This window comes from Gossypium arboreum, chromosome 6 (genome assembly GCF_025698485.1).
Source record: "Gossypium arboreum isolate Shixiya-1 chromosome 6, ASM2569848v2, whole genome shotgun sequence".
Lineage (NCBI taxonomy): Eukaryota > Viridiplantae > Streptophyta > Magnoliopsida > Malvales > Malvaceae > Gossypium > Gossypium arboreum.
In genome coordinates, this window is record NC_069075.1 from 23,288,671 (window position 1) to 23,360,759 (window position 72,089).

The 72,089-nt window shown below is 34.2% G+C and overlaps 1 long non-coding RNA gene and 2 pseudogenes across 1 annotated transcript; all 3 read left to right on the forward strand.

Annotated features, from left to right (window-relative positions):
- The first annotated feature begins 18,787 nt into the window (after positions 1-18,787).
- On the forward strand, positions 18,788-54,782 carry LOC108485356 (putative pentatricopeptide repeat-containing protein At3g15200; annotated as a pseudogene).
- On the forward strand, positions 20,923-21,280 carry LOC128294219 (uncharacterized). Its single transcript, XR_008284532.1, has 2 exons — positions 20,923-20,964; positions 21,065-21,280. It is a non-coding gene; the product is annotated as an uncharacterized LOC128294219 (long non-coding RNA).
- LOC108484747 (solanesyl diphosphate synthase 2, chloroplastic-like) lies at positions 21,951-23,430 on the forward strand (annotated as a pseudogene).
- Positions 54,783-72,089: the final 17,307 nt, after the last annotated feature.

Consider the following 72,089-nt stretch of genomic DNA (forward strand, 5'->3'; position numbering starts at 1 on the left):
TAATCGACCCCTCCCTCAAGGCCATCCTTATAAACCCCTTAAGGCCCTTACTACAAATTAGAAACAATAAGGGACTAAGAGGGTCCCCTTGTCTAATTCCTCTCGTCGGTTTAAATGCCCAACCACTTCTCCCATTAATAATTACTAAATATGAGACTGAAGTGACGCACTTCAAAATATTTTCCACCCACAAAGTATGAAATCACATCCTTAACATCAGAGCTTTTAAAAAATACCACTCCACCCTATCATACGCTTTGCTCATGTCTAACTTAAGTGCCATAAAACCTTTCTTCCCAAATTTTTTTTGTCTAAAGGTATGAAAAATCTCATAAGCAAGGAACATGTTATCCAAAATTAATCTATCAGGCCCAAAGGCACTTTGGGCACCATCACTGCAACTGCTTATAATGCTTTTGAATCGATTCACGATCATTTTGGCTACTATTTTACAAAGGACATTGCATAAACTAATAAGTCTGAAATTTCCTAAATTCATTGGATTAGAAAATTTAGGAATAAACACAATATTAGTAAAATTACAGCGGTCCACAAACATACCTCTATTTAAAATCCCCAAGTAATAATCCGTAACCTCAACGCCCACAATATGCCAAAATTGTTGAAAGAATATAGCCAGAAAACTGTTCTCCCCTGACGCCTTCGTAGGACCCATCTCCTTAAGAGCTGCCACAACCCCCTCATTAGTAAAATTCTTTATCAACTTCAAATTTTCTTTATCAGAAATACACATTTCAATCCCAATAAGGATTTGCTCAATGTCGCCACAACGATTAGATGAGAAAAGTTGTTGAAAATAATGAATGCCTTGCAATTTTCTCCAACTCCCCTTCATCACAAGTTTCTCTTCCGTTATCGTATCTTAAACTGCGAATGGTATTTTGTCTCCTTCTTTGTGAGGCATAATTATGAAAGAAAGTCATATTTTTGTCCCTAATTTCAACTAGTTTACTCGAGCCCTTTGTTCCTAATACATATCATCTTTATCTATCTCCAGATTAAGATGTACTCTAGTATCAATCAATTCAGCAATATTCTCATCAGTTCCATCTTGATCTAAGAGAAACTCTATTTTTTTTTTATTAATTCCTTCTTATGCCCTTCCCTCTTCTGTCTAACCCCAACTGCACATCTCATAAGCCTACTTTGTAGAACTTTCAAATTTTCTAAGATATCGCCTCTACCTACTTGCCATAATCGTCTGACATCATCCACATAGGTTTTCTCCTTCACCCACCGCGCCTCAAATTGAAATACCCTTTTAAACATGAGCTTCGATCCTATGTTTGTATCAAGCAGAATGGGACAATGGTCAGAAAAAGAATGCGACAAATGATGAATTATTGCTGATGGAAACATATTCCTCCATTCGATATTTGCTACACCCCTATGATGCCTTTCACAAATATTAGTCTTCAGTAATTCTCTCTTTCCCAAGTAAACTAAGTACCTAAGAAACCAACATCCGTCAGTTGACACTCCTCCAAAACATCCCTAAACTCTGTCATATTTCTTTCTTCCCTTGGCACGCCATCCACCTTCTCAAAAGAATAAAAAATCTCGTTAAAATCTCCACAAACCAACCAACATAAACCTTGGAGTCGATTCAGGTTTCTCAACGTTCCCCAAGTAGTCCCTCTATTTTGCACTTAAGGGAAGCCATAAAACCCCATAAACCTCTATTCCTTTCCATCATCATTTTCCCTCAATGCGACATCAATGTGATAGGCCGAATAGCTTTTTAAACAAATATTTATATTATCCTTCCATGCCAAACATAAACCTTCTTTTGAACCATCTGCTGCAATATCAATCCCATTTAGAAAACCACACTTCCTTCTAACATTTTCCATTCGTATCTTGCTTAGTTTAGTCTCCATAATGAAGACCACCTAGGGATTGTATAGTTTTAGCACATACCGAATTCCAAGAAACGTAAATAAAATTTAATATACCAAATGTTACTTTCCAATTAATTAAATTCTCAAAAAAGTGATGCTTTCCATTATACCAAATGCTACCTTATTGTATTTTTCAGAAAATAAAAAAAATCAAATAATATATTCTATTCTTTTACAACTTTAAAAATTGCAAAAGATGCTTAAAACATTCACAAATTTCTTAATCAAATCATATATTGCACACATACACACATTCTATAACAAGGTTTTACTAATATTGTTGGCATGGATGACTCGGACTCAATAGTTAACCCTTTTTTTAAACTCAATTAATTAGAACAATCTATGATATATTGATGGTCATCGAATCCACCAAAAACAATTCCTACAAAATAGCTCTAATTAGTAGAAGAGTGGTAGTAGGGTCGGGTCCACAGGGATTGGTACTCTAATCAACTTTCGAGTTTGGCTTATGAACAGAATGTCGTGTCAAGGGTCGTGGCTAGAGTCGTGCCTACGACTCAAAATGTACCAGCTGAAAATAAGCAAATAAATAAGTAAAGTAGGGGATTTTAAAATTGAGTAGAAACTAAATAATTAAAACTGCTAAGATAAATAATTAAATAAATCAGAAATTAAATTGGGATTTGCAATCAAATGTAATAAGCCTTAACCTTAGACTCGGTAAATTCCGTGTTGAGAATCGATCCTCGAAAATTGATATTCTCCTTCAAATGATAAGCTGATTATAGTGATTAAGAACGTCCTAACTACCAGTTCTTCCTCTCGTAGCTGGTCCCGGTACGTCCTGCAAACCAATCCTTATCAATAGTCCAACTGAGATACACATGTTCTCGATTCAAGATTCAGTAGCCTTGCGTTCTGAAGAACCCAACTCAAATTAACGGCCTCAACCGCATGGGTCATTTAAACCCGATCACCTCTTCCTCGATTTGTTCTCGGAGATCCAAATACAGCACGGCCGATTCATTTCTCCAACTGTCAGAAAACATGACTCCAACCCAACGAGCTCTTTTTGACTTAGAATCGAATTATCCTTAAGGGATGTGTAACGCCCCGTACCCGAGACTGTCGCCGGAGTCGAACACGAGGTGTTAACAGACTTAATTCATTACTTAAACAGCTCAAACAATTTATTTTTAAAATTTTGAGTCAAACTAATAATCTGCGTCATAGTCTCTTAAAAATTCATATCTCCAGTTACGAAACTCCAAATCCAATTCCGTAAATTTTACATGAAACTACACTCATATATCTGTTTACTAATTTTTTTATAGAATTTTTGGTCGAGCCAATTAGTACAGTTTATTAGTTAAAGTCTCCCCTGTTTCAGGGTTTGACTACTCTGACCTCTGTGTATTACGAATCAGATATCTCCCTGTAAAGAGTTTCAATGACTATGCTGTTTGTTTCTAATAAAACTAGACTCAATAAGAAATCTGTACATATAAATTATGACTTCTAATTATCTTTGAAAAATTTATGGTGAATTTCCAAAGTCATAACAGGGGATCCAGAAATTGCTCTGGCCCTATTTCACAAAAATTTAAACATCTCATAAAATATAACTCATATACCTGTTTTGTTCCATCCATATGAAAATAGACTCATAATTATTCAATTCCATATTTTATTCACCATCTAATTGTATCTATACTATTTTTAATGATTTTTCAAACTCACGTCACTGCTGCTGTCTGAATCTATTTTATGGTAAATTTTACCTATTTCATGTTTTCCATGGATTAGCTAGTAATTTAGCATACATAACACCAAATATGATCATGATTAGCCATTCCAATGGCTAATCATTACCAAGCATTTTCATACCACTCAATAACAATATCATAAGACCATATATACAAAATGATTATAATGCTATACATGCCATACTCAAAATATACAAGCCATTATGCCAAGATGGTATACGGATAGTGTGAGCGTGCCTCCGACCGTTTCTGATTTCCGAGATGGCTTGTCAACACTACAAGGAATGAAAGGAGGGAGTAAGCATAAATGCTTAATAAGTTCACATGCAAATAGCAAGTAACATAACCATATAAGCAAACATAAAACATCATTTGCATAATCATCACCAAGACATTCATATCACATTTTCATTTATCATCTTACCATATTGTTGTTATATCGATTTTTCAACCAGAGGGTTAAGTACACACCTGTTCAAAGTACCCATTTCACAACACTTACCAATACGTCCCTTTCATCTTGAGTATTCCTCCATTTCAGTAGAAATTTACCCGTTGAACACATCGGAATATAATTTGGATACATGGAAAGTTTGCACATAAGTGCCACATATGTAGCCAAGCTACCATGTAACCAGCCCATAAGCGAACTCGGACTCAACTCAACGAGCTCGGGCGTTCGCATCCATAAGTGAACTCGGACTCAATTCAACGAGCTCGGATGCCTAGTTACATCTCTCGAACTCGGACTCAACTCAACGAGTTCGGACATTCGCATCCATAAGTGAACTCGGACTCAACTCAACGAGTTCGGATGCCCAAATATCCTAGTGACATGTCACTTGTATCCTAATCCATTCCTAAGGTTCAACGGGACCTTTTTCTCAATCATGTGTCTCAACCATCTTCTACGGAATGCCGAAATCGATACTCGGTAGTATTTCACATTTTCCAAGTATATCACATAATTTGACATATTATCAAACAATTATCACAAGTATAATATTTCATAATAATTATCATATCATTTAAAAACATTAAAACATTTAAATTAATAACTATGTTACCAACATTTACATATGAACTTACCTCGTATGCGAAAATGGCTACTTTTACCATTTCGTCCACAACTTGGTATTTTCCTATTTTAGCCGAATTTTAGTTTTCCTTGCTCTATCATTTAAAATATAGTCTAATTAGGACTCACATTATTCAAATTGACCCAAAATCATATTTTGGCAAAATTACGATTTGCCCCTAAACTTTTGCATATTTACACTTTTGCCCCAAAGCTCGTAAATTAAACTTTAGCCTATTTTATTATGTTTTATGACATGCTGATCATTTTTCCCTTCTATGGCAACATCAAATTCTCACTCTAACATGTACTTATGACTATTAGGTATTTTTACCGATTAAGCCCTTTTGCTCGTTTTCACTTAAAACCGAGTAGCACAAGTTGTCTAACATAATTTAAAACCTCATATTCTATCATAAAACACCAAAATACACAAATTTCACCTATGGGTATTTTTCCAAATATAAACCCTAGGTTGAATTATTGCTAGAATAAGCTTAATCGAGCTACCGGGACTCCAAAAACATAAAAATCATTAAAAACGAGGCTAGAACGGACTTACAATCGAGCTTGGAAGCTTGAAAAACCCTAGCCATGGTTTCTCCTTGCTATAATCGGCCATGGGGTTGAAGATGAGCAAAATTGGCTTTTAATTTTGTATTTTAATTCATTTTACCCCTAAATGACCAAAATGCCCTTACTACTAAACTTTCCAAAAATTCCATCCATGTCCAATTTTTGTCCATAGACTTAGAAATTGGTAAAATTTCTATTTAAGACCTCCTAATTAATATTTCAAAACAATTTCATACTAGAAACTTCTAGAATGCAAGTTTTGCAAATTATTCGATTTAGTCTCTAATTTCAATTTAAGCACTTTATGCATAAATTTTCTTCACGAAATTTTCACACAATCATGCAATCATATCATAGACCTTAAAATAATCATAAAATAATTATTTCTATCTCGGATTTTGTGGTCACGAAACCACTATTCCGACTAGGCCCAAAATTAGGATATTACAGGATGAGTTGTCAATCCTAATACTTAGGAAAAAGGTGAATACCGATTGGAAGGATTTTAAGCGCGAGTACGAATCACACGATTCTTGACCGAAAAGAACACCGGCCTAAAGTTAAGATAGAGTTTTGTTAAGCATGAAATTGTTCATGCTTTGTGAGCTTGGAAAAAAGATTGATGATTATGGTGATGGAAATTGGAAAGGAAAAACACTTGAAAGGCAATTAGCCCAATTTTAGAAAAGAAACAAAACCAAATGAAAAATGGAAGAATGCTTAACGCCAATTTGAAAAGGAAAATAATAGTATTTCTATTCCAAATAGAAGTAGGAATACAAAATGAATGATGATTTCCTAAGAACTAAAAGTCCCATTTATATAATAGGGTTTACTAAAAATAGCCTAACCTAAATTAATAAAATAAAATAAATAATAAATAATAAATAATAAATAATAAAATAAAAACAAAACAAAATAAAATCTTTCTATTTTTAGCTTTTTACAAAGTCAAAATATATAATAAATCCTTGGCTTTCTCCATCCTTTTGATTTGGCCCCGATTCAATGATTTGTCTTTCAATTTGACCCCTTTTTGCTAGTTTTTGACCAATTGCATCCCTGACAAGATTAAATCATAAAAACACCAATTAAGCAGGGATTAATTCAGAAATAAACCAAATTAAACACAAGAATCATGTAAATTAATATGTTTATCATATATATTGTGTGCCATAATACATAAAAGTAAATAATTTTAATATAAAGTGATTTAATATATTTTTATCAATAAATATCATTAATTTGTGCATCTCAAAATGATAAAAACTAATTAATAACTATATATATATATTTATAAATAAAACAAAGGATTGCATAGAAATATTCATAGATGAGTTATTAGGAGTGCTCTCTTCTTTCAAGATCCCTTTAATCTCCAGCAGGAGTTCCTTAAACATATACAAAGCTTCATAACTTGATAGAGCCAATTTTGCTAAAGCGTCTCCTATCCAATTAGTCTCTCTAGGGACATATCTCAAAGACCACTTTCCTTCAAAGGCAAGAATTTGTTGAATCCTCCTTATTAGAGAGATTTTGGACCTTCAATCTTCCTATCACTAATAGATATAACATTCTCGAGGTTATCCGACTGAATGATGACCTCATCATAACCTTGTTTCTAAAGAAGAAGTAAGCCATCCAAGATGCCTCAAAGCTTAGCAACCGCGACTAAACATTTTCCCAGGAAATGATTATAGCCTAAAATCCAGGTCCCCTTCCCATCACAAATTCCTCTACATGCAGTAGAAAAACCAAAATCAGAGTGAACAACACCATCAGTATTAAGATAAACACACATGCCTGACTTCGGAATATTGGATCTTTATTGCGTACTAACTTCCAAAGCTTTATTGTGGGTAGAAATAAAATGTTTCGCCCAACAATACAAAACTCTGATGACTTCCTCTGGATTCATAGCTTTTCCTTGGAAGAACAAGTTACGATTTTTTTAAATGAGCCACAGGGTTATCTCGAAGAAATAGGTCCAAGCTGATTCGCTCAAGTAATTGGTCGTATGGACTTGCAAATTCAAGAATAACCACTCCGAATTATTACCAACAAAAAAAAAATCCAATATGATTGGGGGGAATGATTTGATGCCAAATTTCCTTTGCATAGGAACAATCCCTAAGGACATGTAAAACATCTTCAATAATATGACCACAAAGATGGCACGACTCATCCTGCGCAATACCCCTCTAAACCCTTCCAGAATTTGTTAAGAGCCTTTGTTTAAGGATTACCTAGATAAACTGTCGAATACATTGAAGGGTAGGTATTTTCCAAACTGTACTCCAATTACTATCCTTCGGATTCCAAGATTCCTCCTTAAGCATCCAATAAGTGTTTTTAAATGAGAAAACACCATTCGTAGTCCTAGACCAAGAAAGAGAGTTCAGGCCTACTAATTTAAAGGGAGGTGGGACGCTAATGATACGTTGGATGACCTCTTCTGGCAACTAAATTCGGAATAAATCAAGATTCCATGTGTCATTCCCCAAAACCATATCATGAAGTTTACACTCAGTAGATATATTTGCATAACCCGAAATATACTTAATAAGTGGTCCCACATTGGGAACCCAGTTATCTTTCCAACATCGAACGGACTGTCCATCTCTAATAGACCAGGTCATATTATTACACAATAAAGGCCAAACCATCGCAACATCTTTCCACATAAATGAACGTCTACTCCTTAGAATGTAATCCGACATACTCACCTGAATACCGTACTTAGCTCTAAGAACCTTAACCCATAAGGCTTTAGTCTTAGTGACTAGGCTATAATCAATTTTCATCATGAAGCCTTTATTTTGACCTCTCGATCTCCTAATCCCGAGGCCTCCATTTGATCTTAGTCAACAAATATTATCCCACCCAACTAAGGACATTTTTCTCTTTCCATCAGAAGCACCTTAGATGAACTGTCTTGCCATCTCTTTAATTGAGTCACAAATACCTTTATGAACCAAAGTCAATTACATAAGGTAGCTCAGAATAGTCAACAGAATAGTCTGTGCTAAAGTAACCCTCCATGCAAAAGAGAGTTTTTTAGCCTCCCAACTAGAAAGATGATTACGTACTCTCTCCATCATAAAATATAATGTGTTATTAGTAAATCTCTTATGAAAAAGTGGAACTCCCAGATAATGTCCCAAGTCATTAACTTCTTGAAAGCCTATCAAATTATTGATATCCTTCATTAAATTATCCTTAACACCAGTAGAAAAGCACACGTTGGATTTCCTAGCATTAACCTTATGTCTGAAGAGCTCACAAAAAAATCCCTAGAAACTCTTTGAGAAGACCATTATGCTTTAAATTAGCTTTGCCGAAAATAACCAGATTATTTGTAAAAAAACAAATGTGAGAGATTTGGTCATGTGCGCAATAACCGAATAGGACACCACTCTCTTGATGAGATAGCTGCATGGAAGCAATGCCTCAACCATTCCATGCAAAGGACGAAAAGATATGGAGAAAGCGGGCAACCTTGATGAATGCCCCTTACTGGCTTGAATTTTGAAGTTGGAACTCCATTCCACAAAACTTTCACAGTAAATGTGAAAATAGCATCATAATAACCTATATTAAGTAAGAAGGAATACCTGCAAATTTGAGAGAAGCGTCTACAAAATCCCATTCACTCTGTCATAAGCTTTCAACAAGTCAATCTTGATTGCCATCCATTAGAGGTTCTTCTTAGTTCCCATCGAGTGTAAGACTTCCTGTGCAATGATAACATTATCAATGATGCTTCTCCCTACTATGAATCCAACTTGTTCTTGGCCTATGATTTTTGGAAAAATGCTCTTAAACCTGTTCACAATGACCTTCATCACCAGCTTATACAACATAGAACAAAGGCTAATGGGTCTAAACTGATAGAAGTTTTTAGGATTCAAAATTTTAAGGATTAAGACAATGAGAGCGTTATTAAACTCTGAATCTATATTCCCTCCATCGAAAACCTTTCTGACCCATTCATAGATGGCTTCTCTTAAATTATTCCATTGATTCTAAAAGAACGCCACTTAGAAACCATCACTACCTAGATCTTTCAAAGATGCCATGTCGAAAAAAGTATAATCTTAATTTCCTCATTTGAAATAGTTTTCTTAAGAAAATTAATGTCTTCTAAAACGAGACTTGAAAAGGTGCTCAGGGGTAAGTTCCCCAAAAGACTTAGAGTCCCCCCCTAAAGATTTTGAAAGAAATTGACCATTTCAGCTTTAAGGGCTTTAGGTTTAAATATCCACTCCCCATTGGAATTACATAAAGCAATAATTTTATTAAAGTTCATTCTTTGGATTGTAAGTCTGTGAAAATATTTTGTGTTACGATCTCCCAACTTTAACCACTCGCACATCGATTTTTGTGTCCAAAGCATCTCCTCATGATGAAGAATTTTCTCAAGCTCCTCTCGAACCTCCAATTCGCGTTAAAGAAGTTAATTAGATCTAGATAAGTCCATAACTCATTGTAAGTTAGAGAGCTTGTGCAGCAACTGTCTCTTCTGGTGATTTATGTTGCAGGTAAATACATTTGTTCCAATTTTTGAGCTTACCAATAAACCCAGCAATCACACTATTCATGTCACCATCAAAACTCCAATTATCCTTCAAAAAATCAGAAAAACTCGCATGTTCCATCTAGCCAGCTAAAAATCAAAAAGGACTCTCATTCAAGGAATTGGGAACATAATAAAAATTCAGAAGCAACAGCTTATGGTTAGGTTTAATTCTTGAAAGGTGAGTCACCAAACAGTTCAAAAAATTCTCCATCCAAGCTACATTCCCTACAGCCCTATAAGTTTCTCAAAAAGATTACCTCGATGCCACATAAATGGAGGACCTTGGAAACCCAGATTATGAAGTTGAGCTTTATCTATGAAATCACCAAAGAACTGACACATATGCCCTTTAACATGACCACCTTTTTTGTCTTCCAAAGAGAGAATGTTATTAAAATCACCAATGGCCATCCAATGGTAGAGCCCAATCAGGATATAGAGGCTTAAATCTCTCCACAATACTTTCCTTTTTTGTTAGTCTGGGCTTCCATACACAAAAGAAATAAAGACAAAATAATGATGAAGATTGGAATGAATACGAACCAAAATAAATTAGGGATGATTACTAACCACCTCCATATCAATCAAATTATTTCAGCCTAGCCAGATACCACCAGAAAAACCAATTGCTTCCACTCGATGGGATTTTTCCCAACCCAATTTAGCCATAACTGCATCTGCTTTAGCCTCCATTGACTCTTGATTCAACAAGATTGATTATATTCGGTTATAATGCTTATGGTATTCACGAAAAACTCACAAAAATTTATTACTCGCACACCCTTGCATATTCCATGATAAAACAAACAAATTTATGATAAAAAATAAAAGAGTAAAGAGAAAGAATGCTTATCTTATTGATGACCGGTAGAAGAATTCTCCAATCGCTCACCCTCTTCCATCGACAAATCCTTTGCATAATTACCATCTAGTTCTGACATGATTAGTTTTACTGCTCACTTTATGGACTCAACGAAGGGAACTCGAGAATTTTAGGAAGTCTTGAAACAATTTCCTGGGCCCTTGAAAGTTTTGTTTAATTTCTACCCTCCTTTTGAACCTGATGCTTTTGCTCCAAAACCTTTGTTAACCTATTTGAAACATTGATTTCCAGTCAAAACTACACTACCCCAACCTCCTCACCAATAAGTTGAGATTAGGTGCTCTTTTTGAACACTACCGCAGGGTAATTTTTGGTATCCAATAGACCGTCTTTCACCCCCACATCAACCACTAAATTTTCCTCAAAACTAGGATTAAAGTACACCACGTGTTCTACATGATTTTCATTAGAATTAGAAGAGCCTAGTTTCACCTTACTTGCATTAGAAGCACTCAGTATATTTGAAACAAAACCAAAAAAGGGGACGGTGTTACCTGATTGTGCAAACTGTTGGGTCTCTCCAGCATTGGGATATGGCCTATAATGGTCACTTGAGAGCCTTGAAGAATCTACTCCATAAACAGCTAGCTGCTGGACTATTGGAAAAATGGGGTTGGAAAAGACAATAGAAAATAAATTTAGAGAAAAACCAGAGTTTTAAAATTTTTTCCAAACAAGATCTTGGTTGTGATGCCTAAAGTAATAAACACTGAATCAAAATTGTACCTTTTCAATTCATCTAGAATGAGTGCTTCGACCAAGTAGTCTTCTCCGCTATCCTTAAGCTCATGCCTGCTGAGTGTAGGTGTGATATCCCGAATTAGGGCCTAAACTGAATAGTGGTTTCGAAACCATAATTTTGAAGTAGAAAAATTTATTCTGATTAATTTTTATAATTTATTGAGTGATTAGATGCATGTGTTAGAATATCAATAGAAAATTTCATGAATTACATGTCTAATTTGCCTATTAGGACTTAATTGTAAAAGTTGATAAATATGAGTTTTAGATGTTAAAGGATTTAATTGAAGAGCATAATTGAAGTAGAGGTTCTTAAATGAAAATTATAACATTAGGTTTTCATGGACAAAAATGGACATACATAGGTAGAAATAACCAAAGTTTTTAATGAAGGGTATTTTAGTCATTTGGTAATTAAATGATTAAAAAAAGGAAAAAGATGGCAAAATATGTCCATCTTATTCATTAGGACGAAATTTCAAGGGTTCTCCATAGCTAGGGTTTGTTTCAAGCTTCCAAGCTCCATAGTAAGTGATTCCAAGACCCTTTTTAATGTTCTTTACGTTTTTGGAGTCTTGATAACTTGATTTAGCTCATTCTAGCAATAATTTAACCTAGGGTTTATATTTGGAAAAATACCCATAGGTGAAATGTGTTTAATTTGATGTTTTATGATAGAATATAAAGCTTGAAATTGTGTTAAACAACTTTTTCTAAACGATTTTACGTGAAAACGAGTAAAATGACATAATCGGTAAAAATAGCTAATGTTTATAACTACATGTTAGAGTGAGAATTTGATGTTTCCATAGAAGGGAAAAATGATCAGCATGTCATAAAACATAAGAATTTTCGAAAAAAAATTAATTTTCGAGCTTTGGGGCAAAAGTGTAAATATGCAAAAGTTTAGGGGTAAAATTGTAATTTTTCCAAAGTTAGGGTTAAGGACTATTTTGATAAATTTGAGTATTAAATCAGCTAAATGTGTTATTTTAGACCAAGAAATACGTGGAATCGACCTTGACGGTGGAAAGGAAAAGATTGTGGACTAAATTGCAAAATTTCTTTGTTTTGTACCGATGTAAGTTCAAGTGTAAATGTAGTAACATAATTGTCATTTTAAGTAATTTAATGTTATTTATATGATATGATGATTATTATCATGAAATATTATGCTTTGCGGTTATTATTGAGTAATATGCAAATTATGTGTGCTACTTGTTAAATATGAATTGCTACCAAGTATCAGTTTCGATATTTCGTGGAAGACGACAAAGATGTGTGATCGGGGAAAGAGCCCGTTTGAACCTTGGAAATAGATTAGAATACAAGTGTAACACCCCGTACCCGAGACCGTCGCCGGAGTTGAACACGAGGTGTTAACAAACTTAATTCAGTACTTAAACAGCTCAAACAATTTATTTTTAAAATTTCCAATTAAACTAGCAATCTGCGTCACAGTGGCTTAAAAATTCATATCTTGAGTTACGAAACTCGAAATACAATTCCATCAATTTTTCCTGAAAATAGACTCATTTATATATTTAATAATTTTTTTATAGAATTTTTGGTTGAGCCAATTAGTACAGTTTATTAGTTAAAGTCTCCCCTGTTTCAGGGTTTGACTGCTCTGACCTCTGTGTATTACCAATCAGATATCTCTCTGTAAAGAATTTAAATGACTATGAAGTTTGTTTCTATTAAAACTAGACTCAATAAGGAATCTGTACATATAAATAATGACTTCTAATTATATTTTAAAAATTTATGATAAATTTTTAAAGTCAGAACAGGGGATCCAGAAATCACTCTGGCCCTGTTTCACAAAAATTCAAATATATCATAAAATATAATTCATATACCTATTTTGTTCAATCCATATGAAAATAGACTCATTAAGCTTCAATTTCATAACATACTCATCATTTAATTCCATTTCTAATATTTTAGTGATTTTTCAAATTTACATCACTGTTCTTTGTTAGAATCTATTTTATGGTAAATTTTACCTATTTCATGGTTTCCATGGATTAGCTAGCAATTTGACATACATAACACCAAATATGATCATGATTAGCCATTCCAATGGCTAATCATTACCAAGCATTTCCATAACGCTCAATAACCATATCATAAGACCATATATACAAAATGGTTATAATGCTATATATGCCATACTCAAAATATACAAGCCATTATGCCAAGATGGTATACAGATAGTGTGAGCGAACCTCCGACCATTCCCGATTTCCGAGCTGGCTTGTCAAAACTACAAGGAATGAAAAGGATGGAGTAAGCATAAATGCTTAGTAAGTTCACATGCAAATAGCAAGTAACATAACCATATAAGCAAACATAAAACATCATTTGCATAATCATCACCAAGACATTCATATCATATTTTCATTTATCATCTTACCATATTATTGTTATATCGATTTTTCAAACCGAGGGTTAAGTACATACATGTTCAAAGTATCCATTTCACAACACTCACCAATACGTCCCTTTCATCTCTAGTATTCCTCCATTTGAGTAGAACTTTACCCGTTGAACACATCGGAATATAATTCGGATACATGGAAAGTTTGCACATAAGTGCCACATATGTAGCCAAGCTACCATGTAACCCGCCCATAAGTGAACTCAGACTCAACTCAACGAGCTCGGGCGTTCGCATCCACAAGTGAACTCGGACTCAACTCAACGAGCTCGAATGCCTAGTTACATCTCTCGAACTCGGACTCAACTCAACGAGTTCGGACATTCGCATCCATAAGTGAACTCGGACTCAACTCAACGAGTTCGGATGCCCAAATATCCTAGTGACATGTCACTTGTATCCTAATCCATTCCTAAGGTTCAACAGGACCTTTTTCCCAATCACGTGTCTCAACCATCTTCTACGGAATGCCGATACCGATACTCGGTAGTATTTCACATTTTCCAAGTATATCACACAATTTGACATATTATCAAACAATTATCACGAGTATAATATTTCATAATAATTATCATATCATTTAAATAACATAAAAACATTTAAAATAATAACTATGTTACCAACATTTACATATGAACTTACCTCGTATCTGAAAATGACTACTTTTACCATTTCGTCCACAACTTGGTATTTTTCCATTTTAGCCCAATTTCAGTTTTCCTTGCTCTATCATTTAAAATATAGTCTAATTAGGACTCACATTATTCAAATTGACCCAAAATCATATTTTGAAAAATTACAGTTTGCCCTAAACTTTTTCATATTTACACTTTTGCCCCAAAGCTCGTAAATTAAACTTCAGCCTATTTTCTTATGTTTTATGACATGCTGATCATTTTTCCCTTCTATGGAAACATCAAATTCTCACTCTAACATGTACTTATGACTATTAGGTATTTTTACCGATTAAGCCATTTTGCTCGTTTTCACTTAAAATCGAGTAGCACAAGTTGTCTAACATAATTTAAAACCTCATATTCTATCATAAAACACCAAAATACACAAATTTCACTTATGGGTATTTTTCCAAATATAAAACCTAGGTTAAATTATTGCTAGAATAAGCTAAATCAAGTTACCGGGACTCCAAAAATGTAAAAATCATTAAAAACGAGGCTAGAACGGACTTACAGTCGAGCTTGGAAGCTTGAAAAACCCTAGCCATGGTTACTCCTTGCTATATTCGGCCATGGGGTTGAAGATGAGCAAAATTGGCTTTTAATTCTGTATTTTAATTCATTTTACCCCTTAATGACCAAAATGCCCTTACTACTAAACTTTCCAAAAATTCCATCCATGTCCAATTTTTGTCCATAGACTTATAAATTGGTAAAATTTCTATTTAAGACCTCCTAATTAATATTTCAAAACAATTTCATACTAGAAACTTCTAGAATGCAAGTTTTGCAATTTATTCGATTTAGTCCCTAATTTCAATTTAAGCACTTTATGCATAAAATTTCTTCACGAAATTTTCACACAATCATGCAATCATATCATAGACCTTAAAATAATCATAAAATAATTATTTCTATCTCGGATTTTGTGGTCACGAAACCACTATTCCGACTAGGCCCAAAATTAGGATATTACAACAAGGGACATGTCACTAGGATATTTGAGTTCTGAGCTCGTTGAGTTGAGTCCGAGTTCGTGAGATGTAACTAGGCATCAGAACTCGTTGAGTTGAGTCTGAGTTCACTTATGGATGCGAAAGCCCGAGCTCGTTGAGTTGAGTTCGAGTTCGCTTATGGGCGGGTTACATGGTAGCTTGGCTACATAATTTCCGCTGGCTATTGAGTTTGTCTAGCTACGGGTATGGCACTTATGTGCATGAAATCCGTGTATTCGAATCATATTCCGATGTGTTCAACGGGTAAATCTTAAGTGAATAAGGTGAGTACCTAAAACGAAGGTGACATGTTGGTAAGTGTGGTGAATGAGAAAATTTGACAGGTATGTGCTTAAACCCTCAGGTTGAGAACTTGGTATGACAAAATCATGGTAAGATAGTAAATGCAAGTGTAACATGAATGCCTTGGTGATATTATGCAAATGTGGATTTCGTATTATTGCATGGTTATGTTACTTGATATTTACATGTGAACTTACTAAGCAATTATGCTTACTCCCTCCTCTCTATTCTTTGTAGTTTTGTCAAGCCGGCTAGGAGATAGGGAACAGTCGGAGGCGCACTCACACTATCAACAAACTATTTCGGTATAATGACTTGTATATTTTGGGAATATGACATGTATAGCATTGTAATCATTTTGTGTATATAATCTTATGATATGGCTCATGGATGGCATGGAAATTGTTTGAGAATGATTAGCTATTGGAGTGGCTAATCAAGATTATATTTGATAACATGTATGCTGTATATGCTAACTAATCTATGGAAATCCATAAAATGGTGAAATTGGCTATAAAACAGAATCACACAGCAACAGTGACGTGAGTTTGAAAAATCACTAAAAATAGTAGAGATAGAATTAGATGATGAATAAAATATTTAATTTTATATTAATGAATCTATTTTCATGTGGAAGAAACAAAATAGGTAAAAGAGTTTTATTTTATGAGATATTTATGTTTTGGTGAAACACAGTCAGAGTGATTTCTGGATTCCCTATTCTGACTTCAGAAATTCATCATAAATTGTGTAAAAATAATTAGGACTCATACTTTATATGTATGGATTCATTATTGAGTCTATTTTTAATAAAAACAAACTACATGTCATTGGATCTCTGTATAGGAATAAATTTGATTCGTAGTGCATAGCGGTCAGAGTAGCCGAACCCTGAAACAGGGGAGACTTTAACTAATAAACTGTACTAATTGTCCCCACCAAAAATTCTAGAAAAAAATTAGTAAGTAGATATATGAGTCTAGTTTCAGGGAAAATTTACAAAATTTGATTTCAGGTTTCATAACTTGAGATATGATTTTTTTAGCGATTGTGATGCAGATGGACAGTTTACTACGAGAATTGTTTGAACTTGTTTAAATGCTAAAATGAGTTTAGTAATGTCTCATGCTCGACTCCAGTGGCAGTCTCGGGTAAGGGGGCATTACAGTGGGCTTGCTTCGAATAAGAAAATTTTTCACAAAAATTACTAGTGGAGTAATTTTGCAATTTCTCTAAACTTTTGGGTCAAATTGTAAATAAAAAAATATCTCTAGAAACTTTCTAGAATAATCTCCTCAGATAATTTCTCTTTACAACTTTCTCTTAAATTCAAGTGTTTGTTAATAATAACACAAGGCTCTATTTATATAGGAGATTTTAGAGAATTCAACTATGATTAAACTTAATCACTTTAATATTAAATTAATATAATATTTATCTTGATAAATATTATATTAATTTAATTTTAAATCTTATTAAAATAATAAAATGTTTATCTACAAGATAAACATTAAATTAAATTAATATTAAGATAATAACTTTAATATTAAATTAATAAAATACTATTAAGATAAGTATTAAATTAAATTTAATATTAAACTACTAAAATAATATTATTTTGGAATAATTAATAACAAATCAAATTCTCTGGTAAAATCCCAGTAGGAGTGTAACTATTTTCTCACAATGTAAACGTTCTTTACAATGCCACTTATTTTCCATTTGAATTTTAGACAATCAATGGGCTAATATTTTCTTGTCATAATTTTGTTATGCATGCAAAATATAAAAGGCATAAATACAAAAGATATAATAGTGAAATGTGAAATTAACTTTATTTATTTATTCATCATTCAAATAAATAGAAAACATTTACATATTTACTACAATATGGGCACATTTCCCAATCTGAACTTCATGGATCGGCCCATCTCCATGGCTGCTAGTGGCCTAGACAATTTCAACCGAATTAATTGACTGCTGTAGTCAATTTGTAAGCTCGACAGTGGTCTGGCCCTTAATACATTTTTGTGCTTAGTCTTGGGAGCTTGACCCTTAGAGTGGTTACCTACTGACTGGCCCAAGAGTTCCTTGCTAATCATATCTTTTGAAGAGCTTTTTCCCGTTGAAAACTTTCCTTGCAGACAATTTTCCTTGCTATCCCCCTAACACCTACACGAGAAACACACCACAGGTAAGTTTCATATTTGATTCTTTGAAGGATACCATTAACGAGGAGCTTTGAACAACAGTTTCTCCAAGGTAACATATACTGCCATACGTGCATATTGACCTCTCACCCGACTAAAGGCATTAAAGTCCAACTTGGTTACTTTACCGACAATTCCCCCAATCTCCCATAGGATCTGCTTTCTGTAAAGATGACTGGGAAGACCTAGAAATCTAATCCAATTGAGAACCATATTGGATAGGGTAACCCAAGATTAAAATCAATTGTCCAAGGTTGGACGATTAAATATTGGCTGAAAATTAGCCATGGACCTTGAGAGAGAATTTTTTCATAATCTTTCAAACTTTGAAATTTAGCTAAAAAAATAACCATTTTCAATATCCATTAATTGAAAAGGTTTAGATGGTCTCCAAATTCCATATAATATATTTTGCAGGGTCGTAAAATTGGTGTTCTGTCCCAGCATATTCAAAACCACAAAGGTAGACATCTCCTTTTCTAGAAGCTAGTATATTCTCTCCGAGAAATCTATGGAGGGAATGCCATTGACAACTGATTTTTTAACATCTTATTTCAAGAGGGAAAAGCTATTATCAATTTGTTGAGTACCACTAGTTCCTTTTTGTTCAATACTTTCTTTCCCCACTAACATATCTTTCCTAGAAAAAGATGGCATTGGTGAGGACTCCACAACCATCACGTCTTTTGGATTCACCTCCGATTCCTTGAATCAGACTCTCTTTGTGCTTGGATCTTCAGAAGGATTATCTCCTTCTCCATTCCTGTTACAGGAAGAAATCAAAAAAGGCAAGAGCATATTTTGTACGTAGTTCTAATTATTTTAATTCCATTCTATCATTTTTAAGGTTAAATTATGACACTTAATAGCTATATTTTTAGCCATAGAATTTTTTAGTGTCCTTAAACCTTCTTTCTATATATTTTTTAATCTTTCCAGTAAAGCCAACTGCACTATCTCATTTCATCTCTTAACGATGCCTCTCATAACACAATCCCAAATTTTAAAATGCTTACTCTAGGAAGCCATCATCCATCAGAAATACCCATTTGATTTCCTGAAATCTAATTTCTTCACCTCTAATCTCGTAGTTCATCAATACTATCTTAGCATTCACATATTTCATTTTCTGGGTGCCACTAAAAACCCTATTTTTCTTCATTCACTTGCTAATTCTGATGAAAGCATTGGATTTCACCAAAAACCATACGAGACATATTAGTTGAAACTCCAGAATGTTTTAAAAAACCATAGAAATAGCAAAACATAAGATATTGAGCTAGCTCTTGATCAATGCAAGGTTACAATAACTGATGGTTTGGTCTTGGAGTTGGTTAGGCGAAATCATTCTGATTGGAAACTAGCTTATGTTTTCTTCCAATTGGTGTCTAAAAAAGGTGGAAATTCACTTGGTTTTGATGTTTGTAATGAAATTCTTGACATTCTTGGAAGAATGCATTGGTTTGAAGAGTTAACTAAGGTGTTTGATAAAATGTCTGAAAGATGACTTATTGATGAAAGGACTTTTAAGATTTTGGTTAATAGGTATGTTGCTGCACATATGGTAGAGGATGGAATTGGGGTTTTAATAGGAGGAAAGAATTCAAATTCAAGGATGATTTGGTTGCATTTCATGTTAGACTTGTAAAATAAATCTAAAATAAAGCTTAATAAACTGGATCTATCATGTCAAATCATCAAGAATAAATCAAGAATAAAACTAGATGCAGAAGCGTACCTGAATCCATGAATTCCTTGAAGTTTTTTCGGATCTTGGGGATTTGATCATCCAAATTAGCACACAAGAAATTCAGAGAATATTTGCCCTTTCCTAAGGATGGAATATTAGAAAAGATATCTTGTGTGTAATTTGGGGACCATAACCCTAATATATATAACTTTGACACATTAGCCCTAATTTCTAATTAGCCCATCATTAAGTAGAAATTGATTAGAACTTAATTACTAAAGTATCTATACATATTTGACCTATACTTTATCTAATAATTAAAGCCCAATGAAATTTTAACCAAACTAGATCACTTTTAATTTGGGCTAACCTATCATGATAGTCAATAATAACATGTAATTACCCTTATTATATATGTGATGTCCATATTTTCCAACAATCTCCCACATAAACCACATATATATACTAATTACTTTATAATTACATGTCATTATATAACCTTATGAGCTCAAAATTGCACTATCATATCCGAAAGATATTTCGAACAATCTTGTCCATTAATTATGTTAGTATAGAACCAATGTGACTTTCATTACATATATCGTAACTAAACCCATCCCTGATCACGTATATTAATATAACCAAATGACATAGATCAAGTATGGATACGTAGCATGGAAATTACATGCAATATGATCTAAACTTGTCTATTTCCTACTGGCCCTCCTTAGTGAGATCAAACCTTACCAAAATCAGAGTGTGGATAAACCAAATAAGGGTTTATTTGTTTGCAGGAAAACATTTTTCGAAAAATGTTTTCCTGGTTTTCCAGTGTTTGTTTGACTGAAAACATTTTACATTTCGAAAATATTTTCCAAGACACGGGTAAAATGAATTGGTTTTAGGGGAAAATGTCTTACAGATTTCATTTCTGTAAGACATTTTTCGATTCCTCTTTCATCCAGGTAAGGCTCCTTCTCCTTCTTTCGTTTTTCATTCCTTTTCCTTCTTCCGTTCTTTATCTTCTCTTCCAGGTAAAAGTCTGTCGCATATATTCTCTTCTCAGCATATTCTATTTCGTTTCCTCTCTTTCTCAGGCAAATCTACCATGAATTTTTCGCTGGGTCTTGGCTTAAGGTATGGCATAAAGCTCTTTTTTTTTCTTCTTGTTCTTTACTTGTCCACATTTTAAACTGATTTTATGCTTGAAATTTGTTTCCTTTCTTTGTTTCTTTAGCTAGGCAAGAAACTTGAATGATTTTGGGATTCCTGCGCTCAAATTTGTGGAAAAGAGAAATACCGGAAACAAGCTTGAAATTGAAACCGATCGGTTTCAAAAATCTCCGATTTTTGTTCTTTTTGTTGTTGATCTCTTTTCAGATTCATCTTCTTGTTGCGGTTCCTCAAGATTCCGTTGTTGTTTTCTGTTTTCGAATCGAATTTTTGTTAGATTTTTCTGGTGCTGATTTGATGAATTTTAGTCAAAATGAGTTGAAATTGATTGAAACTATTTCTAATAGATGATAACAAAAAAAAAAAAGGAGTTCTTTTTTTGGCTGATTGAACCGGTTACTTTCAGTTCATTGAATGGATGATGGATGTATGTCTTCTTGTATGTATATAAACCAAAGCTCTAGTTTGATCGAGGGATAAAAACAAGATTAATTTTTTTTTTATTTGGTTGCTTAGAAAAGAAAAACAGAAAAAGGAAAAAATAAGTATACAAATTAATAGATGTTCTTGGAAGTGAAAATAGATTGAATTTTCATTTTTCCAAAATAAAATTTTGATTAATTAATTTATTTTTCTTTGAAAATCAGTACCTTAAAGCTAAATCTATTAGTTGAATTACTAAAAAGTAGTTATGTAATGTAAAATTTCCTCGATAATTTATTTGTGTTTTGAGCCCTAAGCTAAATTGCTGTAAATTTCATCCAATAACATATAATGTGTATACAGTTAAATAAGATTGCTTGATGTTGCATTACTTTGTGATTTGTTTTTGCTTTGGGGAAATTACTTAATAGTTAAGTGCATTGGGCTAGTGTTAGTAGTACCTCTTCTTTAGTAATGAATATTTTGAGTGTCTTTCAAAGAAATGCTATAATGAATTTGGCTTTGTCATGCTACAACTAGTTTGTGTAAGTAGTTCAAGGAGGCCACGTTTAAGTTCGAACCAGCAACTTCCCGGAGTTTTGCTGCGAGTAAGAGGCACGTCCATTTCTTCAAATAGGTTGGTGCTAAGAGCTCTCTGCAAGTTTCAAATTCATAGCACTTGCATTGGTTGTATTTATTGTGATTATTTTATTTGGGATAATTGAGGTTATGGTTGCAGCCTTCTATACACATGTATAAGGGCACTGGACACAGTTTCTATTTCAGTATATACAATAAGTGCATGTGTAAATGTGGGGCATCTATGTTCTTTGTACATATATAGCAAATTGGTAGTTGTGGTGGTTGTTTCAGAGTGAAACTGTAGCCAAATTTCTAGCCTGTGCATGTTAGGGACAAGAACCACCGCATCTACCATTCCATCGAATGATTCTGACTGCTCGATTTTAACATTCAATAGTAATGGTAATAGTAATAATAGAAGCTTTGATCTCATAGGAAGAGCTTGAATTTCTTCGATATCTTTTTTTCTCCTAGTCTTTCATCATTCGGGAGACTGTTAATTTGGAACTGTATGTTAATTTAATTGCTGGAAAAGAGACGGTTCACCAATTGTACGATACGAGAGTAGCCATACTGGCTAGGGACTTCATGTTTGCTCAGTCGTCATGGTACCTTAGAAATCTTGAAAACCTTGAAGTCATTAAGCTCATTAGCCAAGTATGTAGGACCTAGGCCTAACATTTACCATCTCGTTTGGATGTAATCCCAAGTATTGACTAAAAAGTACCACCTGTGGAGATTCGAAACATGCTTTAGCTATGGAGATAGTTCTCAAACTATTGATATTTCACTTTAACTAGTCTTAAGTGTATCCTCATTAATGATATTACAGGTTATTAAGGATTTTGCAAGTGGTGAGTTTAAGCAGGCATCGAGTTTGTTTGACTGTGATGTCAAACTTGAGGACTATTTGCTAAAGAGTTATTACAAAACAACTTCATTGATTGCAGCTAGTACCAAAGGAGCCGCTATTTTTAGTGGAGCTGATTGTAGTGTAATAGAGCAAATGTATGAATATAGGAAAGAATCTTGGCCTATCATTCCAAGTTGTTGATGACATATTGGATTTTACACAATCAGCAGAGCAGCTGGGGAAACCAGCTGGTAATGATTTAGCAAAAGGCAACCTCATAGCACTTGTAATTTTTGCACTCGAAAAGGAGCCAAAACTTAGAGATATCATTGAATCTGAGTTTTGCGAGACTGGTTCCCTTGACGAAGCAATTGAACTAGTAAAGCAATGTCGGGGAATCGAAAGGGCACAAGAGTTGGCAAAGGAGAAAGCTGATATTGCAATCAAGAGTCTCCAATGTCTTCCTCAAAGCGATTTCCGGTTAGGGCTTGAAGATATGGTGATGTTTAATCTAGAAAGGATTGATTAGTTTAACTAATCCAAAACAAGCAGCATGATACATGACAGATAAAAATGGCATAAAGTTGAAGCCTGTACCAATATAGAACAAGTTTCTTAGGATATTAATTGGTTCATTGTCACTGGTTTTTGATTCATACAAGGCTTTGAGCTTTGACTTGAGCTCCTAGTTTCAATGTCTTCAAATTATACATTTGTCTCAGAAAAATAATTCCTCTGTTAAATTAAATTGATTAACAATAAAGTTTTTGTGGTCATCAATATTAAGATAATAAACTTCCATTATGTATACAAGGAAAACCTATGCTATAGGGGTTTCTCTTTTTCTTCTTAAAGTATTTGTGTTTGACGTTTATCTGAAAAAGTGTGAATAGACTTTGGTTGTTTTCAATTTATGAAGGTTAATATTCTAGCTTAATAATTAACTATTATTATATATTTAATTTGATTTATTTATTTATAAATAAGTCATTGCAATATATGTAAAAAAAATTAAAAATAAATTTATTGATATATGTGAAAACAGTTTTTCCGAAAAATATTTTCAGGAAATCTGCCAAACAACATAAAATATTTTACACATATTCATCCAAACACCAGAAATGTAAATCATTTCCAGAAAAGTAAATCATTTTCCAAAAAACATTTTATTGGCAAACAAACGGAGCCCTAAACTTTATTTTTGCAGAAAATAAACATAATATCTTTAAACTGAAATAACTGAAAATGTGTCTATAACATAAAAGCATTTAAAAATACAAACTCCCACTAAAACCAAATATCCTTTAAATGTTATTACACCCAAATGTGCAGTGTGCTCTTATAAAACCTTAGGTGTAGTTCCTTAGTAAGCAGATCCGCAATCATGGAGTTTGTCCTAATATGTTTTATAGGCACCTAACCATTCTGAAATTTTACTTTAACAACCAGGAACTTAAAGTCTATGTGCTTTGACTTTGATGTGCTCCTGTTGCTATTGGGATAAAAGACTGCAATTTGTTTTCACAATTTGCACCTTAGTGACAAAATCTTGTATCTATATTCCATCAAAATTGGAGTCTATATACCTGATGATCTCTAACTGATTAGACATTCGATATGTGAGCATGTAATCTTTTGTTCTCTGATAATACCTTATAACCCTCTTAAATGCTATCCAATGGTCCAAACCATAGTTTCTTAAAATATCTGCCTAACATTCGAACAGTGTATAGAATATTCCAATGTATACAAACCTGAACGTACATGTAACACCCCCTACTCGTATTCATTGCCGGAATAGGGTACGAGGTATTATCGGAGTTTACGATTTTTTTTTATATTCAATATAACCCCTTTATAAATATCTAACCTTCCCTGCAATATTAAATCGAGACCAATCCACTTCAACCAAACCAATTCAACATATTTTCAAGATAAATTCATGAATGTTTATAAGATAACATCATCATATACCCAAAACCAAGTTTGTTAACCATGCTAATGGCTAACTTTATATTCATTTCATGTTATCATTTACTTTATTAGCTTATACATGCCATTGATTTCCAAAATAAAGTTTCCTTATATACCGAAATGTTGAGGTTGATAGTGTGATGTGTCTCCAACCAAATCCGACCTCCGAGCTCTTAACACTACAAAACAGGGAAAAAGGAAACAGGGTAAGCACTTCGTGCTTAGTAAGCTCATGTAACAAGAATTATACTTACCTAATATTTTCAATACAATACAATAAACATTCATATATCCATTCAATGCATTATTACCCTAATATGCACAAACTCAACATTCAAGTTAGTACAATAATTTCCATGTACCAATAATATATACTATGATTGATGAACTCATCAATATCATAATTTCCATTTCCTTGTTATCTTTCCATATTTATCCCGTTGAATTTATCGGAATTTCGATGGATTTTCAGAGGTACACTTTTAGTGTACATTCTCGGGTCCGTCAATTCTTATTCATGTGCGCACATTTCCATTTCAGAGAGCACACTCATGAACCTCAACCTTGCGGTGGGATTACCACCCGAGCTAAATCCTGCAACGACAATTACTCTAATGAGCTTGGATCTGAATTACCAGTCCAAGCCAAATTCAGACCCTAAATTGGATTACCCGTCCGGGCTAAATCCATTTTACACATATTCTTCGGGACGACTATATTAGTATAGGATCACCCGTCTGGGCTAGATCCTTTCTACCGTCAATTCCTTTTCAGAGATCCATCGAATTTTCCTTTCATTCAAACGGTATTTCTTCCCATTTTATCAAATATATCAATGTTTCATTAATTTTCATACAATGAACATTCAAATCATATTCACATCAATAACATACAATCTCAAGCAATTTAAGAATATAATTCAAGTTACACGAACTTACCTTGTTACTTGTTTGTAAACAAAAAAAATCTACTAATCCCTAAATTTTTCCTTTTCTCGATCTAACTTCATATTTGAATCTTCTGGATCTAAATAAATAAATTTAATTATCAATTTAATACATTTCATGTTCATATGCAACATTCTCTATAATTCAACTATTATTATTTATAGTTTATTCAAAGCTATCTATTTGAGTCATATTCACTAAATTATTTATAACTCAAGCTATAGAAATCCAAATTATGATCCGTTAATTTTCCCTGAAAGTAGACTCATATATCTTCTTACCATAAAATTTTCAAAATTTTTGGTTTAGCCAATAAGTAGAGTTTATTCTTTAAAGTTACCCTATTCTCATCATCAGCGGTCCGACCCTTCTTCACTAAAAATTAATTATATCTTCATACAGGATTCAAATGATGTTCTTGTTTGTTTCTCTTATAGACTCATTCAGGATTTTAGAAATATAAATTTAAGCCCCTAATTATTTTTATTCAAGTTTTTATGATTTTTTAAAGTCAGAACAGGGGAACCCGAATTCATTTTGACCTTGTCTCACAAAATTCATTATATCTCAAAATTTACAAATCCATTGCTTACACTATTTCTATGAGAAACTAGACTCAATAAGCTTTAATTCCATATTTTTTTCATCTTCTAATTCGATTTCTAAAATTTATGGTGATTTTTCAAAGTTAGTATGCTGCTGTCCAAACTGTTTTTGTGCAAGCTGTTTATTACCATTTTTCCCTTAAGCTTTTAATAAATGATAGTTTCGTCCCTACTCAATTAGCCTCTCAATTGAGCTGATTTTTCTCAATTAACATTTTATTCTATCACCTTAAACTAGTTTACAACCTTTAGAAATCATAATTTCAGCAATAGACTTTAATTCCACGCATTTTCACAATTAGGTCCTAAAAATCAATTTCTATTAAAATTACCTAATAAAATCATCTCATAAACAAATTAAAGCTTTAATTTCATTCTATTTCATCATAAACTTACAGCACTCAACCATGGTGACTTTCAATTTCATCCATGAAATAAAAAAACTAATGAATTTAATAGTAGGCCTAGTTGTAAAAGTCTTAGAAACACAAAAATTACAAGATAAAGGCAAGGATTAACTCACTTGGTGCAAAAATTATGAAATACCAGCTTATAGAACCCTCCTATGGTGTTTTTAGCTGCTGGAATTGAAGAGAAATGAAGAGAAATCTAGTTATTTCCTATTTAGTCCTAGTTTTATTTAGTTAATTTTGCAATATTCCAATTTTACCCTTAATTTATCAATTTTCCTACTGATTTCATGCCCTTGCCGTCCAGCCATAATAAATTTTGGGTCTAATTGCCTTTTAAATCCTTTCTCATTAGACTCTTAAGCTATTTAATCATTCTAGCAACTTTTACACCTATTACAATTTAGTCCTTTTCATTTAATTGACTACCCAAACATTAAAATTTCCTAACGAAATTTTAATACTACATTACAAACATTTCATAAATATTTATAAAATTATTTTTGACTCGGTTTTACGAGATAGAGGTCCCGATACCTGGTTTTTACCCAATTTCTTCAATAATTTCATTTTCTAACTAACCACTAAATCGGTAATTTTTTTTTCTATCAATATTTTCTTAAGATTTTCCTATCATATCAATTTTCATGCAAAAATATTGAAATACGTTTCTCTTTAAATTGAATTTTTGGTTACGAAACTACTATTCCAATAACCTTGAATTTAGGCCATTACAACTCTCCCCCCTTTAGGATTTTCGTCCTCGAAAATCTTACCAGTAAAGAGGTTTCGGTATTGTTTCCTCATTGCCTCCTCCGGTTCCCATGTCGTTTCCTCAATCCCGTGCTTTTTCCATAATGCTTTCACCAAATTTATCTTTTTATTTCTAAGCTCTTTTGTCTCCCGTGCCAATATCTTGACCGGTTCTTCACTGTAAGTCATATCCGGTTGAATCTCCACTTCTGTCGGGGAAATAACATTTGAAGGATCTAATCGATATCGTCGTAACATAGATACATGAAAAACATTATGGATTCTATCAAGTTTCGGTGGTAATGCCAATCGATAAGCGATCGGTCCAATTCTTTCTATGATTTCATATGGCCCGATAAATCTTGGACTCAGTTTACCCTTTTGACCGAATCAGAGGACTTTCTTCCAATGAGACACTTTCAGGAATACCTTGTCACCGACTTGAAATTCAATCTCTTTTCGTTTAAGGTCGGCATATGATTTTTGACGATCGGAAGCTGCTTTTAGACTATCTCGAATAACTTTTACTTTTTCTTCTGATTCCCGGATCAAATCAACCCCATGTATCTTCCTTTCACTGAGCTCTGTCCAATATAACGGTGTTCTACATTTTCCACCATACAAAGCTTCATACGGATCCATTTTAATACTCGACTGATAACTATTATTGTAAGCAAATTCAATTAAAGGTAGATACCTCTCCCAATTACCTTCAAACTCTAGTTTACAACATCGGAGCATATCTTTCAATACTTGAATTACATGCTCAGATTGTCCATCTGTCTGAGGATGAAATGCAGTACTGAAATACAACTGAGTAGCCAAGGCTTCTTGCAATTTGTCCCAAAAACGAGACGTAAATTGGGGATCTCTATCTGATATAATAGAGACAGGCACTCCATGTAGCCTGACAATCTCAGATATGTATAATTCAGCAAATTTATCTAAATAATAATCCATACTTACAGGAATAAAGTGAGCTGACTTTGTTAATCGGTCAACAATCACCCAAATAGCATCTTTTTTCCTCGGAGACAAAGGTAACCCCGATACAAAATCCATAGTGATTCTTTCCTATTTTCATTCCGGTATAGTAATTGGCTAAAGTAACCCCGAAGGCACCTGATGTTTAGCTTTAACTTGCTGACATATTAAACACTTTGATACAAACTCAGAGATATCATGTTTCATTCTCGACCACCAGTACATTTTTTTCAGATCATTATATATTTTATTACTCCCCGGATGTACAAACATAGTACCGCTGTGAGCCTCGCATAGAATCTTCTGTATGAGCTCTGAGTTCTGAGGTACACATACCTTACCTCTGAATAATAAACAACCATCAGAACCAATCTGAAATTCAAAATTATTACCTGACTCACACTGTGCCCGTTTAACTTGTAACTTCTCATCATTCTTCTGAGCTTCACATATTTGCTGTAAAAATATCAGTTTAGCTCTTAATTCTGCTAGGATTGAACCATCATCAGTCAATGATAACCGGGTATTCATAGCTCGTAAAGCAAACTGAGATTTCCGGCTCAAAGCATCAGCTACAACATTAGCCTTACCCGGATGGTAATCAATAATCAAATCATAGTCCTTTATCAGTTCAAGCCACCTGCACTGTCTCAAATTCAAATATTTCTGTGTCATCAAATATTTCAAGCCTTTATGATCAGTATAAAAATATGACATTTCTCACCGTACAAGTAATGCCGCCATATCTTCAGCGCAAATACAATAGCAGCTAATTCAAGATCATGTACTGGGTAATTTCTTTCATGTGGTTTAAGTTGTCTTGAAGCATAGTCTATTACTTTACCTTCTTGCATTTAGACACAACCTAAACCATTTAATGAGGCATCACTATAAATAACAAATTCCTTACCCATTTCAGGCTGTACTAATACAGGTGCTTTTGTTAGTAGATCTTTCAATCGGTTGAAACTCTGCTGACATTCATCAGTCCACTCGAACTTTACATCTTTTTGTAATAATTGAGTCATCGAAGAAGCTATCATAGAGAATCCCTGTACAAATCTCCGATAATAACCAGCTAAACCCAAGAAACTTCTAACTTCAGATACATTCTTTGGTGGATTCCAATTGACAATAGCTGAGATTTTACTTGGATCTACCCTGATGCCTTCGACAGATACAATGTGTCCAAGAAAACCCACTTCTCAGAGCCAAAATTCACATTTATTGAATTTAGCATATAACTGTTTCTCTCGCAGAATTTGCAACACAATTCTCAAATGTTCTGCATGTTCTTCTTCAACCCGAGAATAAACCAAAATATCATTAATGAATACTACTACAAATCTATCTAAGTACGGTCTGAATATCCGGTTCATCAAATCCATGAATACTGCAGGTGCATTAGTTAGCCCAAACGGCATAACCAGAAACTCATAATGTCCGTACCTAGTTTTGAAGGCTGTTTTTGGCACATCTGACTCTTTTAGCCGTAACTGATAATAACCCGATCGAAGATCAATCTTTAAAAACACAGTAGCACCTTTCAGCTGATCAAATAAATCATCAATCGGGGGTAACGGGTACTTATTCTTTATGGTTACTTTATTAAGCTACCAGTAATCGATACACAATCTCAAAGACCCGTCTTTCTTTTTCACAAACAAAACCGGAGCACCCCAAGGTGAATGACTCGGTCGAATAAAACCCCTATCAACAAGATCTTGCAACTGTGTCTTTAACTCTTTTAATTCTGTGGAGCCATCCGGTACGGAGCTATGGAAATCGGAGTAGTTCCCAGAATCAAATCTATATAAAATTCCAGTTCTCTTTCTGGTGGCAATCTTGGTAATTCCTCTAAAAACACATCGAAAAATTCACATACCACTGGAACTGCCTGTATTTTTGACTCAGATACTTTGGTGTCGAGTACATAAGCCAAGTAAGCATCATAGCCCTTTTTGACATACCTTTGTACTGCCATTATTGAAATCACATCAGATAACCCTTCTGTCTGATCAGATTTAACCTGGAGTAACCCACCAACACGTCAAATTCATCAAATGATAGTAACATCTAATCAGCCGGGAAAAAATAACCTCTTACCATCAGTGGACAATTTTTACAAATTTTATCCACCAACACAGATTGGCCCAAGGGGTTCGAGACTTTAACCACAAATTCAGTAGGTTCAGTAGATAAATTTTTAACAATTGCAAGTTTAACACATATATATGAATGCGTAGAACCAGGATCAATCAATGCAGTAATATCAGTATCAAGTAAAGAAAATGTACTAGTTATAACATCGGGTGCTGAGGCATCTTCTTTGGCACGATGGCATATGTCCTAGCAGGTGCTCGTGCCTTAGACCTGCCTGCAATATCTTTCGTAGCTCCTCAGCTACCACTGACATTACTAGATGGTCGGGGTGGTCTACCTCTCGAAACTGGATTACTCAGCTTCGATATCTGTTCAGCTTCTTTTTTACCCTTTTTGGACAATCTTTGAGGAAATTGTCAAAAGAACCACATCGGTAACAAGCCCCGCTCTTTAATCGACATTCACTAAAATGAGCTTTATTACAGTACTGGCATCTCGGCTTAGGAGTGCCAACACTACCAACACTAGTCACTGATGGAGTGGAAGGTCTTAGATTAGTGCGTTGAGAACCTCGCTCTCTACCCGAATACCCAGTGGCTGAGGTAGAACGATCCTGGTACTTTTTCAATTTCTTTGAAGCAGAAAACTGGGATTTCCCCATCGATCTTTTACTAAAAATTCGAGCTTCCTTCTCAGCCTGTTTCTTTTCTTTGCTCAATTCTTCTGCTTTATAAGCTCTCTCCGCCAATGTAGTAAACTCTCGAATTTCAAGAATTTCGATCAGTAGCTTAATGTCTTCATTCAACCCTTCTTCGAATCGTTTGCACATTTCAACTTCTGACTGTACCCATTCTCGAGCATATTTACTCAATCGAACAAACTCTCTTTCATACTCAGATACTGATCTGTTACCCTGTTTCAGCTCAAGAAATTCTTTTCTCTTTTGATCGAGAAACCTCTGACTGATATATTTATTTCTGAAGCTTTAGTATTCCACGAATGGTAAACTGTGTCTTTTAGCAGTGAGACGGCATATTTCAGACATTCTTCTGGTGTACAAGATAATTCTTCCAAAACCCGAGTAGTGTTTTCTAACCAGAATTCAGCCTATTCGGAATCATCATCAACTGCTGCTCGAAATTCTTCGGCCCTATATTTTCGAATTTTATCTACTGGAGCTTTCCTTTTCTCGACAGATTCAAGACTGACCTGTGGGATTTCGAGAACCGTGAAATCAGTGAAGGAGCAGGAGGGGGAGCTTGAACTTGCTGCACTACAGGGTTAGTTCTTAAGTATTGACTAAATCATTCATTCATCATTTGAAAGAAGGCTATTTTTGCCTCATCCCCTCGACCCTCTGTCTCGGGCGTTCTACTGCTAGTTTCTTCTCTTTGTACTGAAGCCGGAGCATGACTTCCAGCTTCCTTAGATTGAGCTCGGTCGGTAGACATTTACTATAAGAAAAACACATTTTAAATGGTCAGGAGATATCACACTATCAATAATAATTTAAATGGCATGTATAGCTAATCCCGTATTTGCTACATTGGTCCTAGAACCAGCTAAACTGTAGCTCTGATACCAATAAATGTAATACCTCCTACCCGTATTCATTGCCGGAATAGGGTACGAGGTATTACCGGAGTTTACGATTTTTTTTATATTCAATATAGCCCCTTTATAAATATCTAACCTTCCCTGCAATATTAAATCGAGACCAATCCACTTCAACCAAACCAATTCAACATATTTTCAAGATAAATTCATGCATATTTATAAGATAACATCATCACATACCCAAAACCAGGTTGTTAACCATACTAATGGCTAACTTTATATTCATTTCACATTAACATTTACTTTATTAGCTTATACATGCCATTGATTTCCAAAATAAAGTTTCCTTATATACTGAAATCTTAAGGTTGATAGTGTGATGTGTCTCCGACCAAATCTGACCTCCAAGCTCTTAACACTACAAAACAGGGAAAAAGGAAACAGGGTAAGCACTTCGTGCTTAGTAAGCTCATGTAACAAGAATTATACTTACCTAATATTTTCAATACAATACAATAAACATTCATATATCCATTCAATGCATTATTACCCTAATATGCACAAACTCAACATTCAAGTTAGTACAATAATTTCCATGTACCAATAATATATACTATGATTGATGAGCTCATCAATATCATAATTTCCATTTCCTTGTTATTTTTCCATATTTATCCCTTTGAATTTATCGGAATTTCGATGGATTTTCAGAGGTACACTTTTAGTGTACATTCTCGGGTCCATCAATTCTTATTCATGTGCACACATTTCCATTTCAGACAACACACTCCCACGAACCTCAACCTTGTAGCGGGATTACCAGTCTAGGCTAAATCCCCTGCAATATAAACTCATAGAGTATTGTCGGGATTACCAGTCCAGGCTAAATCCACTGCAACGACAATTACTCTAATGAGCTTGGATCTGAATTACCAGTCTAGGCTAAATTTAGACCCTAATTCGGATTACCCATCCGGGCTAAATCCATTTTACACATATTCTTCGGGAGGGCTATACAGGATAGGATCACCCGTCCGGGCTAGATCCTTTTTACCGTCAATTCCTTTTCAGAGATCCATCGAATTTTCCTTTCATTCAAATGAGATTTCTTCCCATTTTATCAAATATATCAATGTTTCATTAATTTTCATACAATGAACATTCAAATCATATTCACATCAATAATATACAATCTCAAGCAATTTAAGAATATAATTCAAGTTAAACGAACTTACCTTGTTACTTGTTTGTAAACAAAAAAATCTACTAATCCCGAACTTTTTCCTTTCCTCGATCTAGCTTCGTATTTGAATCTTCTGGATCTAAATAAATAAATTTAATTATCAATTTAATACATTTCATGTTCATATGCAACATTCTCTATAATTCAACTATTATTATTTATAGTTTATTCAAAGTCGTCTATTTGAGTCATAGTCACTAAATTATTTATAACTCAAGATACGGAAGCCCAAATTAAGATCTGTTAATTTTCCCTAAAACTAGAATCATATATCTTCTTACCGTAAAATTTTCATAATTTTTGGTTTAGCCAATAAGTAGAGTTTATTCTTTAAAGTCACCCCTGCTCATTGTCGACAGTTCGGTCCTTCTTCACTAAAATTAATTATCTCTTCATACAGGATTCAAATGATGTTCTTGTTTGTTTTATTTTAAAATAGACTCATTCAGAATTTTATACATATAAATTTAAGCCCTAATTATTTTTATTAAATTTTTATGATTTTTCAAAGTCGAACAGGGAACCCAATTCATTCGACCTTGTCTCACAAAATTCATTATATCTCAAAATTTGCAAATCCATTGCTTACACTATTTCTTCTATGAGAAACTAGACTCAATAAGCTTTAATTCTATATTTTTTTCATCTTCTAATTCATTCTATTTTTGTGCAAGCTGTTTATTACCATTTTCCCCTAAGCTTTTAATAAATGATAATTTCGTCCCTACTCAATTAGCCTCTCAATTGAGCTGATTTTTCTCAATTAATATTTTATTCTATCACCTTAAACTAGTTTACAACCTTTATAAATCATAATTTCAGCAATAGACTTTAATTCCAAGCATTTTCACAATTAGGTCCTAAAAATCAATTTCTATTAAAATTACCTAATAAAATCATCTCATAAACAAATTAAAGCTTTAATTTCATTCTATTTCATCATAAACTTACAGAAATCAACCATGGTGACTTTCAATTTCATCCATGAAATCAAAAACTAATGAATTTAATAGTAGGACCTAGTTGTAAAAGTCTTAGAAACACAAAAATTACAAGATAAAGGCAAGGATTAACTCACTTGGTGCAAAAATTATGAAATACCAGCTTATAGAACTCTCGTATGGCATTTTTAGCTGCTTGAATTGAAGAGAAATGAAGAGAAATCTAGATATTTCCTATTTAGTCCTAGTTTTATTTAGTTAATTTTGCAATATTCCAATTTTGCCCTTAATTTATCAATTTTCTGTCTGATTTTATGCCCTTGTCGTCCAGGAATAATAAATTTTGGGTCTAATTGCCTTTTAAATCCTTTCTCATTAGACCCTTAAGCTATTTAATCATTCTAGCAAATTTTACACCTATTACAATTTAGTCCTTTTCATTTAATTGACTACCCAAACATTAAAATTTCCTAACGAAATTTTAATACCACAATACTAACATTTCATAAATATTTATAAAATTATTTTTGACTCTGTTTTACGAGATAGAGGTCCCGATACCTTGTTTTTACCCAATTTCTTCAATAATTTCTTTTTCTAACTAACCACTAAATCGATAATTTTTTTCTATCAATATTTTCATACGATTTTCCTATCATATCAATTTAAATATTGAAATAAATTTCTCTTTAAATCGGATTTGTGGTTACAAAACCACTATTTCGATAACCTTGAATTTAGGCCATTACAGTACATTAGACTTTCCACTGCTATAATGTAAAAAATCTCATGCATTTTTGTAATCTCAAAATCACTCTTAGGGCATTGATTGAGGATATACTTATTATTGACAAATAGTATGTCATTAACATATAAAACCACATATAGAACCTTACTCCCACTAAACTTATAGTATATACGATTATAAAAAAAATTCATATCTAAATCGAATGAGATAATCATTTGGTAAATTTTGTAATATTATTGACGAGAAGTCTACTTAAGCCCATAGATGAAGTTCTTTAATTTGAAAATCATTACCTTTGCATCATTAGACACAAAGTTTTCTAACTGCACCATATAAATGTATGATCAATGTTACCATTGAGAAACCATTAACTTAATATTCATCTGATGTAGCTTAAGGTCAAAATATTCTACTAAAGCTATTACAACCCTTTCTCTACTAGACCTTTTTAATGACATTCATTCTTGAGGTTGTTGAGTTTGTTCTTCTGGAACAGTTACCTCATCTTAAATAAGGTATTGTTCAACATTGTCTTATTGAGATTCTGGATTCACTTCTTAATCAATGATAGGTATGAGAACCTGAACATCGTCAAAAGTGATAGTAGGAATTGATTTAGAATTCAATTCCTCAAAAGCAATGTCTCTAACCTTATTTCTCCCTCCAAACTCAACATCCTAAAAGAATGTTACAATTCTCATCTCAAAAATATTCCTAATTGTAGGATCATAAAACTCATAGCATTTAGATTGCTCAGAATTTCCTTGACCCTTATACTTTGTAGACATTAAAGAAGTCAAAAGTGATGTCATTTCAGCCTTATCATTTTTAGAAAAACATTTCTCTGTTTTGTCAAGGAAACCTTGGCCTGAGTAATCTTTTCAGATTCTGTGCCCTTAAAGGCTTCTGAAATGTTGTGCTTCATGATCATTAGACTCATGCAATTTGAATCATCCCACCTTTCAAAATCTCTTTTAACATAAGGGGTGTTTTCCGTAGTGAGAGGTGCGAGTTGTTCTCCCCTTAGTACAAGGTCTATGTTCATACAGCCAAGCACTATAAGCAAGTGCCTTTTCCATTCATTGAAATTAGTCCCATTAAGCATAGGTATAGAATTTATATTAGCAGATATTGTGGCAGTAGAAGATGAATTAGTTGAATATAGAACAAAAATAAATCAAAATAAGCTCACATCAATATTCATAAGTAAACAATAAATTCAGGACAATGGCTAATCTCATCCCAAGATACCAAACATAACATTAATATCAAGTCTTTGGGCAATAGTATTAACAGTAAGTGATACTCTTGTTGTAGCAATCAAACATTGTCAATAAATTATGTTAAACAATTAATTAAGCTTTGGACTAACTTATTGCTCACATAAAATACCTTATAATTGTCACACATTTATCACCATAGATGTCGTTGAAATTCTGCCAAATATTAACTTACCTTTGGGTCAATTAATAAATGCATGAATCACAAAAATATATAATCGTCTTGATATTTCAAATAAACTAATCTACACAAAAGAGGTCATTTTGGCGGAATTTTGTTTCAACTAATCTATTTAAAATATTAGACATCCTTAATTAAAAACCAAAGCCAAAATTTGAATTTATTTGTTTCAAAATATTTCTTTTAATTTCATCTTTCAGTCAAATTAAAAATACTAGTATAGATATATGTATATATAGTTATCCCAAAATAACATACAGATGATGTTGGCAAATATAATAATAGTTGAATAAATCATAAACCATAAATAACTTCACATAAGACTTCAAATTTAAACCAAAATAATTTGAATAAAGGTAAACCTCATCTTAAGATATCGGACACTCCATTAATATTTCATATTTGGACAAAATATTAACTTGTAAGTGATATCTTGGTGTAGTAATCAAACATTGACAATAAGAACATGTCGAACAATAAATCTTCCTTTAAGCCGATTTATTACTCACATGTAAAATCAAATAATGGTCACATGTTTATCACCATAGTTGCACATACAATATTATTAACTTTCATTTGGGTCAATCAATATTAACATAACTTAAGTTACATGCACACAACCTTTTATATTTTAAAACAAAATAATTTATACAAAAAAAATCACTTTGGTGATTTTTTGCTTCAATTAAGTTATTGTAAAATATATATAAAGATTCCAATATTCAAATTTAAAATTTCCCTAACAGTCAAATGTCAAAACTATTTTTATTGCTTTATAGACTGAAATAACCAAAATAAGGTTATCTTAATAATGCAATAAAAAACCGAAGATCTTAATTTTGACTATTTCTTTTTGTTCCAAAACCATATATATCAAAACCAAATAGAAATAATGTAGTGGTTCAAAACCAAATAATTAACAATCACATGAATCTATAATTTTGGCATTAAAACACCAAAGTAATTCACTCATATGCATGTATTCATAATCAAATAGAAAAACTTACCCTGAATTTACCATGTAAATCTAAAGTTGTATTTATGATTAAACAAATATTCACATGAATACTTGAAAGATATTTTCAAGCGAATAAATCTCAAAAGCAAAATCATAATAGTTGGTATATCTCATAATTCATATAATAAACCATATCATCATAATTTAACCAAATATTTGGAACCATAAAATGCCAAATTCTATATTATAGAACCAAATTTAAAATCAATTATTTAAATATATATTATGATTAACATGAGTTTACTTCAAAACATCTAAAACTGAATAAATATTTATAGCATAAAATTAACAATTTCAATGAATATTCTTTAAATCAATTTGACAAAAATCATAATTTAACTAAATATTTGAAATCATATACTTAAAAAAAGAGAATAACAAGAATTCATCCAAAAAAAAACCTAATAAAAAAATGACAAGAAAGTACATGTGTTTCAAATTCAAGCAGATTTAATTCAAGTATATAGTAACAACTAAAAGGAAATCTCAACCAAATTGGTGCAACACTTAATACATGCTTTCAATTACCTTAGGCATTTCATGCTATAAGAGACCAAACAGAATAATTGTTCTTTAATATATATTAAATATTTCAATCATATATAACAATCCACCAAGACTCATACAATAACATTATAGCTTAATTTAATCATTGGACACATCTATAGTATATATGGAATTTAATTGTTAATATAATTGAAGTTTATATATTATATGTTAACCACTACAGGGAAATATGGCTTTAGCGGCGCTTTTAGTGGCGTTTTAATAAAAAACATCGCAAATAATATACATTAGCAGCGTTTTTAAACGCTGTAAAAAAACTAAACAATAGCAGCGTTTTTAGCAAAAACGCCACTAAAAACTGAACAATAGCGGCGTTTTTGGCCAAACGCCACTAAACACTGATCAATAGCGGCGTTTTTATCCCAAATGCCATTAAGAACTGAACAATAGCGGTGTTTTTGGCCAAACGCCACTAAAAACTGATCAATAGCAGCGTTTTTATCCCAAACGCCACTAAAAACTGATCAATAGCGGCGTTTTTGGCCAAACGCCACTAAAAACTGATCAATAGCGGTGTTTTTGGCCAAACACCATGAAAAACTGATCAACAGCGGCGTTTTTTGCCCAAGCGCCACTAAAAACTGATTAATAGCGGCATTTTTCTTCCAAACGCCACTAAAAACTTGTGTATAGCGGCGTTTTTGGTCAAACACCACTAAAAACTTATCAATAGTGGCGTTTTTTTATCCCAAACGCCACTAAAAATTGATCAATAGCGGCGTTTTTATCTCAAACGCCACTAAAAAATGATCAATAACGGCGTTTTTGGTCCAAACGCCACTAAAACTCATCAATAGCGGCGTTTTTGGTCCAAAGGCCGCAAAAAGTTGAGCAGGCATTTTTGAGTAGGGTAACCGACACTCGTTTTGATTTGATCTGATTTAATTTTCATATTATTTTCTTATTTTTATTTTGAATTCGATTTAATTATTTTGGTATTTGAAACTAACTTTATAAAAAATATAAACTACACTATTCATCACTTAGCTACGAGAAAGTTTCATTTTTGTTACTTAATTATAAAAAGTTACAAATTGATAACTAAACTATTTAAAAGTTTTCATTTAAGTTATCAAGTTGTTAAAATCGACGTTGTATGGCTTTCTGTAAACCCTTAAATCTTAACATTAAACCCTAAACCCTAAACCCTAAATTTTAAAACATAAACCATAAACACTAATCCATAAACTCTAAAACCCTAAACCCCCCAAAAAATCATATGGATGTTGATGTGTATATACATAGATATTAATGTAAAAGCTTATGTTTATAATAAATTGTGGAAGCAGTACTTAATATTGATTAAATTTATTTTTAGGTTTAGGGTTTAATATTTAAGGTTTAAGGCATATGGTTTAGGGTTCAATGGTAGAATATATTTTAAGTTTATGGTTTAGGCCGGTTCAATGGTATAGTATATATGTTAAGTTTATGGTATGGGCCGAGTTTGTTATCTTGGGTTTGGGGTATAGTGTTTTAAATTAGTTTGTTGTTTGGGGTTTGGTACTGTTTTAAAATATTTAGGGTTTAGGGTCTTAATGTTTAAGGTTATAAGGGTTAGTGTTAGGGTTTAAGGGTTAATTGATTAAATGATGTTCGGTTGAATCTAGGTTTTGGAGTGCTCGAGTGTGGTTTAATTAAATACTTGATCTCATGTTTATACATATATTTACGATGTATATATGTTTATATTCAGATAATTACACAAGATTTAGTATTATATGAAATTTGATGAGGTGGTTCATAAAATTATTGAATACGAAATGTTAACATGAAATTCTTAAACTTGAATCAATTTTAAAAATAAAATAAAATAAAATTAGTATTTTATTTTTAAATTAAATTCTAATTATAAAATTCATGAGCACTTTAAAATTTATAGCCTCATGATTAAATATTGAATTTGAATTTGTAATTTCAATATCTAAAAATAATGTGTTTAATAAGGTATCAATTTCCGAGTATTACAAGATGCTATAACTTTCTTTGCATGTAATGGACTCTCGAAATTAAACTCGTCTTACTTTAATTTTAAGATGCAGATAATAATGATCTCTTAAAAGAATTTTTTAAAATTTTATTTTATGAAAGGTAATTTTATAAGTATTGGTCACACCTAGTTAAAAATATTTTTAATAAAAACTCAATGTTTTAAAATTTTCATTTTTCTCAAGGTTGTCAAGTTCATTTTTATCAAAATGGTTTTGAATATATATATATATATATATATATATATATATATATTTTATTTGAATTCATTTCATGTTTTAAATAATTATTAGAAATTATTTTAAATTGATTTACCTAAAATTTAAATATTAAATATTTAAATAATAATTATTCAATATAATTAAATTTTTTTCAAATTAGATATATTGTTTGAAAGTAAACAAAATTAGTTTAAAAGGAATTTAGGAAATAATTAAACTATTAAAATTCAAATGCATTAGTGGCGTTTTCGTCAAAAACACCGCAAAAAAATTTCAATTAAGCCAAAACGACGTCGTTTTATGATGTGTCTGCAGAGGCATTAGCGGCATTTTAGCTAAAAATAGAGAATTAGTGGCGCTTTTGTAAAAACGCCGCAAAAAATTGAGATTTAGCGACGCTTTTGTAAAACGCCACTAAATGTTTAATTGAAACGACGTCGTTCCAGGTGTGATTTAGTGAAGTCATTATCTTCAGCAAAACGGCGCCGTTTTTGTTTCATCCTTTTCATCCCATGCATACCCGAAACCCCTAAATTTCCCCAAATCAAAATTTCCTTCTCCCCTAAATCGAAATTTCCCCTAAACCCTAAATTTCCCACACTCTGCATTCCCCACTCCTCCCCTCTGTATCTAATTCTAAGCTTCTCTCACTCTCACAAACTTGCTCTTTGCAAATATCAAAGCTTTAGATCTAAGGGAGAAAAAAAACACCCAGAAATCTTTGCTGAAAGGAAGATCTGGGTATGCCTTAAATTTTCTTCTTTCGGCTTCTTTGTTGTCTTTGTTGAATTTTCAGTTGTTCTAATCTTGATGTTAAACAAAGTATGCTTTTTCTTGGTAGCATTAAGGGAGATCTACAGCGTTTTTGGAGTTGTTCTTGCACTTGTTTTTCCTAAATGTGTGTTGTTTTATTTGGAAAATTTAAAGTTTTGGAGCTTAGATTTTGTTAGGTGAATAATGAGAAATGAGTGAATTTGTGAGGTTGGGTTTTTATTGTTCAAGCTGATTGTTTGGTTTTAGTGAATCAAAGTAAGGATTTCTTTGATTGTTGATCGAGGAATGTGGGGATGAAGGAGTTCAGCACTTTTTTTAATGCTGAGTTGTTGATGATTTTGCTACAAGTTATGAAAGATTTAATTTTCCACTTTTGTAATTTTTTCAGTGTTTGAGAAGCCAAATTTTCTGCTAGTATGCTTCAATGGTTGCACCTTTGTGCAATTTATGTCTCTGATTAAGTCTTTTCTTTTAACTTCTTCTTTAGTGTTACCTGAATTGAAAAATACTTCCTATTAGTTAGCTTGTTGCAGTTCCTAAAAAACAATAAATAAGAGGCATTATCTAGTCTGTTTGCTAAATGCCATAGTTGCACCATGAGTTGTATACTCCTTTGAGGTTCTTTTATACCATTTCAATATGTCAATGCCTTAGCAATTGATGTCTTTATACGTTGTAGATTTAAATCTTTTATTGCCTTGATATTCTTTAGTTACTACTGTAATTATAAATAGGATCAGTAATGGCTTTCGCATCTGTTTCCTTGGTGTTGTAGGTGATTCAAGTGCAGGCATATAAAACCCATTGGAGTGCCTCTTTTCTAGCATTTTGGTATCAAATTATCAAATTAAGGTATGTACTGATGATGATAATCAAGCAAACCTTATGCTAAGTTTGCAACCTAATTAGATAACCATGGGTTCCATAGCAAGACAGCCAACCCTTGTGTTATATTCAAAGTTTTAAATGGTAGGAGATTTTAGTATAATTATAATATAAATTTTTTTGTGAGACTGCAAAACATCTCCGCCTACCAACAAGTTTTAAATTGTGGAAACCTGGCTTACCAAAGAAGTAAAAGATGGATAAAAAGAAATGGAAGTTGTAGAAATAGAAAGGGGTGAAATGGATTAGATAATGCGCATTTGATAAAATAAAGACAAAAAAATAATAGGTATTGAGAGATTAAAAATGATAGAAATGGCCTACCTATCTTTCCTTGTAAGCCAACAAATAATTAATACTAATGTTTAACGTCTCGGTCAAGAATATTAAAATTGTTGGGTTGCTTTCTCTTTTGTATTTGACCATCATTTATTTTTTTTATCATTTTTTTAATAATTGGGAATTTTTGAGTATTTTAATTTGGTTTTAACGTTAAGAATTTTTTTTACTTGGTGTATCGAATCCGTCACGTATATTTATAAGTTGATTAAAAATTATTACATTTGAATTTGAAGGTGACTAATTGATTTATTTAAATATGAATCTTGAAGAATATATTAAAGAAATAATAGAATTAGTAGAATTAATTAATTTTATTTTGTTGATTGAACTAATTCAAAATTTTATAAAATCAAATTAAATAAATTTATTACATTTAAAACAAGATTCTAATTTTATTTAAGCATAATAAAATTAGAATTTTTACATAACACTAAAAATGTTGAAGTGAACTTCGTATTGGGATAATTAGTTAAGCGTAAGATATTTGGATTTGAGCTTCTAAATTAATGAGCTAGGTGATTTTGTTGATTAAATCATAATTGGTTTTCGACTATTGACTTGATCATGTAATTTGAGTTATAATTAATTATTTGAAATTTATTCAACTCAAACTATTTATTAAATTATTTTATCATTATAAAATTTGAAAAACTGAAACATTTTAATTTGATATTTGAAATTCTAATTAAACCTAGTCGGATATTATTGGCTTCAGCTGTGTTAAATATTTAGAGGTTGGATTTGAATTTTTAATTAAGATGACAAAATATATTTGAATAGTACATAAATTGGCATCTTCCTTCCCCTCTGTGTTTTCTTTTACCTTTTTTGCTTATCACAAAATATTTGACTACTTCAGCCAATGAATGACAAGAATAATATCCAATGTGAAAACATTTCATTTTCATATATCTGCCTTCATTTTCCTCTCTTTTAATTTCCAATAGTTTAAATCATATAGGTAATTATCAAATTATTAGTATTTTTTTCTTATAATTATAAAAGTTACAAACAAGTATCTAATCATTCAATTTTTTTGGTCATTTTCATTAACTATCACTAAGTAGTAATAAAAGATAACGTAAAAAATTAACATGATTTCTCAATATTTTGACTAAAATATTAATTTATTATATGATTAAAGACTATCTTTTGACTAAAAGTATATATTTAATACTTTATGATCATAAAGTTAGTGGGATTCGAATTTGGCTGGAGGGATTCCTGCTCAGCTGGCAAATTTGGTAACTTTCATACACTAAAGCAATACACAGAAAGCCTAGATAGCCAAAAGGTTAGTTAATCTTTTATTTTCTGTTATTTTTTTCGTTTTTTAAATTATTATTCATGTTTATGCTTAGATTATTTTTCATGTGATTTTTTTCCATGTGATTTTTTTCCATGTGATTTTCCATATAATTTTTTTTCCAATGTGATTTTCCATAATCTCAAGATTTTATTTTTATTAGACTTGATTCAAACTTTTATAAATTAGACTTGATTCAAAATAACCATAATTGAGCGACATGATAGACTTAATTCAAAATAAATAATTAACCTTAAACTTGTAAATTTAATCTAATAACCAATTCTTCACTTCCTTGTGTTTTCCCATCAACACAATCACAATCCCATCAACGTAGATATATATCATATTTTACATAATTTACATAACTTACATTATACATAAATATATATCATATCTTACATAATTTACATAACTTACATAATACATAAATATATATCATATCATAACTTACATAACTTAATTATAGTTATAAATAAACAACTTACCCTTGTAATTTGTTATCAACTTTAGATTTCAAGAACTACGAAATGGATAGGAGTTGGATGAATTTGTCAAGGGTAAGCAACGCCTATCGAAATGGAGTACAAACTTTTCTAAATTTTGCATTTCAAAATGCAAGCCAAGAGAATATGATTCTTTGCCCGTGTAAGAAGTGTGGCAACATCAATTGGCATTTTCATGAAGTTGTATACGAACATCTAATTGTTGATGGTTTTATTCGGGGGTATAAAAAATGGATTTTCCATGGAGAGTGTACATCTAGTGGAACTTCTTCAGCGATTAATCTGACTTATCCTGATACTGCTTACCATCATTATGTTAGACAAGATAACATGGAAGGTATGTTGCGGGATGCATTTAATATGCACAGTCATGGTGAGCAATCGTTTCCACCTGACTTTATTGCATCCGATGGTTGCAATATTGGCGGAAATATTTTTTGCGAAACGGGAACAAGTGCACCAGATGATGAGCCAAATGAAGAAGCAGCGAAGTTCTAAAATTTACTTAATGAAATGAACGAAGAACTTTACGAGGGATCAAAATATTCAAAATTGTCCTTCTGCATTCGTCTATTCCACTTAAAATGTTTGGGAAGGTGGACCAGAAACTCTTTTACAATGCTGCTAGAGTTTCTGAGAGAGATGTTTCCATTTGCAAAAATCTCCCAGACTTGTCAAGATATGAAGAGACTAATAAAAGATTTGGGCCTTGGGTACGATAAAATTCATAGTTGCCCAAATAACTGCATGTTGTACTAGGGTGATCAGAGAAACCAATAGTCTTGTCATATTTGGGGTAAGTCTCGTTGGATGAATGGGAATACAGAAGATGTGAATGCGGATGAAGGTGGGGCACAGTTAAGAAAGAAACCAGTTAAGGTTTTGCGATATTTTCCCCTAATACCAAGACTTCAAAGGCTTTTCATGTCGTCAAAAATGGCCGATTCTATGAGGTGGCATAATGATTAATGAACTGATGATGGATTATTAAGGCATCCTGCTGATTCTTTAGCTTGGAAATCGTTTGACAGTAAATTTCTAAGCTTTGCAAGCGATCCTCGGAATATGAGGCTTGGGCTAGCAGCTGACGGCTTTAATCCTTTTAAAATCATGAGTACTTCGTACAGTACTTGGCCTGTAGTGCTTGTTCCTTATAATTTGCCTCCACGGATTTGTATGAAGCAATCTTCATTTATTTTATCAATGATTATCCCTGGAGAGAAAGGTCTCGGAATTGATATTGACATCTATTTGCAGCCACTTATTGAAGAGTTAAAACAATTATGGTCGGGTGTTGAGACATATGATGTATTGAGAAAGGAGAACTTTAATTTACGTGCAGCTTGGTTGTGGACAATTAATGATTTCCCGGCTTATGCTAATTTAGCAGGTTGGAGTACTAAATGACGTTATGCCTGTCCTTGTTGTGCTGCGCAAACTTGTTCGAAGTGGTTGTATAATGGGAAGAAGTTCTCTTACATGGGCCATCGTCGGTGGCTAGATGGAAATCATAAATTTAGATTTCAGAGGACTCTATTTGACGGTACTAAAGAGTACAGAGGAGCTCCTGAGCAGACCGTTGGATCTGAAATCTTGTTTATGTTAAAAGATATCAACTTTAGTTATGGGAAGATGAATCAACCACCTAACACACAAACAAAAAGAAGATCGAGGGATGAATCTGATGATGAATCTGACAAAGAGGATAATCCTAATGAGGCGGACTTGTGGAAAAAAAGGAGTATTTTTTTTTGAGTTGCCTTATTGGGAGCACAATATTTTATGCCACAATCTTGATGTCATACATATTGAGAAGCATGTTTGCGAGAACATAATTGGGAGAATTTTAAATGTCGATGGAAAATCAAAAGACAATATTCAGAGTCGACTTGATTTAGTTGACATGAGAATTCGGGGTGATCTTCATCCTTAAGTACTTCCGAATGGGAAATATCGGTTACCGCCTTCTATTTTTTCAATGTCAAATAAAGAGAAAGAGGTGTTCTGCATGGTGTTGAAGGATATAAAGGTCCTAGATGCATATGCGTCAAATATATCTCGATGTGTGAGTCATAAAAATCGAAGATTATATTTATTAAAATCACATGATTACCACATCTTAATGCAAGATTTACTCCCAGTTGCTTTACGGTGTTGTATGTCAAAAAATGTGACGACTTGTATAATTGAACTATCCAAAATAATGAAAGCTATTTGTGGCAAAGTTTTGGATGTTGAAGAACTTGAGAAAGTACAGGATCGAACCATTTTGACTTTATGCAAATTGGAGAAGATCTTTCCACCTTCCTTCTTCACTATTATGGTGCACTTGGTAATCCATCTCCCTCAGGAAGCAATACTTGGTGGACCAGTTTTTTATCGATGGATGTATCCTATAGGAATGTGCTAATTTATTTGTTAAGTATTCATTCATTCACCTCTCTACATTTAGTTACAGCTTCTGGTAAATATTGTATATCGTGTTTAGGTTCCTAAGCAAATTGAAGTCTTATTGTCGCAATAAGCGTTATCCAGAAGGATAAATTGCTGAAGGCTACTTGGCAGAGGAGTGCATGACCTTCTGTTCTAGATATTTAGAAGATGTTGAAACACGATTGAATAGACCAAGTAGAAATGCTGGCCTCAATGATCATAACTTGGCCGAAAGTTATTTATTCCAAAGTTTTGGAAAACCAATCGGAAAAGTTGAAATTGCAGAATTAGATGATATATCGTGGATACAAGCACATCACTACGATTCAGTTGAACCGTTACGCAAGTAAGTTCTAAAATTTTCTCACATATTCGTCGTTTTGATTTGTTTATCTTTTAACCAATTAAACTTGTTTTTAACATAGTGAGTACAAACAAATTTTGAGATCTCGTGCACGCTCTCGGAGATTACAACATCAAGAGATCAATAAATTATTCACAGAATCTTTTCATGAATGGTTAAGCCAAATGGTATGTAACTGAAGTTAATAAGTTACATATAATCGCGAAATTTAGTTAATCAAATAAGAATGTTTTTACATAATACATTTATAATTACTTAATTTACTTTCGATTCAATAGGTTTGGAGTGGGAAGGACGTCAATGATGAAATTAAATGGCTTTCCCAAGGTCCAAACAAAGTAATAAAAAGATATAGTGCATTCCCCATCAATGGATACAGATTTTATACAAAATATCGCGAGAGAATGAGGATAACTCAAAATTGTGGAATTGTTGTTAATTCTTCAATTACAAGTTATGCTAGTGCTAGGGACAGTAATCTGATTGAGGGTAATATGGAGTATTACAGACTTCTTACCGACATTATTGAGTTGGATTACTATGGCAGATGGAATGTTGTCTTATTTCGGTGTGATTGGGTTGATGTTAATATTGCTCGCGAAATTAAAAAAAAATCAATTTGGTTTTACAATGGTTAATTTCTCTCGCTTGATTCACACTGGACAACAATTAATGGACGAGCCATATGTATTTTCCTCTCAAGTGAAACAAGTTTTTTATTTGAAAGATCCAACTGATGAGGGTTGGTATATTGTACTCCGGAACACCCTTGGAGACTTGTTTGACATGGGTAATGGAAGTAGAGATGACATCATCGAAAGATCAGAAACATTACCTTTTCCAGAACAAAACTTAGATGAAAATATCCCTAGTACTAGTACACAACATCAATGGGTTCGACATGATGTGGATGAAGATATTTACGAATAATGATGTAGTAAGATTTTACGATTTTTTAATTATATGTAATATTATAATTTTAATCTTGGTCATGTTATATAATTTAACTATTTTATATTTACTATTATTGTTGTAATTTGTCACTAAAACTTCAACTATTTTATGTGTATTGCAGGAAAAATGCGTAGAAGAAGATTACGAGATTTAAGTATTGTCCAGAATACTCAAAATTTGGAAGAAGCAAATAGTGAACAGCAGACAGTTGTTGGATCTTTGAATGTGCCGGAGACACTTGACGAGCCTGGAGAATTTCAAAGTAATGTTAAGTTCATTTTACATGTGTTGACTTTTATTATTGATTTATTTCTCAATTTTAATATAATAATAGTATATCATTTCTCAGCTGAAAGTGGTGCAACGCGCAAAGGTCGAGGACGTACGATGCTTAAAGATTTATACGACTTAGATCCTGTTAAGCGTGTTAAAGTAAGTAGAAACAGTCATAGTTAGCCTGTTGCATCTGAAGCTCGACTTTTAGCAGGCTATTTGGGCATTTTAGCACGAAATGCCAATATGTTGCCCATCAACTACGAATCATGGCATCACATGCCTGATAGCAACAAAAATCAGGCTCTCGCTAATATTAAGGTAACAAAATGTGAATGTAATTTATAATAATTTGGTTTAAGTTTCATTTATATTTACATTCTAAACTTGTGTTTTTTTAGGAGAGGTTTGCTTTAGAGGTCTCCGATGACCATATTAAGCAGGCATTGGGTAAAAAATGGAGAGACAATAAAAACACTTTGAAAAAACTATATTTTAAGAAAGATATAAGCCTCGAGGAAAAATTGCGAAATGTCCCGCCGGGAATGCTGAGGTACCAATAGGAAGATGCGGTTGGATTCTGGAATTCAAAGAAAGGAGAGGTATTACGTAATTCTAAACTCTTACAAATTTTTTGGTATATATTGTTTACTATATACGTAATAATAATTTCATTATGTAGGACCATGAGCGAGTTGGAACAAGCAACAGACAAAAACAAAAATTCACGCACACGGTAGGGTCGAGAAGTTTTGCTTCTGTAGCTGAGGCCAAGGTATTATGAATTTATTAATTTTGTCAAATATTAATGACTTTATACTATTATTTAATATTTTTACTACTATATTGTAGGAAGTCTCTTCTGGTCAAAAAGTTGGACGTCTTCAGGTTTTTGAGATTACGCATAGGAAGAAAAATGGATCTCCTATGACATCCGAAGCTGGAGAAATTATGGTATATTTATTTAATAAAATTTGATTTATTATAAATATTTATAATGTTTAATTATAATGATTTAATTAAATCGTTAGTACTTTTAAATAATGTTAAGTTATGTTGCATTCCTTTTTATAATATATTTCATTTCTAACTTTTTAATTGATTTATTAGGAGAAACTAAAGGAGAAGAAGGCGGAGTATGAAGCGATTGCTTCGACTGATAGTTCTGTTAATCTTGAGAACATTGATAACAGAATTATCACTAAAGTTTTGGGTCCTGAAAGATACGGCCGGGTTCGATTTCAAGGATCTGGTGTTACCCCGACCCAATATTTTGGATCCAGCTCCCAGCAATATATGCCTTCCGGGAGTCAAGCTCAAGATGAAGTTCAGAGGTTAAGAGACCAGATAGCTCAGATGCAAGCGAACATGGTTGAGCAAATTGCCAAGGTTCAAAGAAAATATGAAGAACTCCAGCAACAACTTAGAGCAGAAGCAGCAGTTAGGGAGGCAGCAGCAGCAGCGAGGGAGGCAGAGGCGAGTAGAAAGTACGATGAGCTCCAGCTACAGCTTCAGCAGATGATGCAGATGTTTCAGCAGTCGCAAAAGCTGCCATCTTAGACATTAGTTTTCTTGTTGTAAGAATATTTTTAACTTTGTCACATTTAACATTATTGTAAAAATATTTTAAGTTATACTTTGTTTATTAATTATATCATATATCTTTCGTTAAATTTGAAGTATCATTTAGAATTAATGTTTTTGATTATATTTTTTATGCTAAATTTGCTGTTTTTGGTTGCATTTCATGCTATATTTGTTGATTTTGGTTGGATTCAATGCAGGAAGGCCTGAATATTGGTGAAAAATATGCATATTAAATCTGCAAAAATTAGCGGCGCTTTTCCCACAAACGACTTTTAGCAGCGCTTTCCACACAAACGCCGCTAAAAGTCATGACTTTTAGCGGCGTTTTTCTAGATAAGTGCCACAAAATTTTGCGGCATTTCTTATAGCGGTGTTTTTTGTGGCGCTTGTCAAAACGCTGCTAAAGGATAAAAAAACGCCGCTAAAAGTCTGTTTTCTTATAGTGAACGTAAGTTTTGTAAATATAAAATCAAACTTGATATTCAAACTCATACATGTCTGATATATGAAATATAAAACTGAAATAAAATCCAACAAGATTATCAAATTTTAGAGAAAAAATCACTTGATTTGGCGAATAGAACGAAGGAAATAAAAATATATAAACCTTCAAACCCTAAAATCTTTAATATATTCTAACTCTTAAAAAAAATTCAACCACCCATTCCTAATAACTTCAATTTAATCCAAACTTAAAAAATATCACCTTGGCTTAATCCAAATTAAAGGTAGAATATTATTATAAAATTAGCTTACGGATATAGAAGCATAGTAAATGAAATAACGAGTAAATCCTTAATCTTTGAATAGCGATTGAAAGAGAACCACCCAAAAATATAATAATGCATTCAATTTAAATCGTAAAACCCTAAAAGTTTAATTTAAAGAATCAAAATCCAAAAATTTATCAAGAATGTTAAAGATTCAACATAATGTATAATTGAAATATCAAATTTATAGAATTAAAAAGAAAATGAATAAATCCAAAATGATAAAAAATCAATTCATTCTCAATTATTCAACATGACAAAACTCTGATACCACTTGTTAGACTTGTAAAATAAATCTAAAATAAATCTTAATAAACTAGGATCTATCATGTCAAATCAACAGGAATAAAACTAGTTACGGAAGCGTACTTTCCAAATTAGCACATAAGAAATTCAGAGAATATTTGGCCTTTCCTAAGGATGGGACATTAGAAAATATATGTTGTATGTAATTTAGGGACCAAAACCTTAAAATATATAACTTTGGTATATTAGCCTTAATTCCTAATTAGCCCATTATTAATTAAAAATTGATTAAACTTAATTACTAGAGTATCTATACATATTTGATCCATATTTTATCTGAAATTTTAACCATTACAGCACTCTTAATTTGGGCTAATCAATCATAATAGTAAACAATAATATGTAATTAGTGACATCCATAGTTTTCAACTCAAGTTCTTTTAATGTGTTTATGTAGGTATAAGCACGTAGAGCTGCAGAAACTTTATATCAATTGAAGAGGAGAGAGTTTGGCTATGATTTAAAGACAATGAATATTGTTCTCAACAGATAGTGCGTGTTGGGGAATGTACATGAGGCTAAAAATTTTTGGAATGACATAATTAAGTCAAAATACAAGCCAGATATGTTTACCTACAGAACTTTTATAAATGCATTGACACAGAAGGGAAAGTTAGGTACTGCGATGAAGTTGTTTCGAGGAATGTAGGAGAAAGGGTGTAATCCTGATGTGGTAATTTGTAATTGTGTCATCGATGCACTGTGCTTCAAGAAAAGGATTCCCGAAGCTTTGGAAGTGTTTAGGGAGATGAAGGAATGTGGTTGTGCCCCAAATGTTGCAACATACAACTCGCTTATCAAGCACCTAGGAAAGATTGGGAGGATGAGAAGGTTTATGAGATCTTGGATGAGATGGAGGAGAAAGAAGGGTGTTCACTGAATAATGCAACTTTCAACTACTTGCTCAAGTTTTCGGAGAAACCGGAGGAAGTTCCTGGTGTTTTGGAAAGGGTGGAGAAAAATTGTTGCAACATGAGCTGTGATACTTACAATTTGATCTTGAGGTTGTATATGAAGTGGGATCATGAAGAGAGAGTTAGACATATGTGGGATGAGATCGAAAAAAGTGGATTGGGACCGGACCAGTGATCGTACACAGTTATGATTTACTGGTTGTATGATAAGGGAGGGTTGAAGATGCTTTGAGCTATTTTGATAATATGAAATCTAAAGGAATAGTGCCAGAACCTAGGACTGAGATTTTGGTAAATTCCATGAGGAACAAATTGAAAGAGCAAGAAGGTGAAAAATAAAAGACAGATCTAGGGATAAATGGAAAATCATCGATGCTTAGGTCTAAAAAGTTTAAAAAACCAAAGCTAGGTAATGCTTCCTCTAAAATTATACCATAGTTTTAGTTCTGTGCAAATCCTATATACTATCAATGAAGAAAACCCACAGTTTTCATCTGCAAGCCTTTGCTTATATATCACTGATAAAGTATTACTTAGTTTTAAAAGGTTTAAAAAGAACATGGACTGAACATATGCACGATGTAAGACTAGTTTTTGAACTCTTGCGGGATAACATGTTGTTCTTAAAAAAATCAAAGTGTTTCTTTGATAAGTCCCAGGTAACCTATCTCTGCCCATTCTAGCTTATCGTCTGTAAGGCTGATAGATGTTTAGATTATCAATCCATTTTCTTGTGAAATGATCGATTGCAATATTTTCAGGGCCTCTTTTTGTAGTGAAATGAGTGGTAGACTTGGTAAACTTGCATGTGTACAAAATTGAATCTAGAGATCCGTTCCCAGTCTAGACTTGAGCAATCTACTTCCAATCTTCCTCCAAAGTAGTTTCCTAATCTATTTGGCTTTTTGTATGCACTTTCTGAAGAATCTGAACTATTAGCCTATGATGCTCCGACTTTTCATTATTCTTGAAGTATCTATGTCCAACGTATATATTGACCTACTTGTGTCCAACATATATATAGAGATCTTTATGGAAATATGACCTGACAATGATCCTTGAAATATATAAAAAAAGTTAGAGAAGATTGAACACACCCATATTGTGCACTCACACTTTAGTCTCTAGTCTAAAAAATAAAGCTATTAGCCCCCATTTAGTTTTTGATGAAGTAAAGTGCGGATAGAAAACCTGTCAATACTTGCAATGTTTGTCCATAATGTTTGTAAATGAGAAATGACCCTAGTCTACTTCATTTCTCAAACCCAATTGCTTGTAATTGCATGTAAATGTCACTAGGAGGCTGTTGCTAAGGTTTAAGAATCTGTTTTATGAGTCAGTGTTGATTGTTTCAAGTTCACTTTAATGTCACTCTGTTTACTGCTTTCTAGTGTAACTTTTGTATGCTAAGCGATTTGTATACTAGTTGTTTGTCTAGAGTATGCATGCAGAAGTTACATATTAGTAGTTACAAACACAGATTTGCTGCTTGATAACAAAGAAATCTTTTCTTTTCTTTTCTTTTTTTTTCTTTTTTTTTTATAGTTTACCATGGTTGCTTTATGCCTATATGTTATGCTTTCGAAAACACAGAGCTTGTATGATTAAAGGGAAGCAAATTCATAGCTCTAGTATAATATTTGACACTTTTGATAATATTCCATTGATCTTGTAGGCCTCTAGACTCTAGACCTTCATTTGAACTTTACGTATTCTCTTAACTAAGAACTGCATGGAGCTTGTACAATATGACAATAGGTGCAGTTTCACTCAACATGGACTGCGTTATGGGGGAAAAATAATTGGGTCACCATTTGAAGTGGCTTAGGTCAAAGGATTACCAGGGTAGTGTTGCAGCTTCCTGGTATTCCAATTCATTAAACTTAGGCTTGTTATAATTCATAATTTTATGTGAACGATAATCGTATAGCATTATGCTGGCATGATCAGATGAGATGAAGAAAAAGGTAGAAGAAAGGTTTTGTTGAAGCTGATCTCCATGCAGCTGGTATGAAGCAAATGTAGCTGGAAGCTGGCCATGCAAGCTCGTGACAAGCATACAGCAACCTTGGTTTTGTGTTGCTGTTAGATTTGAACTAATATTTTGTTCATTTTGAAGTCTAGTTTGCTATAAGCTTTTTGATTGATGTAATTTGATGTTGATGGAGCTGTTAACCAGCTTTGTGTTAATGTACAAGTTACGTTTTTGTTATTTGGAAAGCTTAGTGGAAGTAGGTGTATGTTTAGGTCGAAATTTGACTTGTAAGTTTTTTTTATTTTGATATATGTAATGGCAATCTGCCTATGATGGATGTATGAAAAAAAATACAATTCTTTTTTCATCAATACTCTCAACTATTCTTCATGCTCCTTCTTTCTTTGCTTTAGTTCTGTTCTTGTTTTCCTTCCAATTTTTGCTCTTAAAGCTTGAACTTGAAGCATTTTTTCCTTCATTCTTTACCCGGGTATATTTCATTGCTGCTGGTGCTCTGTTTGTAACTCTTACTTTACCCGGTTAAAGTACTCTCAAACTCCAACAATTGGTATCAAGAGCTTTCATCTTAGAGGACCTGTTGTTGAAAATTAAATGGCTTCATCAGGTTTTTCTCCTGCTGCACCACCAGTCTTTAATGGTGAAGGGTTCCACATATGACAGGTTAAGATGAGGACTTACCTGCAGGCCTTTGATCTGTGGGAAGTTGTTAACACAGACATCGAGCCAGCTCCACTGAGGGCCAACCCCACTGTGGCTCAGATTCGTCAGCATGCAGATGAGAGGACTAAAAGGCACAAGGCCATGTCCTGTATTCAGAACTGTGTTTCTGATGTGATCTTCACCAGGATCATGACCTGTGAGACCCCAAAGCAGGCTTGGGACAAGCTTAAGGAGGAGTTCCAAGGCACTCAAAGAACTAGGCAGCAGCAGCTTCTAAATCTGAGAAGGGATTTCGAGAATCTGAAAATGAAAGAAGAGGAAACTGTCAAATAATATTCTGACAGGATAATGGCTGTTGTAAACAGTATAAGGCTCCTTGGTGAGCAGTTTGATGAAGTAAGGATAGTTGAGAAGGTTCTCTCTACTTTACCAGAGAGATATGAGGCAAAGATATCCTCCTTAGAGGACTCGAGAGACTTGACAAGGATCTCCCTGACTGAGCTTATCAATGCTCTTTATGCTCAGGAACAGAGAAGAGCTAGCAGGATCGATGAGCACCAGGAAGGTGCATTTCAGGCCAAGAGCAAGCCTAGCTCGAGTAATGCTGCCTACAAAGGCAAGAAAAATTGGAGGGATAAATCCAAAGCTGATGCCTCAAAAAATGGGATGACCATGAGAACCGCAAAAGGCCCGGTCATCCAGAGGCCAGATGCTGGTTCAGACCAGATGCCATATGTCAACATTGCAAGAAGAAGGGCCATGTTGAAAGAGTCTACAAAGAAAAAGGCAGACCTGGCCAAAACCAACCTCAACACAAGAATGAAGAGGCTCGAGTAGCTGAACAAGGCAGTGACAGTGAAGAACAAGTGTTTGCAATCTCATGTTTAGCTGCAAAATGCAAGGTTAAAAAGGGATGGCTTTTTGACAGTGGCTGCACCAACCACATGTCACCAGATGCAACTATCTTCAAAACTCTAGATAGAAGCTGTAAGACTAGAGTAAAAATTGGAGATGGACACTGTATTCAGGCAGAAGGCATAGGTGATGTGATAATATGCACTCCATCAGGTAACAAACTCATCCCAAATGTCTTTGTCAGCACAAATTGATAGAAATTTGTTGAGCATAGCTCAGTTGCTGAAAAAAGGATATACTGTGGTCTTTAAAGGAAAGTAGTGCCAAATCAGTGACCAAAAAGGGTCCATACTTATGACAGTCACCATGAGTGACAAATGTTTTAAAGTTGACTGGTCAGGTGACTCACACACAGCCCATACAGCCTCAACAGAAAATACCAAGCTTTGGCATCAAAGACTTGGTCATGCCAACTTTAAGTCTATGGCTCGGATGGTCAGTAAGGAAATGGTTGAAAACTTCACCAAGACAGTTCAGAATGAAGATGTTTGTGAAGTCTGTCAGATGGGAAAGCAAGCTAGGCTTCCATTTCCTACAAATACAGCCTAGAGAGCCTCAGAGAAACTTCAATTAGTGCACACAGATGTGTGTGGCCCTATGAAGTCCGAGTCACTCAATGGCACCAGGTACTTCATTCTTTTCATTGATGATAGTACCAGATACTGCTGGATTTACTTTTTAAAGAATAAGACTGAAGTTGTTCAAGCCTTCCTGAAGTTTAAAACAAAGAAATGAGATAGAGATCGGTCAGTAAACTAAAGTCCATAAGATCGCATAATGGGATGTAATATATTTCATTTCGCCCAAGACATTTGTGCAAGAGCTGGCATTAAACATCAACTAACAAATGTGTAGACACCTCAGCAGAATGGGGTAAGTGAAAGAAAAAATAGAAGCCTACTTGATATGGCCAGATGCATGATATTTGAAAAGAACTTGCCCAAAAATTTATGGGCTGAGGTAGTAAATACTGCTGTTTATGTTCAAAACAGACTTCCAACCAAAGCTTTAGAGCAAAGGACTCCATTTGAGGCTTGGTTTGGATTCAAGCCATACTGGCTCACTTAAGAATCTTTGGTTGCTTATGCTATTCACAAGTTCCAGCTGTTAAAAGAAGTAAGTTTGACAAAAGAGCACAAGCAGGCATCCTGGTAGGCTATAGCTCAGAGAAAAAGGGCTATAGGATCTTAAATCCTTCAACAAATAAAGTATTTGCAAGTAGAGATGTTGTGTTCAATGAGAGAGCAAGCTGGAATTGGGACAAGAATGAACCTGAAGCTGTCTCTGAAGAACTTGTGGTTGATCAAACAGAGTCAGAAGAAAATAGTCCTGATATGGACTTTGATGATGTGCCAATCAGAGGTACCAGATCTTTGGCTGAAATTTATGAGAGGGCACATATAGCCTTAGTTGAGCCAACCTGTTTTGAAGAGGCTGTGAAGCATGAAGGCTGGAAACAGGCAATGGCAGATGAAATTGCCATGATCGAGAAGAACCAGACTTGGAAGCTGGTTGAGAAGCCTGCTAACAGGAAGATTATTGGAGTAAAATGGGTCTACAAGGCCAAGCAGAATGCTGATGGAAGTCTGAATAAACTGAAGGCTAGACTTGTGGTAAAAGGATTCAGTCAAAAATATGGACTCGATTACTTTGAAACATATGCTCCTGTTGCCAGATTGGATACAATTAGGCTGATTGTTGGATTGGCTGCTCATATGCAGTGGAATGTCTATCAACTAGTTGTGAAATCGGCCTTTCTAAATGGAATCCTTGAAGAGGAAATTTATGTCGAGCAACCAGAGGGATTTGAAGTACCTGGCAAGGAAGACTGGGTTTACAAACTAAGAAAGGCCTTATATGGCCTAAACCAAGCACCCAGAGCATGGTATGCTAGAATTGACTCTTATCTGCTTAGTTTGAAGTTTGAGAGAAGTGCAGTAAACAAGCTATTTGGCTGAGGAAAATCTTAGCTGATTTGAACTTATCTCAAGTAGAAGCAACAGAGATACTTTGTGACAATAAATCTGCTGTTGCAATTGCAAAGAACCCTGTCTTCTATGGTAGAACTAAGCACTTTGACATAAAGCTGCATGTGATAAGGGAGATGGAGCAAGCTTGTGAAATAAAGCTGGTTCATTGCAATTCGGAGGATCAAATTGCTGATATCTTGACCAAGGGTCTTGGTGTGTCGAGATTCAACAAGTTAAGGAAGCTCATGGGAGTTTGCAGCATGGAGCTCAAGGAGGAGTGTTGAAGCTGATCTCCATGTAGCTGGTATGAAGCAAATGTAGCTGGAAGTTGGCCATGCAAGCTCGTGACAAGCATGCAGCAACCTTGGTTTTGTGTTGCTGTTAGATTTGAACTAATATTTTGTTCATTTTGAAGTCTAGTTTGCTATAAGCTTTTTGATTGATGTAATTTGATGTTGATGGAGTCATTAACCACTTTGTGTTAATGTACAAGTTAAGTTTTTGTTAGTTGGAAAGCTTAGTGGAAGTAGGTGTATGTTTAGGTAGAAATTTGACTTGTAAGTTTTTTTTATTTTGATATATATAATGGCAATCATTTATGATGGATGTATGAAAAAATACAATTCTTTTTCATCAATACTCTCAACTATTCTTCATGCTCCTTCTTTCTTTGCTTTAGTTCGTTCTTGTTTTCCTTCCAATTTCGCTCTTAAAGCTTGAACTTGAAGAATTTTTCCTTCATTCTTTACCGGGTATATTACGTTGTCTTTGGTGCTCGCTTTGCAACTCTTACTTTACCCGGTTAAAGTACTCTCAAACTCCAACAGGTTTAATGAGCTAGGCAATATGTGTGAATGAGGCAAGCTTGAAGTTGAAGAAGCTTATGAGCAATTTAAGGAATTCGAGGATCAGATGGTAATGGAATACGGAAAGATGATGGAAGCTGAGGTCCCACCAAAATTTGATGAGATGGCTGTACCGGACCTAAAAAAGAACTTGGATGATCCACCTGGTGAGGGACCAATCCTTAGGTGGCAAACTCGGGCGGTGTTTGCTCCTCGTGGTGATGCGTGGCATCCCAAAAACAGAAAAAGTAAGTATGTCTGTTACAGTGAAATAGCTCGAGCTTTCCGCCGGTTACGAGAGCTTGTTGGAAAGAGACACCATCCAGGCAAAGATGAACTTACAATTCCTAGTGAGAGGTAAAGATGAACTTGTTCTTTGCACTTGTGGGTAAATTTATTTATTTTTTCTTCATTTTTAAAGGTTTGACCAGCATATCTTTGGTTATATTAAGGTCACGTGATTGGATTGCTCAAATGATTGGCTTTGCAATCAAAACTGTAACATTTTAGGTAATTTGGAAGCCATTTTTGGATGGAATAAATACCAAATTCAACACTTTGCCTCATAAAATCAGTTCCACACACCCATTGCAGGCCACTCACATGTGCCCATACTCTACCCACAAACCACGAAAAAAAAAAAACTATGCTTCAAACTCATAATGATTTTTTTTACTTATAAAATTTAAATTAATTAATTTAATTATAAATCTATTAAATATTTTAAAATTTTAATTATTAATTTATTTGATTCAAAAATAGTTAATTAATTGAATTAACTGATGAACCGAAATTAATAATAATTGAGAAGTATTCAAATCACCTAAGGTTTGATAAAAAATACATTGACAACTTTACCCTTCAATAATTAATTATCATTCTATTTATTTTTGTTATTTTTTAATTTTATATTCAATTAAAAATAATAAAAATCTAATTAATTATAAAAAATAATTTAATTGAAGTTATGAGTACAATCAAAATTAGAATTACAAGGAATACATCCGACCAACTATAACAAAAAATCAACACTACTAGAATGATAACCAAACTATATTCAAATCTAGATAATAATAAATATATACAAGACCCATATATAGTGACAATAAATATGAACTCATATGGTTTCACAAAATGAAAAAGTGAGGCTCAAACTTAAGATCTTAAAGTTCTCACGTCTTAAACTTGCTATTAAGTTAAAGCCTCATTGGCAGTAATTTTTTTTTTTTGAAAAGAAAAAACTACTACTAGTAATCATTTTTTATTTTTGTCGCTCTCTAACTTTTTGAAAAATAATTCTTATGTGAACACATGTTAAATATTTAAATTTTAATTTAATTATATGTATATATTAACTTTGGGATAAATTTTCTTCCTTTATATTTTAATCAATTTCTTTTACATTAGAACTTTCAAAATAATGGTAACTAATTAATTTTACATTAAAATGATTTAACAAATTCTCAAGGTTAATATATGATTGCAAGAAATATAAATCAAAATACTCATCTCATCTCATCTCTTAATCATGAGATTAGGGATTCAATTCTTACCCATAGAATGAAGCACATTTTAGGGTTAACTACTTATCTATTTGGAGAGCACCCACGATGATGGATACCTTGATTTTGACTAAAAAAATTCTTTTTATTTACTGGATATTTCTTTAAATTACCATAAGAACATTATAAATGGTAAAAGTGAGATTGATCGGTTCAATTTTTTTAACTAGATCAAGGTATTCAATTTTTTATTTTTCAAATAAAAATCGAACCGATGAATATAAGAAACTAGTTAATCAGAACGTACTAAGTCAGTTCGGATTTTGGATTTTCATATTGTTTTTAAGCTTTTAGACTTTATTTAGACAAAATTGCCTTTGGATTTGGAATTTTCAATTTTAATTAAATAAAACTATCTTTGTTTTGTGTTTCTTAAACACTATTAGATAATTTTATTTTTTTCAATTATACATAAAATATCAATTAATATATTTATGCTTATTAAAAATCTAATTAAACATTGATTTAATCATTCCCAATTTTCTCGATTATAGTCAAATATTAAATTATTTGTAATTTACAATTTTAATGTATAATGAGAGAAAAAATAATAAAAGTTTTAAAAGTTTTAACAATAATAATAATAGAACACAATACATAATAAGTAAAAGAGAGATAAACATTTGAACTCTTGAAATTTTAACAACAATAATAAATAAGCAATGAACTCGTGACAGATTGTTGAAATTAAATTTAGAATTTATTTTTATTTTTTATTTAATTATAGAATTTAGAAGAAATGAGTTTTGTTTTGGGTTTTAAGTGGATTTATATATTAAGCTTATATGTTTAAAAAAATATTAGGCTTGTCTAAAATACAATGGTCTTTCCTTTTAGTGAAGAAAGGGTTTCTGAAACTCGATCGTCTCTTGATTAGGAAACGAAAAAAGTTAGACTTAAAGATGGTGAAGGTGATGAGGATGTTGATATGTTCGTGGACTTGGAACCGAGGCCAAAGGTATCCTAGAAACATAAGTTGATTGGAACAAGGTTTTCTAACCATGAGGAGGTTAATAGACGTACAAAAGGTGATAGTGTTGAAGATATCGAGTTTCTAGAAGAAGATGTTATAAAACTATGGTCAATGGAATCCCAACTATAGAATTCTCACATCGTATCCAAAAGATCCTTTTTTAAAGAAATGGTGACAACGGTTGCGCTAAAGTTACTAGGCGAAATATTGGATACACAACCCTTCATAATCGGATCAGTAGCCTTTGGCGACCATCAAAACCAATTCACCTAATGGACATTGAATACGGGTATTTTTTGGAAAAATTCCAGTGTATGGAAGATTTTACCAAATTCCTTTCATAAGGACCATGGATTATTTATGATCAATACCTTACTGTGCAGCCATGGACCAAATATTTCGACTCCAAAAAACCTTGCCCGAGTGTGGTTCTGGCATGGATCAGATTACCGGGTCTTCCAGAATTTATGTATAAAAGGAGAATTCGGGAAGCAGTTGGCGGTTTGGTGGGCAAGGTAGCCCAGCTTGATTTCAACGTAGATAGCAAAATCAGACCTTGTTTTGCTAGAATGGTTGTTTTTCGTAAATCTTGATAGACCATTGGTGTCTCGAATATGGGTGAGAGGAGAATAACAGCAGGTAGAATATGAAACTTTGTCGACCATTTGATTTTCGTGTGGCAATTACGGACACTTGAAAGAGATGTGCCCAGCACCGGTGGGGAAGTCGAATAATGTGAAGGAAAAAACCAGTGGGACTTTGGGATCGTCTGAGCCGGTTAACTGTAATGAGGAGGCGACGTACGAGCCTTGGATGGTGGTGGAGCGGAGAAATGGGCGGGGGCAGAAAAAAATGCGGAATCAAAGGGAAGGGGTTTCAAAAAAAGTAAGTTCAGGATCGAGATTTCTGGCCCTAAATGATTTAGAAACTCTGGAGAAAGATAATGGTGCTGTAAATGAGGCAATGTCGGGTAAATCTGGAGCTAAAATCAGGTGATTTAATAAATCTGTTTCAAAAACCTTGGGGAAAGGAGCCTCTATTTTAAATAATGGAGGTGTTGGATCTGTGAAAGAGCCAAGAAGTGGGGTGGGTCAGAGCCTGTTAGTAAATGGACCAAGGCTTGGTGGGTCTTGTAGGGAATGAATAACAATGTTGGACCAGCATCAGGTTGGTGGTGGACTTGGCCCATATAAAAACAGTGCAGGCCATTTAGTTAATATGGAAAATGGGCTTTTGGCAATGGAGAATATTGAATTTGGGGAAAGTAAGGGGGAGATTAAGACTTGGGCTTGAGGACCGTTGGGAGCACTACTTTAGACATAGCAATTCGGCAGGCTAAGATTGGTTTTTTGTTGATTGTTGGGTAGGGACCTGGTATTGGTGGGATTAGTTCAGTTAAAAAAAATTTCGGGGTGGGTCGTGATTATTTCTGACCCAAAAGAGCAACAAAATGAATCAGGCATGGACGTGGCAAATTTAGACGTTAATGGGCAGCTGGGTAATTTATTAAAGGCCCTCTTTAATTGTTCTAATTTTTCTAATGAATCCCTTAATACCACTACACACTTTAATCCAACCTTTGAAGAATAGGAGGGGAAGATGGTGGTCTCATATAATTCTAAACTTGACCTAGGAAAACACTCAGTTGTTGTCTTCAAGGAAAATGCTAATCCAAATAATGGAGAAGCTTTGGGGGATGATATAACAAAAGAGAGTGGGAAAAATTTTTCTTTTTTCAAAACTTAGGGTTCAGGTGATAAAGGCGGTTCGAGCCGAAATGGACAAAGGGCTAGAGGCTTTCAAAGGAAATCATACATCAGGGTCGGGGAACTCCAAGCAGTAAGGTTGGTATCAATCCTATTTTTATTTTTTATGGATTTGATAGTTTTCTCCTAGAATTGTCAAGGATGTGCTAGTTTGAAATTTTCTCACATTTTCCTTGTGTACAGTAGAAAACATAAGCTTGATATTGTTAACTTATTGGAGACGAAGGTTAATGGCTTTAAAGTAAAAAAGATTATAGCTAGCTTTGGTTTTCATTATTTTCACCGGGTAAAAGCTATCAATTTTTCGAGAGGTATTTGGGTCAGATTGGACTTAATATATGTTAAGATTATCCGTAGTAATCTCCAATTCATTTGCATTCGGGTTCTGAAAGGAAATTCTACCTTGTAACAGCCCAATTTCATTGGTGTCAAAAACAGTGGTTTCGGGACCACAATTCCAACTAATGAGTTTTTTTTAATATTTATTTAATGCCTGAGGGATTATCTTAAGGTCGTATTAAAGTTTCGTTAAGAAATTTTAAAGTTTAAATGGTTAATTATGTAAAAAAGACTAAATCGTAAAGGTTGCAAAAGTTGGTATCTATTAGTTAAATGGGTTAAATGGCTATGGAAAGGTAAATTTGTAATACTCCACACTCGTGCCCTATGCCAGGACAGAATACAAGGCATTACTAAACTTAAACACATGCATTCAAACATTTCCGAGTCATCAAGACTTGATCAAATTTAAAACTTTTTCGAACTTTGTTTAAACTCCTTAATATGGGCCTACGATGTTTCAAACATTCATTAGAAGCCGTTCGCAATCAACTCGGGTCCTTAAACCGACTTAATACAGATGACCCTTGAAACAGGGTACACGCCCGTGTGGAAGGGCAACACGCCCGTGTGGCTATTATGACATGGCCGTGCTAATGGCCCATGTGGTTCACACGGCCTAAGCACAAGGGGACACGCCCGTGCCCTGAGCCCATGTGAATTAAATTCTAAATTTGAACCTACAGGGTTTTCACACGGCTTGACACACGCCGTGTTTATAGCCCGTGTCCCTCACACGGCCATGACACGCCCATGTCCTAGCTCGTGTCTAAAAACCTTGACATTCTGTTGCAGTCGTCAGCATCTAATAAGGGGTACACGGCTAAGGCACACGCCCGTGGCCAGAGGCCGTGTCCTCCACACTACTGAGACACACGGTCGTGTCCCTGTCCATGTGTTTACTACCACGCATACTGACTTGCAAATTTTACGTGCAGGGGACATACAGCCAAGCAACACACCCATAGGGCTGACCGTGTGTCATACACGGCCTAGGCACACGCCCGTGGCCAGAGGCTGTGTCCTCCACACGGCTAAGACACACGGCCGTGTCTCTGCCCATGTGTTTACTACCATGCATACTGACCTGCAAATTTTATGTGTAGGGGACACACGACCAAGCAACACGCCCATGGGGCTGACCGTGTGTTACACACGACCTAGACACAAGCCCGTGTGTCTATTCGTGTGGATAAAATAAGGCTATCTACCAAGCCTTTGCCACCCTGAAACATAATCTAACATCAACCAACATATCAAAGGTTAATTTAATATGATTTCTCGACCAAACAACCATAGTTAAGACCTATATACATTACATATATTCAACCATGCCAACAAATTTACATTTATGAAAGACTAGCTTGCATTCACATAATAATTTTCATTATTAGCCATTTTCCATGGCCTTATACAAAATGAAACAAATATTAGATTAAGCCAATACATTTGGCCAATTAACAATAGCATAAAACTCAAAAGTCAAGGTCCTATACATGTCATAATCAAAATAAAAGATCTAACTATACCAAGTGCTATGGATGATAGTGTGATAGTTGCCTCCGACGTCCGATGATCCTCAAGCTAATTTGGCCGCACTATAAGAAAATGGAAAGGAGAGGGAGCAAGCATAAGGCTTAGTAAGTTGCATGCAAATAAATATAACAATAACTTTACCATTCATCATCATGCTCATAAAACAAAAGTAGGCATAAGCACAACTTACTCATCACTATCCAATACAATTCAAATAGCATATTTTGAGCTCACATCTCATACATTTCAAATAGATACCTATACCACGCACAACATGGTTATACTTTTCTCGTTTAACTTAAATTGTAACTCTAACCATTGAACAATTTGAAATGCTATCGGATATTTACTAAGTCTCAAACATAGGGTATAATGCCGATGCAATGTCCCAGACATGGTCCTACACTGGCTATCAAAATCGAGGCTGATGCCATGTCCTAGACATGGTCTTACACTAGCTCTCACATATCCGTGCCGATGCTATGTCCCAAACATGGTCTTACACTAACACCTCTATACGTGCTGATGCCATATCCCAGACATGGTCTTACACTGGCTATCAAAATCGAGGCTGACACTATGTCCTAAACATGGTCTTACACTAGCTCTCACATATCCGTACCGATGCCATCTCCCAGATATGGTCTTACACTGACACCTCTATACGTGACAATGCTATATCCTAGACATGGTCTTACACTAACACCTCTATACGTGCTGATGCCATACCCCAGACATGGTCTTACACTGACACATCTCGTAACTGATACATGTCCCAGACTTGTCTTACACTGGCTTACATCTCGAGGCCGATGCATGTCCCAAACATGTCTTACACTAGCTCTTGTCTCAATGCCGATGCCATGTCATAGACATGGTCTTACACTGGCTCTCTTAATGTGGCCGATGCATGTCCCAGACATGTCTTACACTAGCACACAAATAACCCGAATGTCATGGCATAAATATCCGATTTATTTCCTAAGGTTCAAACGGGAGTTCTACTATCTCAATATTCATCATACAGAATCATTTTCATAAATAAGAAATTTATGCTATATCAATTCAAACACATATAATAACAATATAGTTGTATTATTTACATACAACTTATCTCGGATTACAAAATGTAGACGACTAGTTCGACTTAGTCCATTTGTTTTGCTTTTCCCTGGTCTAGGCCAGAATTTTGTAATTCTTGATTTGCAAGAGATATTATTGGCTGATATTTTGAACTCTCTAAACCCCCTTTTTGATACTGAAAATCGGTGAAGAAGAAGAAATAAAAAGATGAACCTTTTTGTTTTTTTTTTAATATTATTACTAGTCAAAATAGGTCACTAAAACCTCATCTAATTTTGACTTTCTTGTCTCATAGCCAGCCAAGCACTATTATAGGGTCTATTTTCCCTTTAAAGACCCCCAATTTATGATACATGGCAATTTAACACCATTAGCTATCAAATTAAGACTTTTGCACTTTATGCGATTTAGTCCTTTTTGGCAATTAGGCTCCCAAACGCTAAAATTTCTTCACCAAATTTTTCATGCACTAATATAAACATGCTATAACTCCAAAATAATAATAAAATACTTTTTTTGACTTCAGATTGGCGGTCTCAAAATCACTGCTCTGACTGGACCCAAAATTAGGCTATTACAATTTTTCCCTCTTAGAGATTTTTGTCCCTGAAAATCTTATCGGTGAATAAATTTGGGTATTGGTCTCTCATGGTCCCCTCGGGTTCCCATGTGGCTTCCTCAACTCTATGTCTATGCCACAAAACTTTCACAAGTATTATACTTTTATTCCTCAATTGTTTGACCTTCCGAGCCAAAATCTTAATTGGCTCTTCGCCATAAGTCATGTCTGAGCTAATCTCAACCTCTGTTGGCGCGATCACATGCGAAGGATCCGATCTATATCGACGTAACATGGACACATGAAAACGTCGTGAATCTTTTCCAACTCTGAGGGCAAAGCTAATCGATAGGCAACAAGCCCTACTCTCTCGGTAATCTCATAAGGTCTTATAAAACGAGGACTCAGCTTGCTTTTTCTACCGAATCTGAGGACTTTCCTCTACGGGGATACCTTTAAAAACACCTTATCCCCGACTTGAAACTCGATCTCTATCCATTTCAAATTCGCGTAGGATTTCTGTCTATTCGAAGCGGCCTTCAAACAGTCGTGAATCACCTTAACTTTCTCTTCGGTCTTTTTAACTAAATCAACCCCATGTATCTGTCTATCCAAAATAATCGACAAGGGCACTTCATGAAGTCTCACAATTTTAGAAACATACAGATCGGCCAATTTTTCAAGGGAATAGTTAGTACGCAGTGGTATAAAATGTGTCGACTTAGTAAGTCTATCAATAATTACCCAAACTGAATCCTTTTTCCTTGGTGTCAAAGGCAACCCTGACACAAAATCTATAGTTACTCGGTCACACTTCTACTCGGGAACCATCAAGGTTGAAGCAAAACCGAAGGTACTTGGTGTCCGGCTTTCACTTGTTGACAAATTAGACAATTAGAAACGAACTCTAAAATGTCTCTTTTCATCCCTAACCACCAGTACATTTTCTTCAAGTCATTGTACATTTTCACACTACCCGGGTGGATAGACAAACAACCACTATGTTCCTCTTGTAAAATCTTCTGAATGAGCTCATTATCCTTGGGTACACAAATTCTGTCTTGGTACATCATACAACCGTCGGTACCAATACTAAACTCTGATTCATTTCCCGTCTCACACTGAGCCATTTTAGCTCGCAAATCCTTATCGCCTTTCTGAGCCTCACAAATCTCTTGAAGGAACGTAGGTCTAACTCTCATCTTGACTAGAACTGAACCATCATCAATCACGGTCAACTGAGTATTCATAGCCCTCAAGGTGAACAATAATTTCCTACTCAATGCATCGGCTACTACATTAGCCTTTCCGGGGTGGTAGTCAATCACCAACTCGTAATCCTTTATCAGCTCTAGCCACTTTTGTTGTCGTAGATTCAACTCTTTCTGAGTCATCAAATATTTGAGGCTTTTGTGGTCAGTGAACACTCGGCATCTCTCGCCATACAAATGGTGTCTCTAAATTTTTAATGCGAACATGATGGCTACTAGCTCCAAATCGTGGGTCAGGTAATTCTTCTCGTGTGGCTTTAATTATCTCAAGGCATAGCTATTACCTTGCCTTCTTGCATAAGCATGCACCCTAATCCATTCAAGGAGGCATCTCTATACACCACGAATCCTTTGCTTGATTCCGGTTACACTAAAACTAGAGTTTCGGTCAACAAAGCCTTTAATTTCTCAAAACTCTATTGGCACTTCTCTGACCATTCAAACTTGACATCCTTTTGTAACACCCTTGTCATTGGAGTGGCTATCATAGAGAATCCATTCACAAATCTTCTGTAGTATCCAGCCAAACCCAGAAAGCTTCGAACCTCTGTCACATTCCTTGACAGTTTTCACTCAATGATAGCCGAGATCTTACTCGGGTCAACTCTGATCCCTTCACCTGACACAATATGTCCTAAGAATTCGACCTCTCGTGGCCAAAATTCACTCTTAATGAATTTGACATATAACTACTTATCTCTCAAGGTTTGTAGAACCGTTCTCAAATGCTCCGCGTGTTCACTCTCATCACGTGAGTAAACCAATATGTCGTTGATAAAGACGACTACAAACTTATCTAAGTACAGTCAGAAAATATAGTTTATTAAGTTCATAAAAATCGTTGGGGCATTTGTTAAGCCAAATGGCATGACGAGGAACTCATACTAGTAGTAGCCTGACCTTAAGTCTATCTTAGAAAATACGGTGGCTCCCTTCAACTGATCGAACAGATCATTGATTCTTGGCAAAAGGTACTTGTTCTTCACAGTCACCTTGTTGAGTTGTCTGTAATCTATACATAACCTCATCTATCCATCTTTCTTCTTCACAAAAAGTACCGGAGCACCCTACGGGGAAAAACTCGGTCTCATAAAGCCCTTATCAGTTAACTCTTATAGTTGAACTTTCAACTCCTTCAACTCCGTAGGAGCCATCCTATATGGAGTAATCGAGATGGGTACTGTACCGGGGACTAACTCAATTTCAAGCTCAACTTTCCTAACTGGTGGCAATTCGGGTATTTCTTCTGGAAATACGTCCGTAAACTCACACACCACTGGTACCGATTTAATCTTCGACACAGACATTTGAGTATTCAGCACAAAAGCGAGATAAACTTCACACCCTTTTCTCAAATATCTCTCCGCAGTCATAGACGATATCACTACAGGTGAGTCATCTGATTTATCTGGTTCAACCCGAAGAACGTTCCTGTCTTTACTTTTCAACTCAATAGATTTCCTTCCATAGTACACTACAACACTATGATAAGTTAACAAACCATTCCAAGAATTACATCGAATTCATCAAACGGCAACAATATGAGGTTAGCCAGAAAGCTATGACCTTTAATTGTCAAGGGACAATTTCTACATACTTGGTCAACTAACACATGCTTGCGTAACAGGTTAGACACTTTTACTACAAATTTTGTAGACTCGATTGGCATATTCATACTAGGTACTAATTTCATGAAAACATAAGAATGGGTAGACCCCGGATCAATTAAAGCAACAACAAAAATATAGTAAAGAGAAAAAGTACCCGTTATCACATCTAGTGAGGATTCCTCTTCGCGAACGCGAATGACATAAGTTCTTACAGGCGCTCAACCCGCGGACCTCACAGCTGAATCTCTAGGAGCACCTTTACTGCTAGCCCCACTACCCGAGTTCTTCTGTGATCTACCCCTCGAAGGAGTACTATTCACCATCATATTTTGTTTTTTCTCTTTTTCATCTAATTCAGGGTAGTTACGAATGAAGTGGTCTAGTGATCCACATTTGAAGCAACCCCTCTCATTCCTTCGACACTCGCTGAAATGACGCCTACCACATTGTGAACACTCTGGCCTATTTGGCCGAGCACTATCAACACTAGCGATAGAAGTGGTTTGAGCTTTAAACGCCATGTGCTGCTTGTTTTTGCTCTTGTTCGAGAACCCCACTGATGCGTTTGATCGGGTAGGAAACTCTCTCGATCTCTTAGATGAGGTCTGCTGTAATTTTCCCATCTATCTTTTCCTTGAGTTTCAGGGCTCAATGTCAACTTTTCTCTTCTTTTCGGCCAATTCCTTGGCCTTACATGCTCTCTCCACGAGCACCACAAATTCTCTCAATTCTAAGATACCAACTAATAGATGGATATCTTCGTTCAGACTATCTTCAAACCTCTTGCGCATGATGACTTCTGTAGATACGTACTCCCGTGCCTATTTGCTGAGTCTCACAAACTTACGCTTGTACTCCGTCACCGTCCTACGGCCTTACTTCAGCTCTAAAATTTCTTTCCTTTTCTGGTCTATAAACTTATGGCTAATGTATTTCTTTCAGAACTCTTCCAGGAAGAATTCCCAAGTTATCCTCTCTCTCGGTGCAACGGACACGAGAGTATTCCACCTTTAGTAGACTGAGTCTCGTAGGAGTGACACTGCTCACTTCACACACTCCTTAGGTGTGCACGATAGCCCATCAAATACCCTAATGGTATTTTCCAACCAGAACTCTGCTCTTTCTAGGTCATCATCAATATTAGCTCGAAATTTCTCGGCCCCTTACTTTCGTATTTTATCTACTAGGGGTTTCTCCCTCCTAGCCATATCCACTCCTTACGGAGCTACAGGGGCATACCGAGGAATAGGAGGAAGTGGGGGAGGTGGAGTGTTCGGATTTGCACAAACAAACTCCGTGTACCAAACGTCCATCATATGGAGGTAAGCCTCTCTAGCCCCTCCGCCCTGACTCAATGTCACAGGCCCACTATCTACCAGCGCGGTCCCTTTAGTGGTAGCTGATGCATTACTCTTCACATCATCTGTCGTAGCTACGTTAGAATTTATTTACTATATAAATAAAAACATAATTTATCTCGTTAGGAGTCGTCACACTATCAATATAAAGTTATGGCATGTATAGCTAAACTCGTAAACACGCTATATTAGTTCTAGAATCGACTAAGCATGGCTCTGATACCACTAAATGTAACACCCCACATCCGTACCCTACGCTGGGACTGAATGCGAGGCGTTACTAAACTTAAACACATACATTCAAATGTTTTCGATTCACCAAGACTTGATCAAATTTAAAATTTTTTTGAACTTTGTTTAAACTCCTTAATATGGGCCTACGAGGCCTCAAACATTCACTGAAAGCTATTCGAAACCAACTCGAGTCCTTAAACTGACTTAATATAGATGACCCTTGAAACAGGGTACACGCCGTGTGGCTATTATAACATGGCTGTGCTGATGGCCCGTATGGTTCACAAGGCCTAAGCATAAGGGGACATATCCGTGCCCCGAGCCTGTGTGAATTAAATTCTAAATTCAAACCTACAGGGGTTTTCACACGACCTGACACACGCCCGTGTCTATAGCCCATGTCCCTCACACGGCTATGACACGCTCGTGTCCTAGCTCATCTCTAAAAACCTTGACATTCTGTTTCTGATGTCAGCATCCAATAAGGAGCACACAGCCAAGGTGCACGCCCGTGGCCAGAGGCTGTGTCCTCCACACGGCTAAGACACACGGCCGTGTCTCTGCCAGTATGTTTACTACCATGCATACTGACTTGCAAATTTTATGTGCAAAGAACACACAACCAAGCAACATGCCCATGGGGCTGACCGTGTGCCATACACGGCTTAGACACATGCCCATGTGTCTACCCCTGTGGACAAAATAAGGCTATCTACCAAGCCTTTGCCACCCTGAAACACAATCTAACATCAACCAACATATCAAAGGTTAATTTAATATGATTTCTCGACTAAACAACCATAGTTAAGACCTATATACATTACATATATTCAACCATGCCAACAATTTCACATTCATGAAAGATTAGCTCGCATTCACATAATAACTTTCAGTATTAGCCATTTTCTATGGCCTTATACAAAATGAAACAAATATTAGATTAAGCCAATACATTTGGCCAATTAACAATGGCACAAAACTCAAAAGTCAAAGTCTTATACATGCCATAATCAAAATAAAAGATCTAACTATATCAAGTGCAATAGATGATAGTGTGATCGATGCCTCCGATGTCTGATGATCCTCGAGCTAATTAGGCGGCACTATAAGAAAATGGAAAGGAGAGAGAGTAAGCATAAAGCTTAGTGAGTTGCATGCAAATAAATATAATAACAACTTTACCATTCATCATCATGCTGATAATACAAAAGTAGGCATAAGCACAACTTACTCATCACTATCTAATACAATTCACATAGCATATTTTGAGCTTACATCTCATACATTTCAAATAGGTACCTGTACCACTCACAACATGGTTAAACTTTTCTCGTTTAGCTTAAACTGTAACTCTCACCGTCGAACCATTTGGAATGCTATCGGATATTCACTAAGCCTCAACTATAGGGTATAATACTGATGCCATGTACCAAACATGGTCTTACACTAGCTATCGAAATTGAGGCCGACGCCATGTCCTAGACATGGTCTTACACTAACTCTCATATATTTATGCCAATGCCATGTCCAAGACATGGTCTTACATTGACACCTCTATACGTGCCGATGCCATATCCCAGACATGGTCTTACACTGACACATCTCGTAGCCGATGCATG